The sequence below is a fragment of the Lolium perenne genome, chromosome 2, assembly GCF_019359855.2.
Source record: "Lolium perenne isolate Kyuss_39 chromosome 2, Kyuss_2.0, whole genome shotgun sequence".
Lineage (NCBI taxonomy): Eukaryota > Viridiplantae > Streptophyta > Magnoliopsida > Poales > Poaceae > Lolium > Lolium perenne.
Window position 1 is genome coordinate 202,699,480 of NC_067245.2, and position 72,089 is coordinate 202,771,568.

The 72,089-nt window shown below is 45.8% G+C and overlaps 2 long non-coding RNA genes across 2 annotated transcripts; both read right to left on the minus strand.

Annotated features, from left to right (window-relative positions):
- Positions 1–31,359: 31,359 nt before the first annotated feature.
- LOC139835257 (uncharacterized) lies at positions 31,360–32,239 on the minus strand. The gene is made up of 3 exons (XR_011751041.1): positions 32,152–32,239; positions 31,963–32,083; positions 31,360–31,586 (listed from the first exon to the last, which is right to left on the minus strand). It is a non-coding gene; the product is annotated as an uncharacterized lncRNA (long non-coding RNA).
- Positions 32,240–34,865: 2,626 nt separating this feature from the next.
- Positions 34,866–35,898, minus strand: LOC139835258 (uncharacterized). Its single transcript, XR_011751042.1, has 3 exons — positions 35,638–35,898; positions 35,445–35,559; positions 34,866–35,359 (listed from the first exon to the last, which is right to left on the minus strand). It is a non-coding gene; the product is annotated as an uncharacterized lncRNA (long non-coding RNA).
- Positions 35,899–72,089: the final 36,191 nt, after the last annotated feature.

A 72,089-nucleotide genomic window follows, 5' to 3' on the forward strand; every position in this document is an offset into this window, starting at 1 on the left:
CATTGCATGGCTACTTATACTCAACAGATGACGCCCATGTCTATTTGATAAATGAATTAATTATTAGATACATGTCACTGCGATCATTGCAGATCGAGAAAATGCCCACCGTAATTTTCATCTTTCCAAAAGTGATACTCAGTGGCATATGTCTATTCTGCAATAATTAGTACGTCGTTATATATCTAATTAATCATACATAAATATGTGAAGCATAGGTGTCTCTCGTGACGACAGGTTTCCTCGGAATACCGTTATGTCTTGAGATTTAAATTTAACATGCATGTGCTTATGATTGAATTATTTGAGAAGGTTTTGCATGGAGAGCGGCAAATCTAACATGCATGTATCATGCATGCTCCATCTTGTCTCTCCTCCTACCTTGACAGAATTGTGTTAGCTTCTTCCTCTCTTCTCTCACTTTAGAGGATTTAGTTCTCAACTTGAAATTGTCGTAGATTTAAGTCATAATTCAATTTTAGGGGAAAATGCCGGTGAGGTAGTGTACCATTTGGCCGAGGCCCGGGTTCCTTGCAATCGCGGTGGTCTTTGGTTTTCTGTTTAGTTCGGAGACACGAGGAGTTTGAACTCCGAGGCGATGGCCATGGATGGTTGGAACCACGTTGGTTGGCGAATGAGCTAGTGGTTCAGGTGTTGGCCGGTGGCCATGGTCATGCGGACGATGCGGCTTTCGGCAAGCGGTGTTCCGTGGGAGCGGTGTGGTCGCCATTTTGGCGGTGCTCCATGCCCTATGCGGGAGGTGGAGAGGTCATGCCGAGGGGAAACTCTTGCTCAGGGGTCTTCCCGATCCGCGATGACGACGTCCACAAACGTCGCCCCTTCTTGAAGGCGTCCTAGCGGCTCCTCTCGGTTCTCCTAGGTGCTCCAGGTGAAAGCCCAAGATCCTCGGATCAGGCGCTCGCGGAGCTATTGTATCGTATTCTTCTAGACACCATCTTGGAGTTCACGGTGTGCGGCTCTCCAACGGTGGTGTGGCGGAGTTGCGGTGCTTCTACGGATGGCGTTGGCTCTTCGTCTTGCTAGATTCGACAAGGCGTGATTCATGATCTGCACCCTCATCATTCCTTGTTGGGCTCATGCTCGGTGCTACAACGAAGGTTTGTGGGTAGTGATGGTCGATTCCTAGTGGTGATCGGATTTTTGGTGGTGTTGCCTGCGATAGTAGTGTTGCCTCGACGGTTGCGGTGTTTGTTGGTTCGTCTGTGCTAGGGTGAGCATCGGCGTGACAAAGTAGCCGCCAAACTTATGCTCTTCTTTAGCGTAATCTTCATAATGGGCACGTCTGCTATTTTGGTTTCCGGTTGTAGTCTCTTTCATAGGCCTATGTCTTGTGCGTGTGCAGTTCTACCTTGTAAGTGGGGTTCAGCATCATGCATCTATTTTGTCGTGAAAGCGTTATTAATTTAACATCAAACTTTGGCATTTTATCTAAAATAAAATACAGAAGAAAGAAATGTACACTCGACTTAGCGTGCGCCACTTGACTTTTAGTGACCTTTGCCAGCACAAATTAGCTCAGAATCAAACAAGTGGTACAATCCGGATCAGATTGTGCTCTTATCATATTTGTTTTCATATCATATACGGATGCTATCGAATTCTAATTTGGGGCGGATGCTGATCGAACAGATACGGACCTGATGTTTTTCCAATTCGGAATGGAAACGAATAACAAAATAATAGGTTCATGTCTTATTGTGAGTCAACTGTCATAGATAAATATACTGATATGATGCACGGTAGGTTCAACTTCAATCATAGAAAAACAATTCACCACTTTATGACTTTTTGAAGGTTGGATAATTGGCATACCTTGCTAGAATTACTGAAATAGTCTACTCCCACCAAAATTAATTGACTCAACTTTATCTAGATATGGATATATAAAGTTGAGTCAACTAATATGAATCAAAGGGAGTAACATAATTTTATTGGGATAAAATATATCTAGTTCCATACCACATTTGCTTTAAAATTCAATACCGCATTTGTATTTGTATTTTCAAAAATAAATACGGATCACATCCATTTTCATTTCGTCTGGATACGGATATAACCATGACCATTTTTTTTATTTCTTGAATATGAATGTTGGATGATATGTACTATCCTCTACCAATTTAGATATACCATCTTCTCAGGTTGTTAGCTCCAACTCTCTTCTACTATATCAATGAGAAGGTAAATATTTTGCCTCATTTGAATGAGTAATTTTTTTCTAACCAAGGGAAACACATTAATATCAAGAAGATATCAAAGTCTCCCGCAAGTATTGACACGGCTTTTTTTTTGAAACGGAGGCAAAAGCTTTGCCTCATCCATTAATTAAGAAGAAAGTTCCCAATTTTTAGGAGAAAATTGGGCGAAAACCAACAACACACACTGGACACCCCGGCCAACCTGGCTACCCACACGGAGCACACACGCCATCGAGAAGAAAAACCATCGATGAGGATGTCATCGAGCGTCATCGTCGTCACTCCTCCACGAGCCAGCGATTCCGACTTCACCTTAGATGACCGCCACCGAGACCCTCGCCGCGAACGACACTGGAGCCAATGTGAGCCTATGCCAAACAGTCGACCCCCAAGCACGTCGAGGAGGAGGCAGCTCCGACTTCAACCGGACCTTCATAGGGGAAAGTAGCACGCCTTGCACCGACGCAAGCACCAATCAAGTGGCATCGTTGCCACAAGTCGTCTCGCAGCTCCGACTTCACCATCACGGCAGGGGTGACGAAGGACATGCCGCAACTCCGATCCGCTCACCATTGTCATCGTTGCCACGCAGCCCACGACGCCAGCACCAACCATCTTCCACGGGTCCCTCCGACCAAAGCAGCTCCAAATCGATGCCCTCAAGAGGGAAGACGACACAAGAGCGCCGCCATCGACCGATCACGGCGGATCTAGGGATTACCCCGGAGCTTTCCAGACAGGATGACAAAACATCACCTCGGCGATGCCTTCAAGAAGGAAGCGGCGCCCAAAGCCGTCGCCATCGCCGGCCTCGGCCAGCTGCCGGCCGGCCAGCCACCGAGGACAAGGCATTAGCCCGGAACCTGTCCCGCCATCCTGCTTCGTGCTCCTGGCCAGACCAACCTTCATCCCTCAATCCCCACCTCCACAACTGCTCCGGCCATGGGCAGCACCACCGGCTGCCCTCCGCGCGCAGCCGGAGAGGCCTAGCAGCACCTCCCAACGCGAGGACGACCACCGCGCCCCGGACACAGCGCTGCCGCCGCGCCCAACCTCCGCCGCACAACCCGCTGCGCCGCCCATCGCGGCCCAGATCGGGCCCGGATGGCCCACCCCGGACACGGCTTTTTCTTATAGAGAATGATTTATTACTTAAAAACCTAGCTGCACACAATAGCTCAAAATCCATCATACGAACACAAAGTATTGACAGAGCTAAATTACAAAAAAAAAGGTTGACAATCTTTTTTTGGATATTCTGATTTAGTCTTAGTTTAATTAGGAAGCAAATGCGGTTTCACCAGCATTAATCTTTCCTTTTTCTTGAACAGCTCAGTCAAACCAAACAGTGAACAAAGTTAGTGCAAATGTGGCCTTGTCCCTGCGAGCAATGAGCCATGTAGCTTTAGGCTTGAGCTACTTTCACTGTGCGGCAACAACGACAACAACCCGATCAGGAAGGACCAACGTTTAAAATAGCACCCTATTTCTCCGCTAATTGCACGCTACGGCATATTTAGAGAGTCCACGCTAAATTTTTGTAATTTTGCTCGCTATGACGCTGTTTGAGAAATAACATGCTATATCGCGCTAAATCTTCATAGCGTTAGCGCGCTATTTTTTACAGCTTATTGGCCCAAGCGCTTTAAAAAAAAGAAGAAGTTGGTCTCACTTTTTCATGGTGATCAATTGTAATCAGTTGGTTTATTTTCTAAATCACAAAATAATATCGCTAATGGTAATGATTTTTAATAGATAATTTATATTATGGTGTTGCCTTGTGGAATGTTGATGTTTGCCTAAAAAATTGGAGTACTATTTTTATATGTGGTTATGTATGCATGGTTTAGTCACTTTTGGACTATATGGAGAGTGGATTTTGTACACCCACGCATGGGTGTGGGTGTTTCCGTCACCGTTGATTGTGCTTTGAGATTCGGATAAAAAGAGGAGAGAGAAAGGAATCTTTTCATGTACTATGGTGGGCACGCATGTACTATGTCCATTATTTTTTCTAAAATCTTTTATTTTTAGGCTATATCTCAGGTTTTTTTTTCAAAATGCTATTTTAAATATAGTATGCTATTAGCACGGTATAGCGTCCATAGCATTTAAAGGAGGCAGCCACTATTTCATTTAGCACGCTATTTTAAACCTTGGGAAGGACCCATAATCCAGTGTGCGGATCTTTGTGCCTATCCTCCGTAGAAGAGGCACCGCCACCTCCACGACCCGAGGACGCTACCCGGTCGCCACGCCTGGCGAACAGACCATCACTGCCCGTTCAGAGCAGCCACCGTCGTGAAAAACCTCTGACCACACTGTTTGGTGGCTTATGACCGGCGATCGGGGAGATTTGGTGGAGCTAGGTTTTGGCTCCTGGTGGTGCCTTGAGTTGCGACATGGGAGGCATTTGTTAGGGTCTTAATAACTTGGTAAACTATTACCCAGTGGATGTTATCAGAATGTTAGTGTACGTAATTTAGATGGATTAATTACTTAAGAGTTGTACTCCAATGCCTGCCTTGACAACACGCCTATCTATGCCATGGGCCTGTTTCTCCTTCACGAGGGGATCCACGCCCGCTTCGACTCTCATCGCTCCAAGTTCTTCTGGGAAGGCTCAGGGGCAAAGCGCAAGTATCACCTGGTTAACTGGCCCACGGTGTGCCGGCCCAAGGCCATGGGGGGCTTGGGCCTCCTCTCTACGAGGAAAATGAACATTGCGCTGCTCCTTAAATGGGTCTGGAAGCTGTACAACGAGGACGACACCATCTGGTCCAAAATCATCAAGGCCAAGTATCCGGATGCGTATGACCTCTTCTCAGGCTCGGGCCAAGGTGGCTCCCAGTTCTGGAAGAGTATCCACAAGATCAAGCACTACTTCAAGCTCGGAGCCAAGCATGCTGTTGGCAATGGCCGCCGCACTCGCTTCTGGTCTGAATGGTGGATAGGGCGGGAACCCCTGAAAGACTCCTTCCCTTACTTATTCTCTGTCTGCGAGGACACAAACCAATTGGTGGCCTCCGTGTGTGCCCCGGGTGGGCCACACATCAGGTTCCGTCGCTCCTTGGACCGAGAGCGTATGAATCAATGGAACTTGCTCACCGCCCAACTTCAGGCTTTCTCTGCCTCTGAAGTGCATGACAGGGTGATTTGGCACATGTCCTCTTCTGGTCTCTACTCCGTCCAATCCATGTACCACAAACTTTCGCAAGGGGCGACAGTTGCTTATCACAAGGACGTGTGGGAGGCCAGAGTTCCGCTCAAAATCAAGATCTTTGCCTGGCTGCTCATCCTTGACAGGCTCCCCTCCAGTACCTTGGTGGCGGGCAGAAACGGTCCCGCTTCGGGGGCGTGTGCACTCTGCGGCGCCCCGGAGGACTCGTCCCACATCCTCTTTTCCTGTTCGCTGGCAAGATTCTCGTGGAGCGCGCTGCGCAATGTTTTGGGCTGCAATTGGTGCCCTGCCAATTTTTCACAATTCCATGCTATCCTCTCTAGTTTCTCTGGGAGGGCCAGGAGACTTCTCTGGATCCTCTTCCTTGCTCAGTCTTGGGCACTTTGGACTGTGCGCAATAAGCTTACCATTGAGAAGAAGCTGTTAAACAACCCCGCTAACCTGATTTTCAAAATTTGTATATTCCTGCAGCTCTGGACCGTCAAGGCAAAACCAGGAGACAGGGAGGATCTCAGACGGCTGACAAGCGAGCTGAGGGAGCTCTACGCGTCCGTGAGACCAAGAAGTCAAAGCCTAGGACCGCGGCGTAATTCTTCCAGCCATCCTTAGAGCGGTCTTTGTGGGGTGCCGCCCCCAGGGTGTGTGTCTTGTGTTTTTCGCACTTTTGGCTAAGTTGTATGCCGTAGCCGTTTGTATGCTACTGGGAACCTATCTGGCTTTATTAAGTTAAAGTCGGGCCACATCTGGCCTTTTATCTAAAAAAAAAGAGTTGTACTCGTTCTCTTCATTAAGCTAGCTAGCGCATCTAGTTTCTAACTGTCGTAGGACTCAGCTATATACTTATGTTTTTCACGGTTGGAGATGCTGTATTATTGTACTTAATGAATCTACAGATTTGCTTTGTGACGATGGAAGCGCGCAATACCTGGTGGCCAAAATTATTCTAAAAATTTCTAAGGATTGCTGTACTACTCAAGTGTGTTTTACAGCCATGAGTACTCAACCTTTAAACCATTGGAGTTCTCCCTCATGATTGTGTATTTGTGTCTCATATATGATACCAGCTAGGCTCCGAAGCTGAGAGGAGAAGAAGGCAAGTGTGGCGGCGGTGACGACAAACACAAGTGCCATGGTAATACTTGTTAAGATAGGTCTAGTAGATGTATATCCTGTCATGTATATGTACGCGTATATACGCATGTATTTGTATGATCACCATTATATATAGAAGAGACGTGCGTGTGCATTGCACCCACGAAAACCCTAAACCCTTTCTTGATTTGGTATCAGAGCCGCCTGGCTCCTTCCGCCGCCGCCGCTAGCAAACCCTAGCTAGCCGCCGCCGCCGCGTCTAGTCCGCCGCCGCCGCCGCGATCTCACTCGCCGCCGCCGCTGCGATGGCTCAGTCTGATTCCAGCCTTGCGCTGACGAGTTCCTCTAGCGCCAGTCTTTCCACCGTCGTGGCTGGCCCTGTCATTGCGCCGCCGACCGACACGGCGGCAGTGCCGGTCCTTCCGGCCATCGCCGTTCGCCTGAACGGCAGCAACTTCATGCTGTGGAAGGCGCTTGCCCTTCCCACCTTCGCCGGAGCACGCCTTCATGGCTTCCTCGACGGCTCAGCCCCGGCACCCCCGAGCACCATCCGGGAAGGCACCGGTGATGCAGCGCGCGATGTCGCGAACCCCGCGTATGCGCAGTGGTGGACCCTGGACCAGCGCGTCCTCGGCCATCTCCTCAGGTCGATGCACGAAGACGTCTCGGCTCAGCTCATCGGTCGCACCACGGCAGCGGCAGCCTGGAGCGCCGTTCACACCATGTTCTCCGCCGAAAACCGCGCCGGCATCCGTGCTCTTCGACGCGAGATTCAAGGGCTGAAGAAGGGAGACAAGTCCGCCAGCGAGTATATGCAGAAGGTGAAGGCCCTCGCCGACGCCATGGCCGCCGCCGGATCCCCTCTTCGCGATGACGAGATCATCGACTACATGCTCACCGGGTTGGGAACTGCTTTCAATCCGATCGCGGCGTCCATGGACTTCGCGCCTACGCCTGTCACGCTGGCCATGTTCTACAAGAACGTCCTCAACTATGAGGGCCTCCAGAAGCAGCAGCAGGCAGATCCCGAGGACTGGACCTCCTCGGCTAACGCCGCAACTCACCCCTACACCAACAATTCTGGGCGTGTGAGCGACTCGCCTCGCCTTAGCGGCGGTCGTCCCACGGGTGGTGGCCCGCAGGGACAGCACGGCCCTGTCCAAGGAGGTTATGGACAGGGGTCTGGAGGTCACGGTGGAGGTGGCCAAGATCGTCGTCGCAACGACGGAAATGGCGGCAACACTGGCCGCAATGGAGGAGGACGTCGCAGGTGGCGGCCCCAGTGTCAGATCTGCGACATATGGGGGCATGACGCGAGTAATTGTCGCCAGCGCTATGATCAGCAGCAGCAGCGCACCGGCAACTCTGCATCGACATCCTCCAACGAACAGTACTGGCACCTCGACTCTGGTGCATCCGATCATCTGACAAGTGATCTCGAGCGCCTCCACGTTCATGACCGCTACCATGGGAAGGACCAAGTTCAGGTGGCCAACGGTGCAGGTTTGTCTATTTCGCATATTGGTCATTCGTCCTTACCTGGTTCATCTTTGAAACTGAAAAATATTCTCCATGTTCCACAAATTCATCAACATCTTCTTTCAGTTTATCGTCTTGTTTCCGACAATAAGGTTTTTGTTGAGTTTCATAAGTTCTTTTTCCTTGTAAAGGACAAGGTCACGAAGAAAGTTCTTCTACACGGTAGAAGCCGAGATGGACTGTACCCCGTTCCGTTTGGCCGAGTTCCTCCTTCAACGCCGCGTCGGGCGTCCTCCGGCGTGAAGACCTCCTCGCCTCATTGGCATCGTCGCCTCGGTCATCCCACAAATAATGTCATTCAAACCATTGTTAGACAAAATGATTTAGTGTGTTCTTCCAATAATCAGACCTCAGTTTGTGATGCTTGTCAGTGTGCTAAAAGTCGACAATTGTCTTATAGTAATTCTCATCGTGTTTCTACTGCACCTCTCGAGTTAATTCATTCGGATGTATGGGGTCCAGCTATTGCATCTTCGGGAGGGTATAAATATTATGTTAGCTTTGTCGATGATTATTCCTGTTTCTGTTGGATTTACCTCCTCAAGCACAAGTCTGATGTTGAGCATGTCTTTTATACCTTCCAGGCGCATGTGGAGCGTCTGTTGAACACTAAAATCAAAGCCATTCAGTCGGATTGGGGTGGCGAGTATCATAAGTTGCACCGCTACTTCCAACGCCTTGGCATCTCCCATCGCGTTTCGTGTCCTCACACATCGCAACAAAACGGGATTGCTGAACACAAGCATCGTCATCTGGTGGGAACCGGACTTGCTTTGCTTGCCCACTCTTCCCTTCCTCTTAGGTACTGGGATGAAGCTTTTCTCACCGCTTGTTATCTCATTAATCGCATGCCTACACCTGTGCTTCAGCAAGATACACCTATTTTCCGTCTTCTTAAAATCCAACCCAACTACACCTTCCTTCGTGTCTTTGGATGCGCTTGTTGGCTTAGCTTGCGAAAGTACAATGCTCGGAAGTTGTCTTTTCGATCCACAATGTGTGTCTTTCTGGGTTATAGTCCGATGCACAAGGGGTATAAGTGCCTCGATCGTTCCACGGGTCGTATTTATATCTCCCGTGATGTCATCTTTGATGAGTCTGTCTTTCCTTACTCCACTCCTGGTGTCACCATCGATGTCTCAACTTTGAAACAAGCAATTTCGTTTCCCTCCGATGAACCGGTTACGAGTGACTGTATGCGTAAATATGACTTATCTCATTTACCGATTGATGTGCCTGGTAGTTCCTCTTGTGTGCAGGACACTGTGCCGGAGTGCTCTCCCTCCGTGATCGACGTGCATGGCGCGCCCATGCATGGCCCCTGCCCCGAGGTGTCCTCGTCACCTGCCCCGGGTTCCACGTCGCCAGCCCCGGCCGCGCCCTCTGATGGGCCGAGCTCGCCCATGGCGCCCCCGTCTGCTGGTACTCCCTCGCCTGCGGCGCCCTCTCCTGCTCAGCCCGTGTCGCCTCCAGTCGAGAGCACTGCTGCTCCCTCGACCGCGACACCTTCGGATGTACCTGTGCACACCATGGTCACTCGCACGCGTGATCACACTCGCCGCGCCAAGGAATACACGGACGGCACCATCCGCTATGATGCATCACGCCGGGCTTTCTTTGTGACTCCGGCGTCTCATCGTGATGCACTTCATGGCTCAGCATGGCGTGCTGCTATGACTGAGGAGTTCACCGCCTTGCAGCAGACACATACCTGGAAGCTTGTTCCTCGTCCTCCCGGTGTGAATATTGTTGGCAGTAAGTGGGTCTTTAAGACCAAGCAGCGACCGGATGGCTCCGCTGATAAGTACAAGGCACGCCTTGTTGCCCGTGGCTTCACTCAGCAGCATGGTATTGATTATGGTGACACCTTTAGCCCAGTCGTGAAGCCAGCCACAGTTCGTCTGGTTCTCTCTCTTGCTGTGTCTAGAGGATGGAGTCTTCGACAGATAGATGTCAGTAATGCATTTCTTCATGGTTTTCTCTCAGAAGATGTCTATATGCAGCAGCCGCCTGGTTTTGAGGATGATCGGTATCCCTCCCATGTGTGCAAATTGCAACGGGCTCTCTATGGTCTTAAGCAGTCGCCTCGTGCCTGGTATGCTCGTCTGAGTGCTCTCCTTTTAGACCTTGGCTTCACTTCCTCCAAGGCTGATACCTCGCTGTTCATTTTCTCTCGGGATGGTGTCCGCATCTACATGCTGGTGTACGTGGATGATATAGTTATTGCTGGGTCTACTCCTGGAGCAGTTGATCGCCTAGTTCGTGCTCTTTCTGCTCATTTTCCTATCAAGGATCTTGGAGTTCTGGATTATTTTCTGGGTTTGGAAGCGTCTTTCCATTCAGGGGGGATGACAGTGACTCAGCGCAAATATGCACTAGACTTGTTGCACCGAGTTAATATGGAGAATTGCAAAGCCACTTCTACTCCACTATCTGCAGTTGATCCTTTGTCTCGGGTGTCTGGCACTCCTCTTGGTACTGAGGATTCTTTCCGGTATCGAAGTATTGTGGGCGGTCTTCAGTATTTGACTCTCACCCGCCCAGATATCTCATTTGCAGTGAATAAAGTATGTCAGTTCTTGTCTCGGCCCACTGATGTTCATTGGGAAGCAGTAAAACGCATCTTGCGTTATGTCAAAGGGACGCTACATACTGGGCTGCATTTTCGCAAGTCTAACTCCACCAGCATCAGTATCTTTACCGATGCAGATTGGGCAGGATGTGTTGATGATCGGAGGTCTACAGGAGGTTTCGCTGTTTTTGTTGGTCCGAATCTTGTTTCTTGGAGTTCGAAGAAGCAACCTTCTGTTTCACGGTCGAGCACAGAGGCTGAATATAAAGCCTTAGCAAATGGAGCTGCTGAAGCTATATGGGTAGAGTCGTTACTCAGAGAGTTGGGTGTTACTCAGCAGCGCACACCTGTTTTATGGTGTGATAACTTAGGGGCTACATACCTGACTGCCAACCCAGTTTTCCATGCACGGATGAAGCATATTGAGATTGATTTCCATTTTGTGCGTGAGCGTGTTGCAGCTGGAGCTTTACAAGTCAGGTTTATCTCTTCTGGTGATCAATTAGCTGATGTGTTTACTAAGCCAGCTACTCGACAGATGCTAGACCGGTTTAAGACCAATCTGAATCTTGTTTGTAGCAGAAGTTCAGATTGAGGGGGAGTGTTAAGATAGGTCTAGTAGATGTATATCCTGTCATGTATATGTACGCGTATATACGCATGTATTTGTATGATCACCATTATATATAGAAGAGACGTGCGTGTGCATTGCACCCACGAAAACCCTAAACCCTTTCTTGATTATACTTCACTCTGCTCAAGCCCTACAATCTGAATAACTGTGCATTGCCAAGATGTTCTGAATGTTTGGCCGATCAACGATCATACGAACGAAATCTGCAGAGAAGTCTGGAGCAACACCTCTTAATTTATCTCCTAACCACGACATATGTCGCCCATGCCTAGGTCGATATGTATCGTCCTGTAAACCATTCCCTTTCTTTAGTATGATCATGCCCCCCCTTAGTTTCCCTTCAAAACATATCTGTCCCCCTGAGCTTGTACAGTTGTAGAGACAGTGCATGTGATCAATGGAACAAGATGATCAAACCCCCATACATGCAAACCCCTTCAAAATGAGGCTTCTTATTTAAATCATTCAACTTTGGAGTAGACCAAATCTAGCTTGTCTACCTTAGCCACTGCTTAGATTAGATAAAAACCCTCACCTAGGCTCTAAACTAGTGAAGCTGTCCCTGCATGATACCCTTGCAAACTAAAGAGATGCAGTAATTAACAAGGGATGCATGTCCTTTCTGCCCTAGAAACAGCTTCGTTGCTCTCAAAACAACATTACTTGGTCCCTAGCTAACCTGTCTGAGTTGTGTCTGCAAAACTAGACGTGAAAAGAAGGCAGCGAAGCATGGCCCGCTAGGGCACACCAGGACGTAAAGGACCCAATGGAGCATGAGTGATGTCATAGACAAGGCACAGCAACTGCCTGTGTCGCCTTGGGCACAGTGTGTTGATTTGGTCCGGTCCTCCAAACACCCATCATGCTCATATGATTTTGGGAGCGCATGCAGCCGTTGCACGACTTTGCAGTCTGCACTGTTTGATTTTGTTCGCACCAATGAATCTGTCCCCGGGAGATCGAGCATGATGTTAACAGAAACGAACATCTACAGAGTTTACTATTTTTTTTTCCCTTGTAATGCATGGTCACAGTCTCACAGAAAACATGCAACATATACGTTATGATAATATATGGCGCATAGAGTACACGGTGTAGTATGGACTACTTTCTCATTCCCGGAATATACGACCATATATTTAGTCAAATGTCATGAGTTTGACTAAGCGTATATAAGCGAATATCCACAGCTACCATAATATTGAACAAATACATTATGATAATATATCTTACCGTGGATCTATTGATATCAATTTGGTATTCTTCCTACATGTGTATATAAACTTGGTAGAACTTAAAAAGTAACATCTACTTTTGATCAAATTTATAGGCCATGTGTTTCGGGTACTTAAGGAAGAAAATGTCTATTCAAGCAATCAAGCCTTGTGCTCTTATTTAGGTTCCCATTTCAATAGACTTCTCCTTAATGATCTAATTGGGTCCCTGGACGCTATAAACTGTTGAAATCTACCCAAACACATTAATTGTTTTGATTCCTTTAAGCAAGTTTCATCAAAGTAATATGGATGAATGTAATACAAAAAATTAAAATATTTTGAAACTATTGAGCATGCATGGCTCGCATGTTAGACAATATATTTCCGCTTATTCATGTTAGACTTCCCGTAGTTTCTTATGGTATTAGGGCCGGATCCAAGTACAGCCGAGTGGGGTAGTATTTGTGCATATTTTGAAGGAAAATACTTAAGTTATGTAAATTCATAGAAGAAGTGCCCCACTCATACGATTATGCCCCCGGTCAGGATTTTTTTCTAGGTCCGCCGGCCCAGTGTGGTGTCATATGATGGCGAGGCTATTGTGGTCCTCCTTAACCTTCATGCCTCTCCCATCTCTCGGTCTCCCATCTCTCTTGATCATTGACATCGGAAGGCAACAAGGAGGAAGTTGAAGACGTTAGATCTTACAATGAGTAGGGAGGCAGAGGTGGCATCATGGCTGGCAAGTGGGCCCTTCTAGCTCATCAATTTTAAGTAGTGAGGTATGTGTTGATCTTGTGTTTTTTGACACACATTAGCCATATTATCTGGATACATGGGTTACACTTGTCGTTGAATTGGCCAAGACTAGGTTGAAGGTTAGAACTGGATGATTTCAAAAGCTGAACATCCTAAATATTAGACCATTTGAGAGGTAGAGGTTGAAATTAAAACTCATGTAAAACTCCAAGTTGAAAAATTGGCCTTTTCTCTAGCTATTATTATAAGCTGTCAATTTGCATGATCCATGAAAAAAATCGGGGAGAACACGAATGTCTTCGAGGACAGAGGTTTTAATATATATGGACTAGAGAAAACCTTGTTAAGAGGAGAGTGGTAGAAAGCTATGTTTAGAGCTAAAATCGGGAATCGTGTAGTACTCCTATATATCTACATGCATGTTCTTGTAGCAGATCGAGAAAATAACAGATGGATGGGGAAGCAGGAAGGAATGTCGAGCAAAGGCAAGGGGTAGCCTGAGGGGTGCCCTAACTTGGACCAGTAGTGACCGCAGAAAGTCAGCATGCGGTCAACAATGAGGAGCAGCATCGCGTCAGCCTCGGGACGCCGCGCGCGTTCGACCATGCGTGCCCGCCACCACCACCACCAGTCCGCCACCATGATCTCCATCCGATCCACCGCGTGCAAGCTGTGGTCAAAGCAAAGCGATCGAGGCACCACGTACGTACCATGGCGAACCTATGGGCTATGGATCGATGATGGCGCAGTGCAACATGCAGTAACGGCCGGCAGGCACAGCAGCAGCGTGCTATGCATGCTTTCTCCTTTTCCTTGGGCGTCGATCGACGATCACGTACGTACAGAGCAGATACAGTCACGGCCAGCAAAGGAGAGCCTGCCTGCCTGCCTGCCTTTGGTGCGGTGTAGCTTTTCCTTCCTCCTTCCTCGATCGCTTTCTTTGCATGCAAAAAAATCGACAGACGACCCGGGCCTGCTGCGTGCATTTGCATGGCAGGGAGACCAGCAGACAACCTCCCTGACAAGCCTCGTGCTTCCCTCCATCCGTACTCTAATGGAACCTATTTGTTTCTTAGTATACAAAACCCTAAATACTTGTTTCGGATTTAGGTAAAATGTAAACTAAACTGTGACGAGATTCATTGATCCTCGACAAGCAGTACGATGGAAGGAGTACTAAACTTAAAATTCTGTCTATGACATGTTCATCACCCATTTTGCCTTTCCCAATCTGAATTTTGGTTTTTTCGAACAACAAAAAAAAGTGGACAAAAGCAAACACCAGAGAGAGTTAACACATATTAATATAATTGTGATACCCTGCCATGTGAAAGAATGAGTGCCACACCCAAACATTGTATGGTTCCACAACTTCAAGCATGACAATAGGCTCTCCAACATGACATTGATATTGCCCTTGCCAACCAGATGGACAATCCCTTCCTAGTGCATGCAATCGATACATCCAAGCATTTCACGAACCCCTCTTTTAGCTCTAGCAGCTAGCCATGAGTTGGTTGTGCCATAAGCATTTAATTCTCTCAAGTATTGTTTCCCAAATACCTTCACCACTACAAACCATAATGATACATCACTTTGGTTATGGATGAAAAACCAACCAGGCCATTGCAATACTTCTTTAGCTTAAGGTAGACATTATTGCTCTTCACGCCCTCCACGATACTCATGAATGCATGCATGACCTTCCTGAGAAGATACCTAAACTTCTATGGAAGGACCACTGAATTAATTGTAAAGTAGTTATTGTATAATAGAACATGCATTTTAATGTCTTGGGAAATTTGCATTAGTCAACTTGTCTCCACCGATTGCAATCATCTTCCAAAGATGGTTTCACATAAATTCATTGTAGAAAAATAATCTTCATCAACATGACCAATAGGATGGAGAAGCTGGATTGGTCAAATTGACAAAGCAATTGATCACAATAAAATTTCAACTAAGTAGAGCACAACATAGGCAAAGGCGGGGACAGACCGAATGGCGCACCGACTTGAGGTGGTGGCGACAACTCGTTGAGATAGAGGAGACGAGGAGGGGCGTTGGTGGGAGTGGCAATGTATAACCGCGGGTGAGCGAGGGAGGACACCAACGCTGACATGGAGGGATGGCATACACAAAATGATGGAGCTCCTATTTTGTCCCCAAATTTTTAGAAGCAATGAGGATTGCAAATATAATCTAGAAAAAAGTGGACAAATGGGGGTTCCCTTGGGGAAGGTGTTTTTTCCATGGCCCCGCATGTACAAATGGGATAAAATGGGGCTTTCCTTGGATATGCCTTAGTTAGCAAATGACGTCCACAACCCCTATTCTTCGATAATCTATAAATATTCATCTTTGGGGTTATCTCTCTATTTTCTCTAGTATCATTTCCCATCACCAGACAATGATAACAACTAATATTTTCAGCGGTTTGATAAAAATATATTGGATTTACCTCATTCCAATGGTTGCATAACTCCATCTATGTTCCTCTTTCCTATCTCTCACTTAGCTTATTTTGTACCGCCGCCTTCCCTCTTGCTCCTTATCCACAAATGCCACCTCGCCGCCCATAGATCAATATATCATCGGCCTCTTCTCCTTTGTTTTCATTGACACCGTTAATCTTGAGAAACATCATTGGCTCTTCCCGTCGGCTTTGATCTATATTGCGAGGCAAGGTGCTGACATGGTTATCTCCTTGGTCAGATCGTCCTCCTAAGATCATGCATGCTGGTTTTCTATTTCCAACGGTGTCGATAAGCCCCTTCCTCCTCTCACCCAGTTGGTTGAACAAGGGTAGTCTTCAATAAGATGCATTCCTTTTTTTATCTTTCTCTCACGACTCTTCATTTTTGCAGCCCCCTTCATATGTGCCACTTACGCATCTAGCTCAAGCACACTAACATACCACAATGGTGTGGCATTCATTCCATAACATCACAGGCCAAACAATCACCCATTAGATTACGGGCGATGAAAAGTGATTGGTTAGTTTTGGTCAAGGATCATTTTTTCATTGTTTTGAAACACGTATATGCATCTATACTACTCGATCAAATGTTGTAAATTCAAATAATAGCATGTGATTTTTTGCATTAACTACAAAATGAAATAGGGTTCTTAATTTGTTACACAAAATCGTGTTGTAATACCAGAATTTCTAAAACGAGGGCACCTATGTGAAATATATGGAACAATAAGCACATTTGTAAGTTGGGTCATGTTTTCCCTTAGTATTTGTCTCACTCGACCCCCTGAGCTACCATATGTAGCCTCACTTTACCCCTTAGTTTTTATAGCCTAGTCCATAATTTATGGCCTCTTTGGTTTGCATAGTTTTGCAAATGCAAGAATAGGAAAACATAGGATTAAGAGTGCATGTGATGTCGTTAGTTTGCAGCAATATTTCTCAACGACTTTGCATCACCTCTCCTCCAATTTCTCATGATTTACTTGCTTTTTGCCTTCATTCTTTTTATTTTTATTATCATTATTGCAAAATCTTGTGTGTTTGCGGTTTGCACAATAATTGAGCCATTTAAGATATCCAACACATAAGTTAATAAGGAAAGATAATTTGGATCAAGCTTACAATTTGGGCTAAACTCAACAAACCAAACATAGGAGAAATTGGATATATAGTGGCACGAGAATTGACCTCTATTACAAACCATCGTACGCTACATCTCTTCGACATAACCACATTTTGTGAAGACGGGAGGAGTATTTGACGAACGATAGCTCCAAAAAACAACATATTTTCTGAGGTGTTTTCATATGGTTTATTTTGGTTCCATTGATTTTCGCCTTCTAACTAACAGACAAGATGCAGAAAAGAACGAACCTTGCATTTCCTTGTGTTTGATGATACTTTCAGGAAATGATCATTTTGGAAGTAAGTCAAGCCATAAATGAAGGTTTGGAGAAAATCAAGCAAGTCTTTAATTGAAGGCATAATGGTTCTAGGGGGCAGGAGCCTTGACGAGCACTGGTACGGGCATCCTGACTGTACCAAATGACCATACCATGTGTCGCTGCCTCCTACTCTTCAAAAGGAGCAACATCTGTGAAGGGGACAACGACGAAAAACATTCACAACCGCCACAGTTTGCCCACAAACAGAGAAGAAGAGATCCGGAGAAGAAGAACTCATCCTTTGATCTTTGTCGGGATCCACCTCCTCAAGATCCTTCACTCCACCATCATCACCGCATAGAGAAAGATTCATCTTTATAAGAACTAGAGTTGTGAAATCTATTCATTATTGAGACTCTTGAGATTGGATTTGATTTGATACTATTTTTATAGCTTGCAATGGTAATATCGAGATAAACTCAAATTACATAATCATTATGTCTTTATGCAATTCTCCTCCTATGTACGAGTAAATTCCACTTGGAGTGGGAGATTGATATGTGCATTTTGTATCATCATTATTTCTACATATAGAGTTAGTTTTCATTGTTATTTGCTTTCATACATTGTTATTTATGCATTTTTAGATGATTTCTGGGACTTTCCTACAAAATCCCCTTCATTGGTATTTAATTCCTGGGAGGAAGAAAACCTCCTTTTTCATATTTTATTTGTTTCAAGACTTTCTGGATCGCAAAAATTCAAGGAAAAATTACATGATCAGTTTTTCACCCGAAGGAAGGCCGTGAGCGAAAGAAACAAGCGAGAGGGGCCACGAGGTGCAATAGAGCATAGGTGGCATGGCCCAAATTCCTAGCCGCGCCACCCACCCTCGTTCGCACCTCGGACATCGTTTTGGGCCCCCCTTTTAACCCAGGCATAGGATGATCTAGCTATGATTCTATATGACGCGCAATGAGTATTTGGTCAAGTTTTCTATCTTTTATGTTGTTCTATGATGGTTGTATGCGAACGTCGACTGCATATTACTTCACCTATATGGGCTCATAGGGCTACACTTTGATGCATTGCATTATTGTTGGAGGGGTCAGAATGACAAAAACGTCTTCCAACACTATGAGTTGCATTAGAGGGGTTTATGTCGGGGACCCTAAATCTTATGGATATGATGGGACATTTATGTATTAATGATTCCTATACTTGCACATGAAAATAGATCTAGGACCCATCATAAGGGGTGTATTTGCATATGCTTATTGATGGGTTCGTTGCATAGAAAACAAAAAATTTCCTACCGCAAAGACGAATAAATCCAAGATCTAGTCTATGGAAAAGCCAAGATCTAATCTATGAGATCAGAGCAAAGAGATAGAGATGAGACTAACCCTCGAAGATTCCAAAGACTACGAGATTAATCTCGTTGTTGGTGTAGACGATCGTCCCGGTGCTGCAATCCGGCAGCACTTCCGTACTCGGTCGCGCGTACGGTGTCGATGAAGCCCTTCCTCTCCCCGTTCCAGCGGGCAGCGGAGGTGTGGTAGATCTCCTCCAAGTTCCAGCAGCACGACGGCGTGGTGGTGGTGGTGGAGAAAGAAAAGCTGCAGGGCTTCGCCAAGCCGGAACAACGTATGGTGGAGGAAGAGAGGAGGCGGGCAGGGTTGTGGTGAAGGGGCAAGTGGCCGGCCACCCCCTCCCCTCTTTATATAGGGGGGCAGGTCGGTTGGGTGGCCCCCCTGCACCCCAACCCATCTAGGGCCGGTGGCACAAAGGGGGAGGGGTATCTTGCCCCCCAAGTTGATCCCCCCCTTTAGGGTTTGGGGGGTGGCCGGCCTGGGCCTCTGGGGCTTGGTGCGCCTGGCCCTATTGGCTTGGTGCGCCTGGCCCAATAGGGCTTGGCAGCACCCCCTCAACCCAGGTGGGCCCCCTAGGTCGTAGGCCCCATGGTGGACCCCTCCGGAACCTTCTAGAACCTTCCGGTCTTCCACCGGAAAAATCCCGAACTTTTCCGAAACCTAGAAATCAACTTCCCTTATAAGAATCTTATTCTCCGGACCATTCCGGACCTCCTCGTGATGTCCTGGATCCCATCCCAGACTCCGAACAAACTTCGGTCTCCATCTCATATTCCGAATCTACTTATGCGACATCGAACCTTAAGCGCGTCACCCTACGGTTCGCGAACTATGCAGACATGGTCGAGACTCCTCTCCGAGTAATAACCAATAGCGGGATCTGGAGATCCATAATGGCTCCCACATATTCAACGATAACTTAGTGATCGATTGAACCATTTACATATGATACCACTTCCCTTTGTCACGCGATACTTTACTTGTCCGAGGTTCGATCATCGGTATCTCCATACCTTGTTCAACCTCGTCTCCGATAAGTACTCTTTACTCGTACCATGGTACGCCATCTCTTGTGATCTAATCACATGCTTGCAAGATAATCAGACGACGTTCCACCGAGAGGGCCTAGAGTATATCTATCCGTCATCGGGATGGACAAATCCCACTCTCGATCCATATGCCTCAACCTTACACTTTTCGAACACTTAATCCCATCTTTATAACCACCCATTTACGCAATGGCGTTTGATGTAATCAAAGCATCCTTCCGGTGTAAGTGATTTACATGATCTCATGGTCGAAGGACTTAGGTAACTATGTATCGAAAGCTAATAGCAAGTTGAACTTAATGACTTGATCTTATTCTACGCTTATTTGGGTGTGTGTCCATTATATCATTCATCCAATGACATAACCTTGTTATTAATAACATCCAATGTTCATGATCACGAAACCATGATCATCTATTAATCAACAAGCTAGTTATACAAGAGACTTACTAGGAACTCCTTGTTGTTTACATAACACACATGTATCAATGTTTCGGTTAATACAATTATAGCATGGTATGCAAACATTTATCATAAACATAAAGATATATTATAATAAACACTTTATTATTGCCTCTTGGGCATTATCTCCAACACTTATGGCTGCACCTAATTAAGGCTCCGCCCCGAATTGAATACAGCTTGACAAAATATTTACCATGTTGTCTAGAACTCAGATACTAGTGAATCCATGCCTTCCCCGAGAACTTTTGTCTCATATAAGCACACACTTTAGCTTGTCCTCTTGCTCCATAGAGGATTGAGATTTTCTCTCATCGAGAGCATTTACTTATTTTCTATTTACTTTCTGCACTTTATTTTTATTGCAAACTATATACCCAAAACATCTAAAATCGTTACTTTATTATTACTGCTTTCTTGTTATTTTTGATCACCAATACCTTCAGCTCCTCGTGGGTTCGACAACATTTCTTTATTGAAAAGTACTACAATTGATCTCCTGCACTTGGGAGCCATCAGATATATGGGGGATTTGTGAGCTGTGATGTTCCTATTATTATTATTATTATTATTATTATTATTATTATTATTATTATTATTATTATTATTATTATTAGCATTCATTTGTCAAAGATATTGTTATTAATATCTATGAGATTGATCATCTATGGTTTTCATAATTCTTGTTGTCTAATGAAGGGCCCGAACAACATGATCTAGAGATCTACATAGTTGAACACATGTTATCTAGCAACTCCACGACCTCCTAGTGACAGTGGAGATATCAACGAGAAGTGAACACAACTCGAAGAGAACGAGGAACCATTAACCTTAATATGTTGGTCTGATTTCACGACCCTAAAAAATACGCTGGGCATTGATGATGGTAATAGGTGATTGGACAATAGTGTCTACAGATCCCGGTATGGAGGAGTAGATAACTAAAGGGTAGCTCACCTACTTGTATACTAATATGCGGAGTTACTTTTACATTCCATTTTCATTCATAGCACACTCACTATCACCATGAACTGAACCTCTCAGCGCCTAACCTCTCATCTGCAAAAAACTTTAAACACAATTGGTTACTTTATTTCATTACTATTTTCTCCCTTTGTTTATGTTCAATCACCTTCTAGCAATTACTTTCGGCTCACCACCCCCACCTTCATACTTGTCGTCAATTCACTCAAGACACTGTGACACCTTGGGTGTGATAGAAACACCGACAACAATTGACTTATCACTCCTCATTGAGTTTGATATAAAAACTGGGAGAATACTTCCACGAATTTATGCTCTGACGATGTTGGGATTGGCAACAAAAAACAATAAAATTTCTAACTAGTGTATTCCGATTGCCCAGATCTATCTAGGATTAACATTGTAACGAGAATATTTTGGTGACATACCCTCATAGAACGAAAGTGATTAACGTTCCGCTCAAACATGTATGATGTAGTCGTACTTCGTCGCCAACCTTAGGTTCGTGGAGATTCCTCGTACAACGGTAGGCGCCACAAATGGCAGCACCTATGTGATTTCGCACACGTACATTGTCTGGTGATGACTCCCAAACCTTTAATCAAGCCGAGATTGCGGAAGTAGACCTTCTGGATCGAAACACCAGCAACACGACAACATATTGGGATGGATTTGTCCCCCACGTGCACAGATCGCTCGGGAGAGAAAACTTGAGAGAGATATGGTGGAGGCGCATGGGGTGGGAGAAGTGCTCTCCTCCCCAGATGCATTGGGATGCCTCCAACCCTTGTGTCTCCCACACCTTAAATAGGGGGTCGCTGAAATCTTTGACGGGAAGTATTACCAAAATTTATAGTTTGACTCAAAGGGAACACAAGTATACTAATAAGACTTTGACGGGAAGTATTACCAAAATTTATAGTTCGACTCAAAGGGAACACAAGCATACCAATAAGACTTTAGCAATTGAGACGTCACTCCCAATCACACATGTATATATATAAACTCACAAAGCAAGTGGTGATTTTATAGCAGTTGATTCAAAGCAGCAAAAGCAAACAGTAAATAAAAGCAACAGATTTCCAGTTTTCACCGGAAGAAATAATGTGAAACTTTCAGTGGCTAAAAGCATAGTCATGAGGCAGCAATGGGGTAATGTATGGATGATATTGATCATGTAATTTAATCCAACTAACATAGCATTCATCTCTAATTCAGTTGTGTGTAGGTGTGTGATCCAAATATGGTTATGCATACTAACAAAGAAAATTTGCATAACATATTTTACCAGGGCCAACTTGGAACTGCAACCAATTAAGGTCTACCCTTTCGAATAGACCGGAACAAAGCATTAAGATTCATGAACACACATAATCCTAGAACTATCACATATCCCTATGTCTTTCGCTATCTCTCACCTTAGGGATTCGTAGGGTCAACATAATAACAAGTAATACACCTTGCAGATAAATACCAACCTCATTTATATGATAAAGCAATATAGGTTCAGTACTAAAATCATGTCACTCGGTCCCTAGTAACAAGCATTAAAGATAGCAAAGGTGTACCAACACTCATACAAGAATATCTTCAAGACGAACATCTCAAATCTCGATACATATGGATGATTACATGATCGATCTCATCCAAAACTCATCCACCTCTTAAGCCTACAGAGAACTACTCACTTATGGTGATGGAGAGTGAGTCCATGATGCTTGTTGATGATGTCGGTGGTGGTGATGATGATGAAGAAGCCCTCAAAATCCCTCTCTTCGGGGTGGAGAGCAGAATCAATCTGACCCTCAAAATCCCTCTCTCCGGGGTGAAGATCGTGGTCTCGGTGGCGCTCTGTTTCACGAAACGTCGTCTCCTTCCAGGGGGTACGTAAGTTTTTAGGTTATACAAGGCACCATGCGAAGGGGGGAGGCGAGACGGCGATCGAGGGTCAAACGGGCCTAGGTGGCACGCCCAAAGAAGTAGGGCGCGCCACCTGGCCTCGTTTGGGCCTCATGGCTCCCCTCTCGTGATCCAAAGCTCCAGGTCCTTCCTTTTTGTGAAAAAGGTCCCTGGTATTTTTCCCCAATTTTATTTCCAGCGAAAACTTGACAAAAAGGAGACTTTGCTAAAAATATCATCAAATTTAGCAGTTTTCATCCAAGTATGGTGAGATTCTAGAGCAAATCATTGAGCAAAGTTCTTGGAAAAGTAGATACATTTGAGATGTATCAACTCCCACAATCTTAGCTCGTTGTTTGTCCTCAAACAACTCAAACACAGTGTAGAAGCGATAAAAGACTTTGGCAAGAACTTTGCTCTATGCATGCATCAACAATTTAACATGACAATTATTACATACATAGCTTCACAAATGAAAGACAAAGTGTTACTAAATATGCACTATGTTCATGTTCCTCTATCCGTGCATGGTGTAAAGGAGGTACTATATGGCAACACTATTTCGACAAGATTAATTGGTAGTACCAAAAAGTAAAGTTCCTGCATCGCATTTGATTGAATCATGAGCAAGGCTGTTGAGACCTTTTGATTCCTCCAATTGTTGACTAGTAATTTCATCATACTTGCATTGCAAAACCAAATAATGTGAAGATGTCGTATCCTTCATGTACTTTAACATTCAAACTCTGATAGAGGACTCATACATGAGTAAGAAACTAGTATTTTTTGGTTGACCATAAAGTGGAGTGGAAAGGTAGGTGTTTGCTTATTAGCTTTAACACCTTATGAGTGGAAGGGGTACATCCCTTTTCAGGATAAAAGTGTAAGTCACCTGGACACTTCTTAGTTTTAGCCATTTCTGTCTTCAAAGCAGCCAACTCATTGGGTTCTATCTCTTCTCCTTATTTCCTCCTTTTTTATTTCTTTCTTTTTTCCAATCTCTCATTTCTTCACTCTTCTAATTGAGGATGCTCTTTGCTAAAACTTTCACCATGATTTGGCATGGCTTTTATTAGCGGCCCGTTGCTCTTCTCTCACGAGTACCGCAATGAGGTACCTCCATGCCGCCTCTAAAAAGGACCAAATGAGATAGATACCTCTACTATAGGTCATCCATACCGGGACAACATGAACAATAGACGGTGAGCATCCTTTCTAACTCTCTCTCAATTTTTTTCTCTGAATCTTTTTCTTTCGTTTTTTTCTCTTTTTCTTATCTCCTTTTCTTTTCTTTTTCTAGGAGGTGGCTCAGTGGTTCAAGGCTAAAAGAAAATGGTTGGTCAACCAAATATACTATCAACCGACTTATATATGTTTCAACGATGAGTTCTGCCATTTAAAGGGTTGGACTGTCATACATGCATCAACCTTCATATTTTAAAGACACATAGGAATGTAATTCATCATTGAATATGTGTCAAGTCCGCAATAACATGTATAATGGGAGATACGTTGCAAACGTATCTATAATTTTTGATGCTCCATGCTTGTTTTACACAAATTACTATATGTTTTGTTTACACTTCGTGGCATTTTTATGCATTTTCTGGAACTAACCTACTAACAAGATGCCATAGTGTCAGTTCCTGTTTTGTGCTGTTTTTGTATTTCAGAAAAGTTGTACAGGAAATATTCTCGGAATTGGACGAAACAAAAGCCAAACCTACTATTTTTCCCGACAGGAAGACGGAGTCCAAAGCAGAGACGGAGGATGGCACCTAGGTGGCCACACCATGCCATGGCACGGGCCCACCTCTGGCCGCGCCTGGCTATGGTGTGGGCCCCTCGGGCGCCCACCGACCTCGCCCTTCCTCATATATATTGCCTTCCTTGGGAAAACTCTAAACACCCGAGCCTCCATCCACGAAAAGTTCCGCAACTCCGCCGCCATTGAAGACAAGTTTCGGGGATCAGAAATTCCTGTTCCAGCACCCTGCCGGGACGGAGATTGACCCCCGGAGCCATCTCCATCGACACCATCGCCTCCACTTCGACTCCATGATGGTTTGTGAGTAGTTCCCCCATGGACTACGGGTTCTTGGCTGTAGCTAGTTAGTACTCTCTCCCTACTTCAATACAATGATCTCATGAGCTGCTTTACATGATTGAGATCCATATGATGTAATTGGTGTTGTTTTTGTTGGGATCCGATAAATTGTGGAATAGTGATCAGATTGTTCATCATGTTATCATATTATTATTTATTTAAGATCTTGCATGCTCTTCGGTACTTGTGGTTACCCTGATCAAGTAGTTGCTAGTATCTCAAAGTGGGAGTATTTATGCTAGATAGTGGGTTCAGTCTCCATTTAATCTGGGGGAGTGACAACAACCTCTAAGGTTGTGGATGTGTTTTTGCCACTAGGGGTAAAAGAACAATGCTTTGTCTAAGGATAATTGTGTTGTTTACATTATGCACTTTACTTAATGCAATAATCTGTTGGTTGCAACTTAATACTGAAAGGGGTGCAGATGCTAACCTGAAGGTGGATTATTTAGGCACAGATGCATGTTGGATAGCAGTCTGTGTATCATGCTGTAATGTCCAATTAAATACTACAGTAAACTTTATCTTATCATAGCATGCATTTTCATGTCCTCACAATTATCAATTGCCCAACTGTAATTTGTTCACCCAACACATGTTATTTGTTTGGAGAGTTACCAGTAGTGTTTATAGCTGGGAACTCCGGTCCTGTCATCATCATTGCTCTACGCACTGGAATATTTTCTGGTGTCATTGCATCTGTGTTACTGCTATTGTTGTTGTGTTACTATTACTATTGCTCTCATATTACTGATACTTTCACATCACCCATGTTACTAGTGCTTTTCCAAGTGCAGCTGAATTGACAACTCCGTTGTTAAGGCTTATAAGTATTCTTTGTCTCCCCTTGTGTCGAATCAATAAGTTTGGGTTTTACTTCTCTCGAAAACTGTTGCGGTCCCCTATACCTGTGGGTCATCAATGGGATGTGTAGACTTTACTCACAACCAATATCTCTCAATCATTTATAAATAGCATTCCTCAATAATATCTCACTTGCATCATAAATAGAGAGGAGAACACAAAAATAGTAGACATCTAATATTATTCTCCCAAGTATTGATGAAACCATCCACAAGTATTTGATATCGTTAAATTCCATACATGAATATAGCAAAGGTGTCATACCTCTTTTATCGATCCTCACATACAGTTTCATCATCATTGTTCTTCCTCTCCCAACTGGAACTGCGCAACAAGCTCACATATAGAATTAAGAAATTTAAACTTGGTTCATTCGACGCATATCATTCCTACAGTAGCAACCTTAAAAATATGATGTCAATAAGATGTCTCATGTAGCTGGGATCCATATAGAAATATAGAATTTATTTTGGACCAATAGCAAATTCAACTAGCTACTTTTAGTGATGAAAAACAAAATCTGCCAACAAATTTCAGCAGTTGTGCAACCCTTTTTAGGCCTACTTAAACATCCCAGGAATTTTTTTCCAATTTTTGTGAGAGCAGGGGATGACAAGTTATAAGTGATGAGAAAATTTCAGCCCAATCGGAGTTACGTGCTAAGAATTAAAAATAAAACGTTGAACAACATCGTGCAGATTTGTTTTACTTCCTTTTCATAGTTTTGCTAAAATGAAACTCTTTTTGTTTTTTGGGTTTTTGTTAAAACGAAACTAAATGCAGAAAAAAAGTAATCTTTTTGTTTTTTCAAATTTCAAAAATAAAAAGAACTACAATGCACACAAAGAAAACTATCATGGCAATATACAATGGAGAAGGGGCAGAAGAACACATACTCCCCCAAGTTTGAGGCGAAGCAAGTAGCCGGGATAATCGGAGCCTGGACCCCAACCGTGCGATCGATCATCGTAGAAGGGCCCTGACTTCCCCCACTGTCAAGAAGCACCTTCATTTTCCCATTGGGAAGAAGATCCTTCCCCAGGCTGGTAGAGTAGTCGGGAGCGGCAGGTGCGAACCCCCAGAGTTCTGGTGCTGGCGGCGCGGGCGCATGCGTCCTGTGCAGCTGGCGCGGGTGCAATCCATGCATCATGTGCAGGTGGTAAAGGCTCATACCACTCTGCCTGTGGTGGCACGCGTACTTCCTCCAACATCTCCTGACGAGGAGGCTCAGGGGCCTCCTCGGGCCATGCGTCATCCTGTGGAGCTTCGGGAGCCAACTCCCACTCATGATCCTCTTGTTCGATGATCCATCTATCTGATAACCTATCAAAATATTAAAGACGAGGAAGCATAGTTCAAGCAAAGAGACCTTGCCTAACCATATACTTATACTTATAAAAATCCTTATACCACACTCTAACAAGAATATCCATTTAAACCAACATTGTAGAATCCAACAAGTTGGACTCTAAAATTTCAGTTCCAATGTTGTTAAATCCATGTTCTTCTCTAATGTGCTCATAGACCATAGTGACAATAACACCTGCATAGGGTGGTTTAGTTTCATTGTGATAAACATCATAAGACAAAGTTCTATCAGGAATTACTCTCAAGTTAAATGCATGATAAGTTCCATTCCTAGCACATCTCAACAAATAGACAACATGACATGTGCAAGAAGTTACATTCTTCGTAGCTAGGAATCCCCTAACTAGGAACAAAACAAAGTACCTCAACCCTGGATGTTGAATATGAGAGGGTTTACTCCTACGGATATCATTAGAAACATCCACATCAATGCTTCTCCAAAATGCTCGGAGTTCCTCATCAGAATCACTAGGGATTTCTTCCCAACTCCCAACATTTGGGACATTAATAGCTTTGCAAAATCCATCAGGGTGAGATTCAACACAAATTATTTATGGTCTATGCTTTATTTACTTTCATCGTGATGGTAAATAAAAACAACATCAGATTCAGCAGTTTTCATCCAAGTATGGTGCGATTCCGGAGCAAAGCATTGAGCAAAGTGCTTGAAAAAGTAGATATATTTGAGATGTATCAGCCAACCATGGTGGGCCTAGTCCAAAACATGAAACCCTAGCTACCCCATCCCCATCCTATCCATTGGGGTGGCCTGCCATCTTAATGGGCTCCCCTCTAGGAGGGCCCATTAAGGTGAGTTTCACCTTTTTAATTAAATAAAATACATATTTTAATATTAATTCATTTAAGTGTCTCACCGAGCGGGCCCAGAGTATCTTTCCATCACAGAGATGAACAAATCCTAATCTCGATACATACACCTGAGCCTACCCCTTCGAAATACCTGAGAACACATTTATGATCACCCTGTTATGGTGTGACAATTGATGCAGTCAAGGCAGCCTCCGGTGATCGATAGAGATTAGATATTATCTCACAGTCTAAGGATTAGGTTGTTATGATTTTATAATTATCGCAATGATTAACTTTGTGATTTGATCGCATTGCAATTCTTATATTGGGTATGTCCATCATATCATTCACCCATTGTCAATTGACATAAATGTACATGATCGGAAAACCTGGATTATTGGATGACCAACGAGCTAGTTCGCATAGAAGCTCACTAGGGACCCTGGTTTGTTTACATACCACATGTGTGTCAATGTTTCCGTTTAATACAGTTATAGCATGGCATAAAACGTATTATGAGATATAATAATAAATATCCTTTATTATTTGTCTCTAGGGCACTATCTCTAACAGACGATCATGTGTTCTTGCAGGCCATCAACGGACAAACTAAATTGTTTTTCTTCCATGACTGAGGGAAGAAGAGATAAGATATTTGGAGGGGAAGATCACTTCACATCGATTTTGCACCGAATTTTCCTCCACGGCCAATATTCACACTACGTCTTTGGTGATTTAGACCAGCATAAGGAAGAGCACATTAGTCTGCTCCGAGTTTCACCATTATTCATGAGGTTGTTATTTTGGTCAAATAATTTATCCTTATTTTATAATTACGTATTTATCTGATGATTGTCCTTATGGTTATCTCCTTTGTTGTAAGCACTCTTTCCCTCAAGAGTGAGTAGTTCACCTCGGCATTGGAAATGTAGGAGATTGGAAATAATGAGTCTTTTATGTACATTTGATTTATACAATCATTGGTTTTGCGGTGTGTGTTGTCCAACTACCTACGTGTATACACACCGTTTAGAAAAATCGCGACCTTGATGTGGCACGTGTTAGAGCCAACAACTAGTGAAGATGGTACGAGAAGCATGAGAAACCACGAGACGTGCTATGGTCTAATCTTATGATCTCAATCACCAAGCCGATCGACCATTGAATAACGCGACGACAAGGATGACAACATAGTCTAGCGATAGGCTGAATGTTAGAGGCATTGGCTATTCAAGGGTGACTCTCGTAGCAAATTCCCGCGCATGGGATATGACATCACACATATATTTGTCCAAATTGCACAACTATAAATTATCATGAATCATACTCTTTTATGCATAACCATCTCACCGCATCAATTTTATGGATTACTTATTCTGTTTATTATATTTAAAATATAATTATTTGCCAATTATATATCTACAACACCACCACATTTCTAAGACTTTGAAAAACAAATCCAAGAAATTAGCTCACCGACAACTCAAGTACGAGCGAAACACCAAATGCCACAACACTTGCCTCCTCGTTGAGATCAATAATCAACTAGGGATAAATACTTCCATTCAAAATATGTTTCAACTGACCATGTGTAATTGCAGGTCATACTGAATAATTTATGTATGGAAAACTCATGTATAGGTAATAGAGGTTATTTAGTTGCACCAAGGGAAAACAAAGGAATTTGTCAAAGGCAAGTTTGGAGGGCCTCATGGAATAGGTGCATGCAATCGTTGTCACTGAGGCAAAGAAAAAATTCAATGAAAAAAACATGAGAATCTGGCAGGCTTACCCGCAAAAATGGAAGATTTTGAACTGCAAGGGAAACTACATGATTATTCATCCAGATGGAACACAGAAAGTTCCTTGACCCCATGTGAATGAGTCTTAAAAAGAAGCTACAGCGGATATCACCTAATATAATTAAGTCTTAAAATTTCTATGAAATTGAGCATATGATACCAATCAATCGGAAATGGGCCGGTAACAACTCTCTTTTGATCAAAAGAAAGTCCATAGGAAAACAATCCTACGGTTGGACTCCAATACAATTCCTAGAATGACCCCTTTGATCGGGATGGTTCACAAAATACGGGAAGATAAAATGACAGAATTAGAGCAGAATGTCTTCGATCTTTAATCCTGTAGTGTTGCAAAAATACAAGATTTTGATCAAGGAGCGGTTGACGCCGTAGTAAAAATAAATATACTCAAGCAAGAGATTTGAGTTGACGAAAATTTTCCTCCAAAAAATAGTACAAGTAAATCCTTAGGTAAAGAATCCTAGGGATTCCAGTTATGTAAATCGAACATCGAAGAAGGAAAATTGCTAAGGAACCGAATCCTCCAAAAAATAGTATAAAATTCGTTTGAATCAATGGTCTCTAAAATTCGTATACAATCCAAAGAGAGCCTGAAAGAATAGTTCTAAAGGGAATTGATTTAAATGATATAGATGGAATTTTCTCTTACTTAAGGCAGAGCCAATCTATTCATTTCGATAATAATCTATTTGAGCTATATATAATTCTCACTCAAACAAATTTCCATGGGGTTATTAGACCTAACTAAGGGGATTTTTTCTATGAAATGGCATGCAAATTAGCCTCTAAGTTCATAATCCTAAAACCAAATAACTCTAAAGAAAAAATTCCTTAGAAATACAATCCTCCAATATTCATATGAAGTTCATGAGGTTGATAGAGCTAGCTATGGTAGGGTCAATTCATTTGTAAAAAAATATATAGCTAGATAGTTCCATATATACACTGCACAAAAGCGACGAGTCAAAGAGACTGAAGCCCTTCACTACGGCAAAACAGGGCTTTGCCGTGCAGCCCAAACGCACGGCAAAGGGACAAACCGGCTCGGCAAAGCCTTTGCCGTGCGGCCGTGCACGGCAAAGACTGCTCGGCAAAGATCCGCCCGGCAAAGGGGTCTTTGCCGTGTGTCGCGCGAAAGTCGCACGGCAAAGGCTTTGCCGAGCGACGCAGCGTTGCCGTGAGCTGTGGCATCGTTGCCGTGCGGATTCCTTTGCCGTGCGTTTGGCCTCTTTGCCGTGCGAGTTTCTTTGCCGTGTGCTTCCTATCCAACTCGCACGGCAAAGATTTGGCTTTGCCGTGTGCTTCTCTTCCACCATGCACGGCAAAGGTAGGTACAGCAACGTCAGGTGGGCAGCGTGGGCAGCCTTTGCCGTGTGCATGTGCACGGCAAAGAGTGCCTTTGCCGTGTGCTGTGGCCTTTGCCGTGTGCATGTGCACGGCAAAGATTGTGCAAATTTTGCCAGAATTTTCCTGCTTCCCCATTAATCCCTGCATACGCAATTCACAAATACAAATAACAGTCCAGATACACATATAGCACAATATATAGAGTATTGCATCATCAACAACATAGTTCATATCCAACAAAGTCCATACAATAGTTCCAAGTCGCATAATTAGTTCATACAAGCAACATCAACATCAAAGTCTCCAACATAGAATGTTCCAAGTCGCACAACAAGTTCATACACAAGCAACATCAACCTTGGCCTCTTCCTTGTCCTTCTCCACTTCCTTGTCCATCTCCACTTCCTTGTCCTTCTCCACCTCCTACAAGTTCATAGATATCTATGCATAAGTGGCATGGAATGGCTAAAATTGACATGTAAGAACTAGGATTGACATGGAAGAAGTAGAATTGACATGGAATGGCTAAAATTGACATGGAAGAAGTAGAATTGACATGGAATGGCTAAAATTGACATGGAAGAACTCGAATTGACATGGAATGGCTAAAATTGAACATAATCGCTAGAATTTGGATGAAATGGCTAAAATTCAACATAATGGCTAAGGATGATATGGAATGGCTAAAATTAACATGGAATAGGTAAAATTGAACATACTGGCTAAAATTGACATGGTTGAATGGCTAAAATTCACAAGTGACATGGTATGGAAGAATTAGAAGTGTAGGAGAACTCACCTAGAAACTGCTGCAGGCTCCGGATGATGCCCGTATTGTTGACGGTCAAGCCAGGTGTCAGCGGGCTCTGACTTGGCGCTTGCTGGAGGAGCGCCATCACAGCCGGATCGGGCGTGGGGATCTGCAATATCCAAAGTTCGGTTAGACAACAAACAAGATTGAGACGGAGATATTAAGTTAACCACTTACAAAATGTGGGAACATAGGAGGACACGACGTGCTAGGACCACTACTCCCCGGTGGTGAAGTCAGCACGGTCTGGTTCATGAACATCTGCCGGAACATCTGCTTTGTTGTTGCATCTGCCGCAACATCTGTGCCGCATCTGCATGTTCTCCCTAAGCTGCCGCCGCATCTGCATCTGCTCCTCTTGGTGCCTCCGTTCCCTTTCTTCCATCTCCGCCTACGTTGTGTTGCCGCGATGTCGCAACATTGCAATGGAAAACATGTAATGAAGCGTAGAGGATCGACGAAGAACTTACCCGTAACTTCTCGATAGCTAGGTCCGAAGCCCGTGGGCGGGTCTCTACCCGAGGCTGCTCGCTCGTACGCCCACGACGGATGCGGCGTAGAGATGGAATGGTACTTGGGTCGACTAACCCGTCAGCAATCCATAGGCGGCCACCCTTCTTGCCTTGTCCCGCAAGCACCGCAACCTCAACGTCAAACTCTTCGGTGGTTGGGTCGGCGTCTTCGCCGTGCTTGTCCTTGAACTTCGAGCGGTACGCGCCACACTGGCCCTCCGCTAGGTCGTTGACCCACAAGGACCCCGTTTCAGGATGCGGCTCCTTCCTGGTCTTCGACTTTTGGAAAAAGCCAAACAAGTTTGGTGCCACGCCTGTCTTCACTTCCTGCAAAAGAGTACATGCAATTAAGTGAAGAGGGAGACACTTGCGGGGCTAGCAATAACATAAAACGAAAGAATGAAGAAACCACTTGCTCACCTCATCCTGCAAGGTAAGGGCCAAGTTCTTGCTGCCCAGGACATGTGATCCACCTCCCATCTCTCGAACGCTTCGCTTGCCCTCCTCGTGCTTCCGGGCGTACTCGCGGGATGTCCACCATATGACCATCGCAAGAAAGCACGCCCTGTCTTCCCGACGTGCGAGGAGGGTGCTACATACACAAGATAGACCCATTATTAGAACATAAACTACATGAAAATGCGGAAATAAATAACACATCGATGCTAATACTGCAGTGCGCCATGGTGCCATGAGCGTATCCCGACAATCAGCCTTACTCATCCAAACTTTGCGCTCGGCGTGCCGGTCGCGGGCCTTACCGGACACGTGCCTCGTAGTGCATGCCGCTCACCCTCACCCTGCACAACTCGTGTAAGATAACGTCGCACGCAATTTCCTTGCCCTCAGCCCTCGTGAAGTATTTCGCAACCATGCACATAGGTAAAATAAGATGAATTAGAGCAACTATTGGTAGCCAAGAAGTGTTTGAATGCTAAGAAGCCAAAAGTCACGTACCCGAAGTGGCGGACAACCCGCTCTTGCATGTTTCCGTACTTGCCGCTAGGATCTTCCGCGTAGCTGTAGTGCTTCCAAGTCCAAGCCACGTCGCGGCCACCAGTAGGGAGATTGACAATCCCAGGGAAATGCTTCCTAATTATGCCTCCAAGGATGTTCGGGTACTCACGTGTCGGCTTCCTCCTCGGGTCGCCATACTTGAACATGCTGCACAACGAAATGCCAAAATCAGTATGCATGTGATAAAAATATGTATAATGATAAAAATTTCAATAATGGAATGCCAAGATCAGCATGTACGTCTTTCCGGCGGGCACGAGAACAACATCGCGGAAGGCCCAAGTTTTTAGCTTGGGGAGTTTCGTAATCCCGCGCCTATACGGCTTCTTGTCCCGTGGTTCCAGCCTCTCCTCGGCTGCAACGTACACCTCCTCCACCGGCGGAGACCAAACTAGGGTCGGGTCTAGCTCCTGCGGCATACCCCCAGCCCCTCATCCTCCCTCGAGGTCCTCCCCACCGTCCTCCCCACCGTCCTCCCCACCGTCCTCCCCACCGTCCTCCCCACCCTCCTACCCACCGGCCTCCTCGTCCCTGCCCACCGTGCTCCTCACCGTCCTCCTCGTCCTCCCCACCCCACTGCTCCTCGTCATCATCCTCGGCTGGGGAGGACTAGGAGAAGGGGTACGAAGTCGCCGTGGCTGGGCATTCTTCCTCCGTGGTGGAGGGCTAGGAGGAGCGCTAGGAGGACGTGTCTGCGACGACGAACCACTCGAAAGTCCCACAAGCTCAGCCACGGCCTTGATCTTCTTTTTGAAACCTCCCTTTCTTTTTCTTGGCGGCATGTTTCAATCACCTGCAAACACAATGAAAAGAGTGGTTTATTAGTATGCAATGTAAACAGATGAATATTAGTGAAATCAACAATAAATAGCACATAGTTCAAGACATAGATCATAGTTTATTACAAATAGCACATAGTTCAAGACATAGGATAGCCTCACAATTACAACTACATAGATCATAGTTTATTACAAATAACACATAGTTCAGTACATATATAGGATAGCCTCGTAATTACAACTACATAGATCAGTAGCCTATGTCGACATCGTATTTGGACCACATGTTTCATCATCATCAGGCTCAGCGAACCAATAATCATCGATGAAACCTGGAGGTGGTCCATTTGGATCTAGGTCAATGCCTCGCTTTGAACGCCTCGAGCAAACTTAGGTCTTCTACGGCACACACATCCTCAGCTTCATATTCTTCATTGTCTTCCTCCATAACCGCATCTTCTTCTTGCTCATCGTCTACGACCATGTTATCAACAACGGCCGACAAGTCAATAGTGAAATGACCGGGGAGCCCTTCTTCTTGATAAAAATCATCGATCCTTGTTGAGGGGTCTACGCGCGGTAATCGTCCTTGTTTGGCGGGGGTGGCCTAATGCGTGAAGGAACCGTCATCACAACATCCCATCCATGTAGACGTTTGGTCGGGTTTCGGCACGCGTACGGGAGATAGAATACTTGGAAGGCTTGGGTGGCCAAAATGTACACGTCCTCTCCCTTATAAACAGAGCTTCTTTCAACTTCGACCAATCCAATTTCAGGATCCCGTCTCACGCGACGTGGGTCGAACCAATGGCATTTGAATACGACGGGATTTAGCCCTTTGTCAAACCCGTAATTCAGCTCGTATATACCCTCGACTCTTCCATAGTAATGGAGTCCATCATCACCTTGACATACCACCCCGCTATTTATTGTCTTCTTGTTTGGACGGCTTGTTGTGTATTGATGGGTCTGGAAGCGATACCCGTTCACGTCATAAGAATTGAACGAGTCGACGGAATGGTTGAAGCCCCTAGCAATTTTTCGTAGCAAGGGATTCATGTCTTTGTCAGTTCTTGCCTACAAGATTAGGACGACAAGTTTAGAACAAGAAATGTCGGCCGAAATGTCGACAGTGTACAAACAAATTTGGATAGGATAGTACCAAACCACAGAACCAGCTACTGAAACCGTGACCGCCGCCCTTATCGAAAATATCCTTGGATTCTTCCGAGGTAGGATCCCTGTGGGTATACCTCCAATATTTAGCCGTGAATTGTCTATAAGAATGAACGGAGGAAGAGTTAGCCACGAACATACGATGAATGTTTGCGAATAACTAAATGGTTAGCACTTACTTGATGTACGGCTTCACTTCCACCATGGTGTTCAAGACATATGAGTGGATCAACTCCCGCTCATGTAAATTTGTTGTGTACGGCTTCGAGCCACTTGACTTGCCGCCAAGCCCTATGAAGATGCTAAGCTTGGGTACATCTTCATTGTTGGCGGCATTGTAACGGAGGACCGGGTTGTGCTTTGTGGGAATGTTGGGATCATAGTGCTTAGTGGTGAAGTTTGCCACCTCCACGTTCAGGACTGCCTCGGCTATGGATGCTTCGATCTTGCATTTATTGCCGTCATCCGACGAAGCTTTTGTGTTTCTCTCTCGGGACCAAAGCGCCAACGGCCCCAATTCGGCCCCCCCTTTAAGCATTCCTTCGCGAGGTGGAGGATCATATGTTGCATCGGATTAAAGAACGCTGGAGGAAAGATCTTCTCTAGATCGCAAAGCAACATGGGTGCCTGTTCATCCAGCTTCTCAATCACTTTAGTGTCTAACTCCCTAGCACAAATCTGGCGGAAGAAATAACTCAACCTCGCTAGCACTCGCCATGTCTTCTCGGGGACATAGCCTCGAATCATCACCGGCATTATCCGCTCAATCCTTACGTGGTAGTCATGACTCTTCAGTCCTTGTACTCGCAACGTTTCAATGTTAAGACCCCTCATCCAGTTGGCTGCGAACCCATCAGGGAAAAACAAGGAGTCCTTCATCCATTGGAAGACCTCCCTTTTTTGGGCCTTTGTGAGGCGGAACGGAGCGTGTGGCTTAGTCCAAGTTTTTTTGGCACCTTGAGGTGGCTTCATGTTCAACTCTGGCCTATCGCACAACTTTTCTTGGTCAATTCGAGCCTTTATGTTATCCTTCGTCTTCTCAGTGTCCACTATGGTGCTCCAAATGGCTTCACTGATATTCTTCTCGGTGTGCATTACATCAATGTTATGCGGGAGCTCGAGAAACTCAAAGTAAGGACGCTTCCTGAAGCTCGGCGTGTGGGTCCCTTGGTGTGTCTCCCCATCTCCCAAGCAACGATTCCCATCGTGGTTAGGGTGGAGAGCGTCTAACTCGGCCTTGGTTTCCTGTCCGGTCTTCGGAATTGGCTTCGGTGCATGGACAACACGGCCTTTTTTGAAGCTCTTTACATCACTCCTGTATTCATGATTCTGCTCAAGGAACTGCCGAGCTTCATCAAAGCAGGAATACTTGCCACCCTTGTTTAGCCAGAAGAAAGTCACGGCTTGCACACTCGGACAAGGCCACTTCCCATGTGTACACCACCCGCAGAACAAAGCACGTGCGGCAAGTCATGCAGAGACGTGTGGTACTGCATACATATCGAAGTGTTCCTTCTTTGCCGCGTCATAAGTTCGGATCCCGCGATCTTCCCAGCCAAGAAGCAAGTCATCAATCAGTGGTTCCAGATACACGTTCATGTTCTTACCCGGGTATTTCGGTCCAGGGATTATCATCGACACAAACATGTACTCTGATCTCGTGCAGACGCCAGGGGGTAGGTTCAGGGGAATAACAAACACCGGCCAACAATCGTATACCGCAGCCGACATACCATATGGATTGAACCCATCGGTTGATATCGCAATTGCTACGCTCCTCGGGTCACCGGCTTTCAGGGATATTTCTTGACAAAGTTCTTCCATGCGGTACCATCCGACGGATGTATCATCTTGCCACCTGTCTGGTCTGATCCCTTCTACAGCCCACCTCATCTGCTGGGCAGTATCCTCGGTCATGAAGAGCCGCTGGATCCTCGGTAGAACTGGAAGATAGCGGAGGATATTCTTGGCAACCGTGGTCTGCCTCTTCTGACCATCACCATTGGTGTCAACCTCAAAGTACCTAGAGCTATTGCAATGGATGCAATAGTTTGTGTTAGCATGCTCCTCTCTGAATAGCATGCATCCCTTTGGACAAGCGTGTATCTGCTGAGATGACATCTTGAGGTCACTGAGCAATTTTTTCGAATAGTAGAAGTTTTGCGGCAAGAGGTGCCCTTTCGGCAGAATGCTGCCAACGAGGACCAGAAGTTCATCGAACCCATCTCTGCACAGATTCCTGTGGCACTTAAAGGCCAAAAGGCGAGCGATGGCATCTAGTTGGGTGACATCTGTATTTACGTGTAGGGGTTTCTGCGAAGCAAACAAAGCCTCGTAATACTTCTTTGTGTTTTCCTCCGGCTCCTCACTTGTCTCCGCATCCCTAGATGTCTCCGCCTCTACATGAGGGCTTTCAGGCACATTACCATTAGCCAAGTTCTCTAGGCACCTATCAAACCCAGTATCATATTCTCTCGTAGGCTGAATCTGCCGCACCTCCTTCCTAGCACGTTTCTTCGCCTTTTCTCCATGAAAAGTCCAAATCTTGTAGGACGGTTTGAACCCAGACTTGATCAGGTGAAGACTCATAGTTTCCTTGTCCTGTGTTTTTTGGTTGTTGCACTTACTACAAGGGCAAAAAACTGTCCTGGGTCTGCTAGGGATGTCAAACGCTCTGTCCACGAACTGCTTGGTCTTTTCTCCCCATTCCTCAGTATATTTCCACGGACCAATTCTGCCATCGTACATCCAGTCACGATTATCCATCCTCTAACCAGCACCAAAACAGACAAACTTAGAATTTTTATCAAACATGATCCGCATTTTAATTTTTCCTTTTTTACGCATGCATCAACCTGAATCTCTACTAGGTGGGCTCCTAGCAGCCGCCGGATCCGTAGATTGAGTACGTTCTCCCTGCTCTGCACGATCCGAGTCAGGATTTCGGCAGCACCTCCCCGCTGCTCTCCCGATACACGTCTCGCCAAAAAGCCGAGAGGGGTGTGCATCCGGAGAACAACGGGGAGGCGCTGCCGAAATCCTGACTCGGATCGGGGTAGAGCAGGGAGAACGTACCCAACTACGCATCCGCCGACTGTCCCGATAAATGCCGTAAGAGTTACGCTTCATAATATGCGAGACCACTAATGCATATTTATCCGCGTAACCCTTACGGTCGGGAAGAGACGCCTAGGTAACGCGACATACTTGGTGATCTAGACCAAAAAAAAACCTAGGTACGAGAGAGGCGAATGGATTCTCACCCTCGAAGCGTGATCGACAGCCGGCGAAGAAGATCCGGGACGCCCCCTCAAAGACCCCCGCGACGCCGCCCCCCGTGACCACCTCGAAGAAGATCCGGGACGCCCCCTCAGAGACCCTCGCGACGCCGCCCCCCGTGTCCTCCTCGAAGCATCGCCTGCATAGCGACAAAATGAATTACTATGCAAGCCTCCAAAATTTATTTGACAACTTTAAATTATAATTTCTTTGCATCACATTACCATATTTATTTTAGCTACCTAGATAAACTATTAAATTAACATGCCTAAACAAAATCCTAAATTACACACTAAATCCTAATAAACATGCTAATTAGCATGCAAATTGACAAAATCCTAATACACACTAAATCCTATATTACATAAAAAATGCTAATTAGCATACAACTATATCATATACTACACAAAAAATGACAAAAAAAGCTCACCTAGTCACCCTGCCGCCATTGGAGGGGCTAGGCCGCGGGGGGCGCCGGAGCAGGCCGGCAGCAGGGAAGGCGCGCGGTGTGGGGGCGTCGGGCAGGTCGCGCTCGTGCGCTTGCGCGAGGAGGGAAGGGCGAGGCGGAGGCGGCGCGCGTGTGGGGGGGCGAAGCAGGCGGCGGCCGGCGACGGCGTGTGGCCGGGGCGCAGGGCGAGGCGGAGGGAGGCGGGAGGCAGGTCAAGGCGGCGGCGGCGCCCATGGGGAGCAGGGAGGCGGCGGCGCGATGGGAGCAGAGGGAGGCGGTGGCGGCGGCGCGACGGGAGCAGGGCAAGGCGGCGGCGGCGCGATGGGAGCAGGGAGGCGGCGGCGCGATGGGAGCAGGGCAAGGCGGCGGCGGCGAGCCTGTGGAGGGCGGGGCGAGGCGGCGTTAGCGGCGGCGCGACGGTAGGCGGTGGCGGCGGCGCGACGGCGGCGTGCGTGGTGCGGCAGCTGGGAGCGGGGCGCGTGTGCGTGGTGTGTGTTTGTGTACGTGTGGCTGTCGGTGCGTGGGTGTGGATAGGGTTGGGCCGCCACCTTTGCCGTGCCCCCGCCACCTTTGCCGTGTGCCTCGCCACCTTTGCCGTGCCCCACCTCTTTGCCGTGTGCCACGCCACCTTTGCCGTGCAACCAAAACTTTGCCGTGCGCTTGTGCACGGCAAAGACTTCTTTGCCGTGCAAAGCCAGCTTTGCCGTGTGCCTGTGCACGGCAAAGACCTCTTCACCATTTTATACTTATCGTTAAGATTCAAATATATTTCAAAATTATATTAAACCTGTATTTTAGCATGTGTATTATTTAATAATGTCATTATCATGATATACTACACGGATGAAGCCTCGCGCGGTGAAATCTACGGGGTAGTGACCACCGGGGCACGCAGACCGCCGATTTCGGGAGAGAACGACCGCCGGTGGCTACAATGTGCCAAAGTGTGCCAAACCTGGATTTCCATGTGTATATGGTCTAATCAAAACTAAACCTACCAAAAAGTATGTTGGTCGAACCTCCCGCGGAGAAATCTAGGGGGGTAGACCCCCCGAGGCACGCAGACCGCCGTTATCGGGGGGGGGGAACGACCGCCGGGGCACCGGAATGCCACCAAAAGTTGCAAGTGGACCTAGGATATGTGTGAAAGTGTGTTGGAAGGTGTGATTCACCAAATGGTGCAAGGCATAGCTCCCATGTGTGACATTCCTCTCTTTCGGGCGATAACACTTGGAAGATTCCTCGACTTGTAGGCTGAAGTGTCCCGCTGCGGGTATACCGGTGACTATAGTGTGCCAAAGTGTGCCAAACCTAGCTTTCCATGTGTATATGGCCTAAACAAAACTAAACCTATCAAAAAGTATGTTGGTGGAACCTCCCGCGGAGAAATCTAGGGTAGACCCCCCGAGGCACGCAGACCGCCGTTTTCGGGGGGGAACGGCCGCCGGGGCACCGGAATGCCACCAAAACTTGCATGTGGACCTAGGATATGTGTGAAAGTGTGTTGGAAGGTGTGATTCACCAAATGGTGCAAGACATAGCTCCCATGTGTGAGATTCCTCTCTTTCGGGCGATAACACTTGGAAGATTCCTCGACTTGTAGGCTGAAGTGTCCCGCTGCGGGTATACCGGAGGCTATAGTGTGCCAAAGTGTGCCAAACCTAGCTTTCCATGTGTATATGTCCTAAACAAAACTAAACCTATCAAAAAGTATGTTGGTGGAACCTCGCGCGGTGAAATCTAGGGGGGTAGACCCCCCGAGGCACGCAGACCACCGTTTTCGGGGGGGGGAACGGCCGCCGGGGCACCGGAATGCCACCAACACTTGCATGTGGACCTAGGATATGTGTGAAATTGTGTTGGAAGGTGTGATTCACCAAATGGTGCAAGACATAGCTCCCATGTGTGAGATTCCTCTCTTTGGGGCGACAGCACTTGGAAGATTCCTCGACTTGTAGGCTGAAGTGTCCCGCTGCGGGTATACCGGTGGCTATAGTGTGCCAAAGTGTGCCAAACCTAGCTTTCCATGTGTATATGTCCTAAACAAAACTAAACCTATCAAAAAGTATGTTGGTGGAACCTCGCGCGGTGAAATCTAGGGGGGTAGACCCCCCGAGGCACGCAGACCACCGTTTTCGGGGGGGGGGAACGGCCGCCGTGGCACCGGAATGCCACCAACACTTGCATGTGGACCTAGGATATGTGTGAAAGTGTGTTGGAAGGTGTGATTCACCAAATGGTGCAAGACATAGCTCCCATGTGTGAGATTCCTCTCTTTCGGGCGATAACACTTGGAAGATTCCTCGACTTGTAGGCTGAAGTGTCCCGCTGCGGGTATACCGGTGGCTATAGTGTGCCAAAGTGTGCCAAACCTATCTTTCCATGTGTATATGCCCTAAACAAAACTAAACCTATCAAAAACTATGTTGGTGGAACCTCCCGCGGAGAAATCTAGGGGGGTAGACCCCCCGAGGCACGCAGACCGCCGTTATCGGGGGGGGAACGACCGCCGGAGCACCGGAATGCCACCAACACTTGCATGTGGACCTAGGATATGTGTGAAATTGTGTTGGAAGGTGTGATTCACCAAATGGTGCAAGACATAGCTCCCATGTGTGAGATTCCTCTCTTTGGGGCGACAGCACTTGGAAGATTCCTCGACTTGTAGGCTGAAGTGTCCCGCTGCGGGTATACCGGTGGCTATAGTGTGCCAAAGTGTGCCAAACCTATCTTTCCATGTGTATATGCCCTAAACAAAACTAAACCTATCAAAAACTATGTTGGTGGAACCTCCCGCGGAGAAATCTAGGGGGGTAGACCCCCCGAGGCACGCAGACCGCGCCGTTATCGGGGGAACGACCACGGAGCACCGGAATGCCACCAAAACTTGCATGTGGACCTAGGATATGTGTGAAAGTGTGTTGGAAGGTGTGATTCACCAAATGGTGCAAGGCATTGCTCCCATGTGTGAGATTCCTCTCTTTCGGGCGATAACACTTGGAAGATTCCTCGACTTGTAGGTTGAAGTGTCCCGCTGCGGGTATACCGGTGGCTATAGTGTGCCAAAGTGTGCCAAACCTATCTTTCCATGTGTATATGGCCTAAACAAAACTAAACCTATCAAAAACTATGTTGGTGGAACCTCGCGCGGAGAAATCTAGGGGGGTAGACCCCCCGAGGCACGCAGACCGCCGTTATCGGGGGGGGAACGACCGCCGGAGCACCGGAATGCCACCAACACTTGCATGTGGACCTAGGATATGTGTGAAAGTGTGTTGGAAGGTGTGATTCACCAAATGGTGCAAGGCATAGCTCCCATGTGTGAGATTCCTCTCTTTGGGGCGACAGCACTTGGAAGATTCCTCGACTTGTAGGCTGAAGTGTCCCGCTGCGGGTATACCGGTGGCTATAGTGTGCCAAAGTGTGCCAAACCTACCTTTACATGTGTATATGGCCTAAACAAAACTAAACCTATCAAAAAGTATGTTGGTGGAACCTCGCGCGGTGAAATCTAGGGGGGTAGACCCCCCCGAGGCACGCAGACCGCCGTTTTCGGGGGGGAACTACCGCCGGAGCACCGGAATGCCACCAAAACTTGCATGTGGACCTAGGATATGTGTGAAAGTGTGTTGGAAGGTGTGATTCACCAAATGGTGCAAGGCATTGCTCCCATGTGTGAGATTCCTCTCTTTCGGGCGACAAAGACTTGGAAGATTCCTCGACTTGTAGGCTGAAGTGTCCCGCTGCGGGTATACCGGAGGCTATAGTGTGCCAAATGGTGCCAAACCTACCTTTACATGTGTATATGGCCTAACCAAAACCAAACCTATCAAAAAGTATGTTGGTGGAACCTCGCGCGGTGAAATCTAGGGGGGTAGACCCCCCGAGGCACGCAGACCGCCGTTATCGGGGGGGAACTACCGCCGGAGCACCGGAATGCCACCAAAACTTGCATGTGGACCTAGGATATGTGTGAAAGTGTGTTGGAAGGTGTGATTCACCAAATGGTGCAAGGCATTGCTCCCATGTGTGAGATTCCTCTCTTTCGGGCGACAGCACTTGGAAGATTCCTCGACTTGTAGGCTGAAGTGTCCCGCTGCGGGTATACCGGAGGCTATAGTGTGCCAAATGGTGCCAAACCTACCTTTACATGTGTATATGGCCTAACCAAAACCAAACCTATCAAAAAGTATGTTGGTGGAACCTCGCGCGGTGAAATCTAGGGGGGTAGACCCCCCGAGGCACGCAGACCGCCGTTATCGGGGGGGAACTACCGCCGGAGCACCGGAATGCCACCAAAACTTGCATGTGGACCTAGGATATGTGTGAAAGTGTGTTGGAAGGTGTGATTCACCAAATGGTGCAAGGCATTGCTCCCATGTGTGAGATTCCTCTCTTTCGGGCGACAGCACTTGGAAGATTCCTCGACTTGTAGGCTGAAGTGTCCCGCTGCGGGTATACCGGAGGCTATAGTGTGCCAAATGGTGCCAAACCTACCTTTACATGTGTATATGGCCTAAACAAAACTATACCTATCAAAAAGTATGTTGGTGGAACCTCGCGCGGTGAAATCTAGGGGGGTAGACCCCCCGAGGCACGTAGACCGCCGTTATCGGGGGGGAACGACCGCCGGAGCACCGGAATGCCACCAACACTTGCATGTGGACCTAGAATATGTTTGGAAGTGTCGTGTAAGGTGTAAAGCTGCAAGAAATTGCACCAAATATGTGGGGGCGATAACACTTAGCAGACACCGAACCCCCGTTAATTTGCTCCGAAACCCTGATATGTTGGGGGGAGGGGTCGATGAAGATGTAGATTACTTGTTTTATCGGTATACAGATTGTATTAAGTAACACTAACAAATAGTCTACAAAAAGTAAAAACTAATTTTACAACAAATATAAGTATTAATATAAATATGAATACTACAAAAGAAGGGAAAGAAATGAAACTGTACTCTGTGCCGTGCAAAAACGCACGGCAAAGGGTTGGCCTGCACGGCAAAGCCGTCGTTGCCGTGCATGCATCTTTGCCGTGCGCCTTCGTGGCCTCTTTGCCGTGGGGGCTTACTTTGCCGTGCGCCGTCTGGCTGCTTTGCCGTGCGGGTTTGCTTTGCCGAGCGCCGTGCTGGCTCTTTGCCGTGCGCTGCTGGTTTGCCGTGCGTCGCCCCGGAGCCGCACGGCAAAGAATTCATTGCCGTGCGCGAGGCACACGGCAAAGATCTTCCGCACGGCAAAGGGCACTGGAAGCACACGGCAAAGACCCGTGCACGGCACTGAGCTTTTTTCCTGTAGTGCTTGCTAGACCTTTCTTGACTTGCATGGGTCGATACTGACCGATCGACAGGGTCATGTGCAGACGACTATTAGAAATGAAAAGTTCAAATATTTGCTGCAATGCGTTAGGTAATTCACAAAGTACTCACGCAGCCAGGCACGCAGTCATGTGAATGCATGCAAAGGCCGGGCCAAAGCAAGCAGGCAAGTACTAGACGATCAAGCACACCCCTAAAAAGAAATCACAGGAGATCGGCGCGAGAGATACGCTGGCCAGCTTACTCTGGCGGCCATGGCTAATTAAGCTAAGCTTGCCCCCGGCCATGGCTTCGACGAGTGCCTGCGTGCAGGCCATGCATGCAAGGATGAAGGCAGTACAGTGCAAGCTAGGCTCGCACGATCTCGATACGGCCGGCGGCCTCTAGCTTTTCCCCCGTGCGATGGCTTAGCTTTGTTTTGTCCTTTGGCTTCTCCACCCATCATGCACGTACGACTTGCCGCTCTCTCTCTCTCTCTCTCTCTCTCTCTCTCTCTCTCTGTGTGTGTTTGCCTGCCAGAGGCGCGGGACGACGACCATCCGACGGCCGTGGGGCGGCCTGCCTCGAGATCCGGAGCCTACCCAACCTGACCAAAGCAAACGCTTTCACAAAAGCTCGGAGGGGTTTAGTGTTTTAATATCACTTTGGTAGTTAGGTTACCAGCCCTGGCATGTGCAGGCGAATGAATCCTAGCTCCTTAGGAACTTTCGTGCAGATATCTCCACTGACAGGCGATCCATGAGAGCTTAACCCCTAGCTTAGCTTTAATTATTGATTTGTACGTATATATAGCACGCACGTCACATCGACAAGGCCATCGGCTGCAATTATCTCACCCACGCTTCGACTGTTGGTGACAGTTAGTAAAAGAACTTGTGGTAGAGAGAGTGAGAGAAAGAGAGAGCTGTCCAAGAATGATTTCATCATGGGCTGACGAAATCTCCGGATTCTGAATTTGATCTGCCGATATCTGAAAACCTTCGGCAGAAGCATGAAATTTGGCTACAGACCTGTCTCTACGTACGTAGTGGAAGCAAAAGCCGGTGTTTTCTCTCTCGCGCGCCATCCAGTCCCTTGGACAACCTCGCAGTAATGCTTCCCCCTTTGTAGCGATAAAGAGAAGCCTCTCTATGTGCCCGGGAGACAAAAGAACACCACCATGATGTAATATACTTGTGTTGTATTCGATCCAGCTAGCAATGCCCTCAAAAGTACACGCACAGCTTCCAGATATTTGTCTCGAAACGTAGCAACATGCATCAGCAAATATGTTCCAGCAATATCAATATTGTCTATTCAGCAGGTAACATTCTAGGAAAAAAGGGGATGATGTCCTCGTAGGATTTGAACCTATGGGAAAAGGTCCGACCTGGCAAAAATAAAAGGGATTATCACTCATCTCACACATTCCGATTTTTGCAAAGCGAAGCATCCAACACAATTAAATAATTCTTTCATTGTGAATTTTAAGAATTCAACTCGACGCACTTGTTTTTTCTATACTTTCGTTTCCACTAATTATTACAGATCGACCTGAACTATATATGGCTGGAGTTTAAATTTAAAAACATGAACAACAATACCATTTTAAACACATCCCGCGGACTGTTAAATATATTAGTAACCCAGCTTTTTCATCGGTTCCGACTTTTGGGTCAACTGGCACGCTCATCAATTTAATATGGTATCGATCATAGGATTGGATCCCACTTCTAAGGTCTATATATTCCTAACGTGAGGGGTGTTGAAATATAACACCATCCCTTCTTCATCAGTTCGATTTTTCCGGTGAACTGGCTGGTGCATCAATTCAATACATACTCTCAATAGTTGAATTGACTAATGTGGTGCCAGGGTGGTAATATTTTTTGTTGACATAATCTCCACTCACTAACAAAATTAACTAACCACACTAATGTATTTCTTGTATCAAACATGGCCATCCTATTCATGCAAAAAATTAATCATTCCCCCCCTTTCGCAATGCATAATATATTCGGCTTGACCAAATCTATGATGTCCACTCTTACACTTTATATCAGTATTGTGTAAATTATAAATAAATATTAAGAAAAGAGTTTTACAACAAATACATACACTAAGTTTGATTAATCGGAAAATAATGTTTTTGCCTTAACCCAATCTACGATGTTCACTCTTACTCAATGTTATACAAAAGTTTGACTACACATTAGAGTCATCTATTTATATCTAAACTGAAATAGAATATAGTTCATGCAAGAAACCTCTTTGACCCACACCATTTATGCAACTTGCTTCAAAAAGTATTGGTATATTTGCTTCCTTTTCTTTTTCCATAGTAATCTATTGTTCGAGCTATAACCAAAATATGTGTCATGTGGAAAAATGATTTTCCTTTTGGTAGAAGTATTTTCTCTGGTATATTGGATTGTTTGTTATTAGCAACAATAGAAACATATGACATTGAAGCCTACTCACCAGAAAAACCCATGGACTCTCATATCGATCTCCGGTTTTGTGATTTTCCACCTCTCATCCTTTGGTGCCATTTTCACATTAGGAATTAAATTTAAACATTGATATCTCATGATCTAGGGGTGTCGTCGTGGTGAACGAGCAGATGCCATAGGATGGCTTAGATTGGGGCCGAATGGACGCTAGAGGATTCGGGGGAGGGTTTGTGATCAGGTGGGATGAACTTCCGGATGGTTTCCTCAAGAACTTGGCCAAGGCCAGAGGTTGAAGAAGAAAGACACAAGGAAGAACTCGCTCTAGATCACCATGTTCATTGATTCTCACAAGTTACAGGTTTGTCTCTCTCTGTGTTCCGCGCGTGCATACATGCCCGTAAGGAGGGCTGCCCCCTCTCCTTATATAGGGGAGAGGGTGGCTTACAGTGCAAGAAACCCTAATGGCATCTTTGACTAGACAAACTACTTTACAAGGCTACTTTACAAAGCTACTTTAATCATAGATGACACCGGGGTCTTCTTTAATCAGGGAGGCTGACGTCCTCCGGCTTCTTTCTTCGTCATCTTCTTCTTTATCGTCAGCCCTTCGTTTAAAGCTACTTTGCTTAGCTCATCTTTGTCTTCTAGCTCTGGAGAGGATCTTTGACCAGCCTTGCCGACAAGCTCTTCCTTCCGGTGGCCTGGTATCTTTTCTATCCGGTTCCGGTATCCCTCCTCTGAGGATACCGGCTTAGCCTGTTCAGCCAAACGCCTATCTTAGACTCCGGCATGAACATCTAACCGGTATCCTGATGGCTCAAACCATCCGGTTTGGCATGCCTTTGGCATACCGGGGGTCATCCCCCCAACATTAGTCCCCGAAGCTGGTATAGTCTGGCGGATTCTATCCAACAGACCATGCCAGGTTCTCATGTCTTTGGATACCGGTTTAATCCCTCCGGCTTAGGGCTTGGATCCGGCATCTTTGCCCGGATTTTCATTATCTTTCTTTTCAAGTCCTTCTCCGGTATCTTTTCTTCCGGTATCTTAGCCATTTAACGCATCCTCGGCGAAGTCGGGAATATCTCGGGCCCCGCGCGCGACAGAGACATGCGCACTGTGATTGACGCGCCAGTGTCAGTTGTCACTTCGCTTCGACTCCCGCGCGCCCATTTAATGCACCGCTGCGGATCCCACTAGCCGTTTTGGATCCCGTGTGTGCCTCCGTGTGGCCTCCTATTTTTTCGCGTGTAGCTCTCCGCCACGTGGCGGCCCATGGTGCGAACCGCCGCGGGCCGCGAGGCGAACCGCCGCGGCCCAGCGGTTTTCAGCCCACGTCCCTTCTTCTTTATAAGGACAACCGCCGCTCCTTCTTCCTCTTCTCGCATTCTCCACTTCCTCGCGCGTAGTGCTCCTCGCCTCTGCGCCTTTGCCGTTCTCCGTCCGCTGTCGCTCGCTCGAGCTCCGTCGCCCGGCGAACTCACGCCGCAGTTCCGCCGGACTTTGTCGTGCGGGAACCTTCTGCAGCGCGCTCACCGCGTCCGCTGCATTCGTGCTTCCTCAAGAGCTTCCTCACCTCGCCGTCGACGGACTTCCTCGCCGGCCGCAGGCTCACCGTTTCTCCGGCGAAGTTCTTCCTCCGCGACTCCGCCGCCTCAGGTTAGGCCCGATGCGCCTTTGCCCCTTTTCTTCTTGCATTTCAGATCTTGGGGGCGGTAGAGTATTTATCCCTTCTTTATTTTGCTTTTCCTCTTACTCGTAGATCTTCGCGCGAGGGTCTCTTTGGGGAAAACTGTTTCTTGGTAGATCTCCTAGATCCGTATGTCTAGTGAAGGGTCTCTCCCCGCCGCCACCTCTAGTAATCAAGGCAGTAGCACTTCTGACGGGCTAACCGAAGATCTTGCCCGGATGGATCTGGCATCTAGCCGGGACCAAGAGGCCGGCACGTCTAGCCGGGCCTCCGGAAAAGATAAGACACGCGGAGCCTGGAGGGGTTCCGACGTGACTCAGTTTGAGATCGATTGGCTCTACCGGTCTAGGAGGATTCCGGAAGGAGTCATCTGCCGGCTTCCAGGCGACGAGATCCAACCGGTGCTCGAACCCGGTGAGGTCGTTGTTTTCCTTGCTCATTTTGAGCGTGGCTTCGGCCTTCCTGCCTCTGATTTCTTTCGCCAATTCCTTAACTTCTATCGACTCCAACCTCACCACCTTCCCGGCAATGCCGTTTTTTACCTTTCTTGTTTTGTGGCCTTCATGGAGGGCTACATTGGCATCCGTCCCGCTCGCGAGACGTTTGCCCGCTTTTTCTCCCTCTGGATCAACTCGGTCCAGGGCAAGGACATTCCCAAGCCCAAACCCCCTGTTCAATGCGGGTCTTGTATCATCGGCTCCTGCCAAGGGAGCCCCTTTTTTAAGTTCAACGGCCTCGAGTCTTGCCGGTTGTGGCAGACGACGTTCTTCTACGTGAAGAACGAGGGCGCCGTCGACCTCATCAACTTGCCGGCGTTCAACCCGGCGCCGCCCGCCAAGACCAACTGGCAGTACAACCCCGGTACGGATCACACCGAGACGAACCGGGTGGTGCGCTTCATGCTGAAGCTGATGAAGGACACCAACATCTGCTCCGACGATATCATCCGCGCCTTCATCAGCCGCCGGGTGCTTCCCCTTCAGCAGCGCGCTCACAAGATTAGTGAGATGTACGGCCCCGGTGATCCCACCAAGATCACCGGCCTGCCCTTGAGCAAAGAGGATGTGGTCCTAAAGGCTAGCCAAATCTGCCAAACGGACATGCCGGATGACTGGGAGTGGGGCCTTTGCCCTCTCAGCGCCAGAAATCCTCCGTCCAAAGAAGTAAGAAAATATGCGGCTCGGGTCGTATTACCGGTAACTTTCGTACTTGCGACTAATCTCCCTTTTTTCCTTTGTTTTCAGGCTAAAGCCCGCTTCCCCCGGATTGACTCAGACCGACGAGGCCCTTGCCGGAAGAGGCCTCTGGACAAGTACGATCCGGATCCCGTCATTCATTGGCTGGATCTGAGGATGGGCTGGACTCCAGCTTCTCGCCTCGGCAAGTCTCCGCCGGAACCAGCTGGTTCGTCTGATGACTTGACCTTGCTTGAGGTAGCCTTTCTGTTTGTTTTCTTATATTCTTTTTGTTACTGCCATTCTGTAGACATTCCCTCAGCCAGCATCAACCCACAGGTCCATGAGCATGAGCCCCCCCTGCAGGCCGAGGTTGGGGATGAGTTTCTGGACAAACTCATGGCCGAAGGCCAGAAGAGTGATCCTCCAGCTGCTGGCGCCGGCCCTAGCCATGCTCCCCCTGCCAAACGCCCTCGAACAGAAGTCATTGGAGGGAAGCAGGTTAGCACCAAGCGCTACAAGCAGAAGCGGATGCCGGTTTCTTCCGGGTAAGTTCTTCTTTTCTTTTTTGTGTTTTCCCATTTTCACCAAGTCCCTTTCCGGTTGCTTTTTTCCAATCCGCTTTCTTTTTCTCTCTTTCAGCCCTGCGCTTGAGCTTGGCTCCAAGCCGGAGGGCTCTGCCGGCTCCGCAAGGACCTCAACTCCTCCTCACTCAAGTCCGGTACCATCTGGTGCCGGCAACACCTCTGCCTCCGATTCAGGAGGCACTACAAGTTCGGGGCGCGCGGCCCCAACACCTCCTGATCACCGCGCGGAGGAGGACTTCACCTCCCCTCCAGAAGCCCAAGACACCGGCGCCAGCAACATCGGCGCCGGCCAGACAGATGCCGGGCAGGCGGAACCTCTGGTTCCTCCTCCCCCGAAGAAAAAGAAGAAGCAGTCAAGCTCTTCCCCTACCGCGCCGGATACTTCCGCGCCGGTATCTTCTCCTCCTCCTGAGGCCACGCCGACACCGCCGCCAAGCCAAGGACCTTCCGTGGCCAAGCAAGTGGCACCGTCAGAGACCCCCAAGATCACCAAGTTCCTCAAGCCCGGGGCTTCCCGTGGCAAGGCTGTGGAGGGCGACGCCTCAGGCAGCTCGCGGGACGTGGTGCTGCACGTCGGGCCTGCTGCTGCTGCTGTCCAGGACAAGCCTACCGGCCTCCTGGGCCGGATTGTTGAGCTGAAGCGTGCGGGCAAAGACCTGGGGCACCTTCTTCCCTACGCCCAGAAGTGGAATGAGGCGGATATCTCCGCATCTACCCGCGGCCTGGGGAAGGATCGCCTTCCGGCACCAGACCCTGCTGGGCCTCGGTCCACTGAAGAACACTTCACGCGGCTTAAACGCGCCGTGAAAGAGTTTGACAGTGCATGGTACGATGCTACCAACAACGTGGTGGTAAGTTCTGCTAAACCTCTTGTATTTTTGTTGATGCCGGTTTCTTTTCTTTCCGGATCCTGTCTATCCTCCCAGTCCCCGAGTTTCGTGTTGAGAGCGTAGCTCTTAGCGCGAAACTTCAACCAGAAACGCGCGAAACCGGCATAGCCAGTCCCCGAGTTTCGGGTTAAGATCTCTTGTTTCTTTCTTTCTCACAACCATCTTCCTTTGAACAGAGCACTGCTGACGCCCGGAAGCAACTCTTTGAGGAGCTTCTGTGGGAGCATCGGGACCTTGCCGAGGCCCACAGCCACTGCCAAGGTTTGTTTTGTTTCTTTTTCCTCCGGCATCTTTTCACCGGAATGTTTCCTTCTTTGATACTTACGCATTCTTTTGTTTAACAGTTGTTCCGAAAGCTACCATCGAGGCCCTGAAGGCCCAGGTTACCAAGCTTCAAGGTACCATCCTTTCTTTTTCTGCTAACCCGTTCCTTTTTTCATTTCATCTATTGTTGCTTGCTAAGACCTTTCTTTCCGGTACTTAGGGGAGAAAGAGCAGCTTCTCAAGGAGCACAACGAGGCACTGGACGCCCAGAAGACCGCCTTGAGGGAGCTGAAGGAACAGGCTATGCAAGCCGCGCTCCAGCACGATCAAGCTCTGAAGGACGCCCGGGTTGCAGCCGAGGCCAGGTTGGCGGAGGTCGTGGAGGATTCCACGAACTCCAACACCGTACTGACGGCAGAGCTGGAGGAGGAGAGGAAATCGCGGAAAGCAGCGGAGCGCCTCATTGACACCATGACCACTGATCACCGGGAATACGATCGGTTGGTTATGAAGATAGACGCGCTGGCTCTCCGTAAGTTCCTGCCTTGCCCCTTCTTTCGCTTATAAGCTTTCTCCTTTTGAAAATGTATTTTTGTTCCTTGTTTTTCCGACATACTCTTTTCCGGTATCTTGTGCTTATGCTTTTTCCTTCCTCCTGTAGAGCATTTCCCGGAATCCCAGGTCTACGCCGTGAAGAAGGTGAGGGAGGATCGGGTGGCGCGGGAATTTCCCAATCTGGACGCGCACTGGGATGGGTACGACTATCTTGTCGCCCTCTCCGCGCGAGTTCAACACATGCGCTCCGTCGACCGGCTCCTTGCCGACCTACCGGTTGCCGCCATCCAAGTCTTCAAGGTGCTGTGGCCTGAAGAGGAGCTGCCGGGAAACATCACGCTTACTGCCAACCGGCTCAAGGATGCCGGGCACCGGATTCGCGAGTGGCAGTGCTCCGCGGCTCGTGCCGGAGCTGACACGACGCTGCGCTCCGCATGCTCCTGGTACCCTGATCTGAACCTGGATGCCCTTCAAGGTGTACGCGCAGATGCTCCCACGGACACGGATCCGGCGCTCACCGCGAAGCGGCAGGACCTGGCATACCGGCTTGCTGAGTATGCCGAGGTCCGCACCTTCATCCCTCCCCCTCCTGGTGTCAAGGACTACCTCAGCGATGAGGAAGAAGAAGACGAGGGAGATGAAGATGAGGCTGCCGAGGACGTGCCGCCGGAAGCTCCCGAGGCCGGCGCTGCTCCCCCTGAAGATGCTGAGGCCGGTGCCGCTCCACCTGATGCCCCCGCTGCCTGATGATCTTCTATCAAATGTTTGCCTGTGATCTGTCTGTTGGCCCTGTTTGCCTCAAAACAATGCTTGTTAAATTCTGCCCCGGTATGCCGGGGCTTATGATGTAAAACTTTAAGTCCGCTTTTGCTTGCCACACAACATTTTATGCCGGTAAGTTATACCGGTAGTTAATTATCTTAAGTTTGCGTTAGCATATTTGCCTCTGGTTTTGCTTTTATCCTGCACCGCAAAGATTTCTAGATTGTTTCCGCATCCAATTCGATGCATACTTGGTTCTTTTGCCTTGGCTCTGCCTGCCTTCTCTGGGCGTTCTTTGGCGTATGAGCACAAGGTTCTTTCACCAAACAAGCATTTTCTTGAACTTAGAAATAACCTCGAAATTTTTGCAAAAAACCGGTTAAACCGGGGTTAGTTAAATTTTCCGGATTGTTCTTTCCTGCTCTCCCTCTTCGCAGTTCATGTGCTTATCTCCTACCGGTTTATCTTGCTTGCCATGAAGCCGGGTTGCGGACAGCAGCAGAGTCGAAGACTCCGGTAGGATTTAGCACACTACTAAACCGGAAAGAAAAAACGTTTAATAAGCAACCGGTAAACTGAAAAAATAAACAAGTTACATGCAACCTTATTGGGGTAGTCCCCGAGATTCATTCAAGGTTCCGGCATCTTTTATTCATAGCATATAAGGTACAAAAAGGAACTTCTTACACCACCACTTCAAGAGTAGAAAGGACGCAACAGAGCTACGTTCCATGGACGCTTGCTCTCCTCTCCGGATCTGTCCGCCTTTCCTTTTTTCCACTCCTGCGCATCGATCAAGTAGTACGCATCATTGTGAAGCACCTTTCTTACAATGAAGGGACCTTCCCATGGTGGCAAAAGCTTATGCCGGCCTTCAGTGCGCTGCACTAGGCGAAGCACAAGATCTCCTTCCCGGAAAACTCTCGGGTTAACCTTCCGGTTATGATAACGTCTTAGGTTTTGCTGGTAAATGGCTGTTCTTGCCAAAGCCAGCTCTCTTGCTTCTTCTAGCAAGTCCACGTCATCTTCTCTGGCCTCTTTGACCTCTTGCTCAGTATAGAGCTGTACCCTTGGTGAATCATGAATGATGTCAGTCGGTATGACCGCTTCTGCTCCATAAACCATGAAGAAAGGAGTGTATCCGGTAGACCGGTTTGGAGTTGTTCTTATACTCCACAGTACTGATGGTAGCTCATCGAGCCAACATCCCGGTGACTTTTCCACTGCATCAATGAGTCTAGGTTTGATACCGGAAAGTACCAAAGCATTCATTCTTTCCACTTGGCCATTGCCTTGTGGGTGTGCCACTGAGCACAAATCCAACCGGATGTTGTTGTCCTCACAGAACCTTTTGAACTCACCTTGAGCAAAGTTGGTTCCATTGTCAGTGATGATGCTGTGCGGGTATCCATACCGCAAAATGACATCTTTCAAGAATTTCACCGCTGTGTGCCCATCACATTTTGCGATAGGTTTGACTTCTAGCCACTTGGTGAATTTATCCACCATAACCAAGATGTGAGTCATGCTGCTTCTTGCAGTTTTGAATGGGCCCACCATATCAAGGCACCAAACGGCAAACGGCCATGTTAACGGTATTGTCTTTAAACCGGATGCTGGGGTATGATTTTGCTTGGCGTACCTCTGGCACCCATTGCATTTTCTTACCAAATCCTCAGCGTTCTCCAAAGCAGTGGGCCAATAAAACCCATGCCGGAATACTTTTGCTACCAGCGCCCTTGATGAAGCATGATGCCCACATTCTCCTTGGTGAATTTCCTCAAGCATTTCTTTCCCTTCTTCCGGTTCCACACATCTTTGAAGGACACCGGTAACGCTTCTCTTGTACACCTCACCGTTGATGAATGTGTATGCTTTGGACCTTCTTTGTATTCTCCTTGATTCATTTTCGTCATCCGGCAAGATGTCGTTGATCAGGAATTCCTTAATAGGTTTAACCCACGACGGTGTCTCGCGAACCAAAAATACCGGTGCATCTATCTCCATGCTATCTACCAGCATCATTTCTTCTGGTATGGGTATGGTAGTCCCCGAGCTTGCCGGAGCAGTCCCCGGGTTTACCGGTGCAGTCCCCGGGTTTCCTTCATCAATATCCATGGGTACTACATGCGATTCCGGTACGAAAATTGATTCTGATTCCGGGCTTGGTTTGATTGACGGTGCTCTTAAGTGAGCTAGAGCTATTCCGGGAGGAATTTCTTGCCTGGACGAGCCCAGCTTGGACAAAGCATCCGCGGCTTCATTTTTTGCGCGCGGCACATGGTGAAACTCACATCCTTCGAAGAATCCGGCAATCTTTTGCACGTGAAACCGGTACGAGGCCATGTTGGCATCCTTTGCATCCCAATCCCCGGAACACTGCTGTACCACAAGATCTGAATCTCCATAGCAAATGATCCGGTGTGCACCGATTTCTTTTGCGACCTTAAGCCCATGGATCAAAGCTTCATATTCAGCGACATTATTGGATGCCCTGAAATGTACTTGCAAAACATACCGGAGGTGGTCTCCTTTTGGTGAGGTGAGCACCACACCGGCACCTAGACCCTCTTTGAGCTTAGATCCATCAAAGTGCATTTTCCAGTATTCTATTCTCTGATCTGGCGGTTTGTATTGCATCTCCGCCCAATCGACTAGGAAGTCAGCCAAAGCTTGTGACTTGATGGCATCCCTTCTTTCGTATGCCGGCACGTATGGTGATATCTGGATTGCCCGCTTTGCAATCCTTCCGCTAGCATCCTTGTTGCACATGATATCGGAGATTGGTGCTTCACTCACCACTTTCATAGGATGTTCCTCAAAGTAGTGCTTGAGTTTTGTGGCGGCCATGTACACGCCATAAGTCATCTTTTGGAAATGGGGGTAGTTTTGTTTTGAGAGGGAGAGCACCTCGCTCAGGTAGTATACCGGCCTCTGGACGGTTTTTCCTTCCTCTTCTCTTTCAACCACAACCACTACGCTCACAACCCGGTTTGTTGCCGCTATGTATAATAGCATAGGCTCTCTTTCTAGAGGTGAAGCCAGTATAGGTGCCGTGGCTAGCATTGTTTTCAGTTCCTTAAACGCTGCGTCTGCCTGAGGGGTCCAGACGAACTTGTCGGATTTTTTCATCAGAGCATAGAGTGGCAGAGCTTTTTCTCCCAACCTGCTCACGAACCGGCTTAGCGATGCCAAGCTTCCGGTAAACTTTTGCACATCTTTTAGCTCTCGAGGGACAGTCATTCTTTCTATCGCCCAGATCTTTACCGGATTGACTTCTATGCCCCGGCTTGACACCAGGAAACCGAGCAGCTTGCCGGCAGGGACACCAAAGGTGCATTTTGCTGGATTAAGTTTCATCCAGAACCGTCTTAGGTTATCGAATGTTTGCCGGATGTCATCGATTAAAGTGTTCTTTACCTTAGTTTTTATCACAATGTCGTCTACATAGACTTGCACATTCTTTCCAATTTGATCAAACAAGCATTTTTGCATACAGCGCTGGTACGTTGCACCAGCGTTGCGCAAACCAAAGGGCATAGTGACATAGCAATAAGCCCCGTGCGGGGTAATGAACGCAGTTTTTATTTGATCTTCCTTTTTCAAGGGAATTTGGTGGAAACCGGAATAGGCATCCAGGAAGGACAACAACTCACACCCAGCAGTTGAATCAATCACTTGATCGATCCGTGGCAAGGGAAAAGGGTCTCTTGGGCAGGCCTTGTTTAGGTTGGTGTAGTCGATGCACATGCGCCACACCTTTGGAGCTTTTGCCTCCAGGTTCTCATCTTTCTTCTTTTCAACCATTACCGGATTGGCCAGCCACTCTGTGTGCGTGACCTCCACAATGAATCCGGCAACAAGCAGCTTGGTTACTTCTTCTCCTATGATTTTCCTTCTATCTTCAGCGAACCGGCGCAAGGGCTGTCTTACCGGCTTGGCATCCTTCCGGACATTTAGAGAGTGCTCAGCCAGCTCCCTCGGAACACCTACCAAATCATCAGTTGACCAGGCAAAGATATTCCGATTCTCACGGAGGAAGCTGACGAGTGCGCTTTCCTATGCTTGGTCGAGTCCGGCACCGATGCGAACGGTGCGCTCTGGGTAAGCCGGATCCAGCACAATGTCCTTTGTTTCATTCGTCGGCTTGAATGCCGGTGAGCCCAAGTTTCCACTCATTGCCGCTAAGCTCAACTGTGAGGACTGAGCCAGCGCAACCGCTGTTTGCATCCTTTTCTTTTCCTCCGCGATCACCAGGGATTCCGCTAAGTTTGATCCGGCAGACGCAGTTTCCAGTGAGACTTTATAGTTCCCCACCACAGTCAAGGGTCCACGAGGTGCCGGCATCTTCATCTTGAGGTAAGCCGTATGAGTGGTAGCCATGAAAGCCGCCAATGCTGGTCTTCCCAACAACGCATGGTAAGGACTGTCTAGATCCACCACCTCAAACTCAACATTTTCAACCCGGCAATTGTCACATCCTCCAAATGCCACGTCCACCCGAACTTTTCCTATCGGGGCACAGGACAAGCCAGGGACGATCCCGTGGAACGTTGTGCGCGTTGGCTGAAGCATGTTTTCTGTTATGCCCAACGTACGCATGGTGTGCTTGTACATGATGTTTATGCTGCTGCCGTTATCTATCAGCAACTTGCTGAACTTAACTCGAGTTTGCGGCCCCTTCATGATTGGGTCCACAACAAGAGCATATCCACCCGGATTCGGCATGATCTTAGGGTGATCCTTGAATGACCAGGTAATTTCCTGATTGGACCACAGCATGTACTTGGGGACTGCCGGCATCACAGCATTGACCTCCATGGAGCGGCGGTGCACACTTTGCCTGTCTGTTGGCTCAGTGACAAAGACAACACAGCACATATCCGGACCCTCGTAAACATTCCGGCCTAAAGGTGCCGGTGGAGGTGGTTGATCATCTTGCTCCACCCGGTTAACTTGCTGGTACTGCTGCCGGTTTGGCTGCACCGGTAAGGCGTTTGCCCCGGTAAGTGGCGGTGGTGGCGGTAGCTGTTGCTGCCGCGGCATGTCTTGTGGTGGCTGTGCATCTTTTACCGTTCCCTTTTGCATCAAGTACTTGGTCCAGGTACAATCCTTCGTCAGATGGTTTGACGGGTGTGCCGGATTCGGTGTGTGCCACCGGCAAGGTTGGTCCATGGCAGCTTCCATGGTGTATTTTGCGGGTTCTTGCCAGTTTCTTTTCTGGACCCAGGGTTTCTTTTCCACCCATTGTTTCTTAGGACCCGCCCACGGCTGCGATCCGGTTCTTTGCCTCTGACTGCCGCTGGCCTCAGAGTTTTCCTGCACAAGAAGAACTTGCTGCGGACCGTACCTTCGATCCGGAAAATCTTCCCTTCTTTTGTTATTCCGGTTATCCCGGTGTTGTTCGTGGCGCAGCTGTTCCGGCTCAGGTTGCACTGCCGGCTGCGTTGGGTCTCCCAACGCATAGCTATCCGCCACACGTATCATCTCTGCCAACGTTGTCGGCATGTTCCGCTGCAACTTTTGCCACAACGGTGAACCTCTTCTGCATCCACTGCTAAACCAAGCAATGGCCTGTGCCTCGATTACCCCTTCACAGGAGTTCCTTGTAGTGTTCCACCGGGCCAGATAATCCCGGTCTGTTTCGTTCGGGCGCTGTACGCACAGAGCGAGTTGCTGCGGCCTGTTTGGCCTCTGATAGGTGCTGCTGAAATTGCTCACAAAAGCTTCCTCAAAATCCAGCCAGCCATTTATGCTTCCTGCCGGCAAGTTGTTTAGCCAGATTCTTGCCGGTCCAACCAAAAACGATGGTATGATCCTCACGGCCCAACGCCGATTTCCTCCTCCTGCTACGGTTCCTCCACCTCCTGCGACATATACCGCGGTCACGTAATCCGCGAGCCAATCTTCCGGCTTCGTGGTGCCATCGTATGTTTTTGTGTCACGGGGCAACATAAAGTTGCGAACTGGTGGTTTTTCTTTCATGATCCTTGGGCCGAAGCACTTTGGGCCTGGAGGACCTTCCTCCTCGATCATTTCTGACAAATACACTCTATCCAGACGGTGCCTCGCATCCCGTTCCGGTAAGTATCTCTCTCCCAGGCGTTCTCCCAATGGGTTCCGGTATGCTGCCGGTCTCGCGGAATCAGCTTCATCGTAACATTCCGGTACCGCGGCCCTTGCCTGTCGGTACCTCGGGGGATCTATTTCCTCATCATCGTACGCTGCCCTTGCAGCTCGATAATTTTGCCCGGTCTCATATCTACCGGCATGATTGTTTCCGGCATAGCCGCCTCTGGCGTAGCCTCGTTCTGCCCCTTGGCTTTTTCTACCGGCATCTTGTTGCCCGGCTTGTTGCTTTCCGGCAAGAATTGGATCGTACACAGTCATCTGCTGTGCGTTCATCTCTTTTTCTCTTCTTCTATCCGGATGGGGAGACGATATCTGCCCATGGGACTTGCTTCCGGCATTCTTTGTTGAACGCGTGGACTTTGAGGCCGCGGCCTTGTTCAGCTTAGCCAGCTGCTCAGTATTTTGCTGCTCAATAGTTTCCAGCAGCTCTCTAACACGCTCTTGCTGTCTTGCCAAAGCATCCCCGGAAAGCGACTCGCATAGCTCTACCGCAGCTTTAGCAGCTTTTATAGTTTTATCCGGGCTACTATACTTAGGCTTTTCCACGATGCTAACAGATGCAGAGGTACTTTTGCCGGCATGAATCTCTTTGCGCAAATCCTGATCTAGGTTGCGAGCTTTTAGCCGGTTTTCCGGCATCCTAGCAGCATGCGCGCTAACAGAAGCAAAGCCATGGGCAGCGTTGTACTCACGTAGGGTAAGGTTCAGCTCGCGCTGCGCCCGGATGATGTCCTTGCCGCTCTCGAGCACCTTTTGGCGCTGCGCCTCCAGCTCCGCCTGAGCTGCTGCCGGATCGACGTTCTGCGCGATGGGGGTGGCGAGGACGTTCATCGCCGCTTGGAGCGGTGTTTCCGGTGGCGCGGATGACGCTCCCGCTGCGCCTGCATCGCGCTCCAGCGGCGGCTTGGCCGCACGGGTCGAAACCGCGCGACCAGCACCTCCACCCACAGCTTCGTTTCCTGCACCAACCACACCGGTCATCATTACCTCGACGCTGCCGGCGGCGCGGCCAGCACAGAGCCATCTTGGCGGGTCCGGTGCCACCAGCACCGGCGAAAGGCGCTGGCGCACGGGGACGGTGCCGAGGTAGACGCGGTGGCTGCCAAACTCGATGATGCGGCCGTTCTTGGGGAAGATGCCGCCGTTGGCGAAGCAGCCCGCGTTGTCGTTGATGAAGTCCATGGCGTAGATGCGCGCACAAGCGCGGACACCGTACGCTCACCGGAGATCTCGAGGACGCCCGCCCGAATGTGAACTCCTTCAAGCGCCACTTCCAGCCCCACGGTGGGCGCCAACTGTCGTCGTGGTGAACGAGCAGATGCCATAGGATGGCTTAGATTGGGGCCGAATGGACGCTAGAGGATTCGGGGGAGGGTTTGTGATCAGGTGGGATGAACTTCCGGATGGTTTCCTCAAGAACTTGGCCAAGGCCAGAGGTTGAAGAAGAAAGACACAAGGAAGAACTCGCTCTAGATCACCATGTTCATTGATTCTCACAAGTTACAGGTTTGTCTCTCTCTGTGTTCCGCGCGTGCATACATGCCTGTAAGGAGGGCTGCCCCCTCTCCTTATATAGGGGAGAGGGTGGCTTACAGTGCAAGAAACCCTAATGGCATCTTTGACTAGACAAACTACTTTACAAGGCTACTTTACAAAGCTACTTTAATCATAGATGACACCGGGGTCTTCTTTAATCAGGGAGGCTGACGTCCTCCGGCTTCTTTCTTCGTCATCTTCTTCTTTATCGTCAGCCCTTCGTTTAAAGCTACTTTGCTTAGCTCATCTTTGTCTTCTAGCTCTGGAGAGGATCTTTGACCAGCCTTGCCGATAAGCTCTTCCTTCCGGTGGCCTGGTATCTTTTCTATCCGGTTCCGGTATCCCTCCTCTGAGGATACCGGCTTAGCCTGTTCAGCCAAACGCCTATCTTAGACTCCGGCATGAACATCTAACCGGTATCCTGATGGCTCAAACCATCCGGTTTGGCATGCCTTTGGCATACCGGGGGTCATCCCCCCAACAAGGGGTCATTTTTTCTACCCAGCTTATCATTGGCTTATGTTGTTGAAGTGGTACCTTTTCAAATTATATAATTCAATTCATCGATCTAGATAGTTCCCTGGTCTATTGATGGAAATGCAATTATCAATGGAAGGTGTACCCACAAAAACAATTGGGTGGGGAGTGGGTTTACAATATCTTCACCTAGGTTCAAATATCATGGTGTCAAACTATATTAATATTTATTTATATTGTTATAGAGTGTTGTTTCAACAATTTGCAAATTTGTGTTTATCATCTATTAAATATTCTTAAAGCACCCCTTTTACTCAATCCTAAGATATCCTCGTTTTTCCAATTGGGCCCTTGTTTTTGTACTACTTTGTCCTTTTAGTGCAATAAAAAACGACTTATCATGTAACTGACATGATATGCTGATATAAATCTTTACTACCACAGCCACAATATTTTGTTCCCTAGTTCTTACGGTATAGCTCACAACATCATATTAGATTCATGCATTCCTTGCACATTGTTCTGCATGCATTTTTAGGGAAATACATGCATGCTTTTATGGTTTTCCAATCTACTATTTCATTTTTTGGGTTCGCGTAGCAACAATGAATTGAACATCGTGTGTGGTTGTCAAGCATACACATGACGCTATTTTCTCCTATTAGCAAACCAATGTATGCCAACACATTTATGTAGTTGATGCATGTTGATAATATAATGTATGCTATGTTGACATTGATTTTCAATACATCTTGATTTAGTTCATATTTGTAATACATTATTTCCTTGTGGCGACGCGAACCTGTTAGGAATCAATTTTGCTATGAATTCACTCTTATACTCCCAAGGATTTGCTAATACACAGATTTACAAGATAAATATCATAGTTAATGATTACATATTTTAAATGTGAGGTATGCAAATTTATAATATCGATTCCCGTAGGCTGAATACATAAGAAATAAGTAAGTGGCAACGCCGTCAACATGTCATAGACAATCAACACTAGGCTTGTGGTCCCAGGACAGCCACTCGTTAGTCCAAACATTCACATCTACAAATGATAAGCATGGAGAAAATAATTACATGGAATATACTCTCAAAGGGTTTACTCCATCCGTCCTAAAATACGTGGATATCTAGGTTCAAAATTTATCCACAAAGAGTGTACTTCTCTCTTTTCAATGCACTTTAAAGTAGAAAAAAATGCTTCTCTCTCGTCACACAAGAATCAAAACTAATAACATTTAGCACATTGTCTCCTTGTTTTCCACGTACACTTATCTCATTGGATTTGAAGAAATTAAATATGCCGGTGATAGATGTTGGTTGACACTTTCCAATGCAAAAATCCTTAATATGCTTTGAAAAAACCTAGAAGTACACTCTTTTAAGGACAAAGGTGTAGGGTTTAGAGAAGACCCTTCTCTAGAAATAAATATTGATTTTTTTGAGAGAAGGTTCGGTTACATAGTCTCACCAATGATAGTGTCATAACTAATTGATTAGTTCTACACTCTATGGATGTTCTGCATGGTCAGTTACAACTTGCAAACCCCATACATAGTGGACTAGAAGAAAACAACTTTAGGTTTTCTAGTATACAAATGTATACAAAAGAATACATGTACGATACAAGTGACCAATTGTAGTTTTATATCCCCATCCATAGATGTATGATACCTGCCTAACAATAAATATTTTTTTGTAAACCAAATTTTATCGTCATGATCAAAGTAAATGATACGTACAATGTAAATGATTTTGTGTTGAACCCTCCCACGGGGAAAACAATATTATCTACAGAAAGGATTGGATAAGAAATTTTAATGTTTAAACCAAACATGACTTGCTTATTGTACCCCATTTTAGCTAGGGTCACAAGGAATATGGTTCATAGAATTAAGAGTGAAAATACAACATGAGAAGGTAGATCATAATTATAAATTTAAAACACTAAGATAAAGTTTTGAATTCAAATTTAATCATGCATAATAGTTGATACAATGCCTATGAATTAATATTTCTAGCATGATGAAAGGTATAACTTCCCCCCCTATGTTGTTGAGGATACACTTCAACTCATAAACTTACAATGCTCGTAATTTATGTAACCAATATGTGGAAACAATTGCAATTTGCTAAACTCCACATTCAAAGTTAAGAACTAAATAAAATTAAAGTATTGCAGGACATTAATATTTATAAAGAATTCTAGAAAATATGGTGGAATAATGGGTTCATAGGGATAAAGAAACGCAAAGATACGATAATCTCGAGGACTGATTCAACTTGTGTAAAACATATTTGATAATCTCGAGAAATTGAATTCAAACATATTAAAAAATATTTGACCATTTAGAATTGGGTGTTTTAAATATATGATAAGTTCATACCAATCTTGTAAAAAAATTGAATTGTTTTGAGTAGAAATGGTAATGACACAAGGTTTGAAATTTGAATGGATTTCTTTCTTAGGGAGTTGTCCCATGGTACAATACTGGGTCTGTAGAGTTAGAGGAAAAAAGTTTAAAACTTGCTGCTATAATAACACTTGGTATGGAGCCCATCTCCTCACACCATTTTTCTCCACTCGGGTCTCTAATCTTGGTAACACTAATTTATTGTGAATCCTATAATTTGTAAATCAATTAATAATTATAAACAAAATCCCAATGAAGAAAATTAACTATATTAGGCATACAATAAAAATATTCCACCAAATTATACTTTTTACAAATTCCTCTTAGTTTGTAAATAACATAAATAAGTCATTACTAAATTCCTAAAATTGATTTTGGGGTTTACTAAATTCCTAATAATACGAATAAGAAGTCCAATAGTTAAATGGGACCAAACTAAAAAAAATCAATTTCACTATTTTATTTCAAAATTCCATTTATTTTCTCCTTTAAAATTAGCATGTGGTGGAAAATGCTAGAAAAGGCCAAAAAGCCCAAATGTATACAAATAAAATGCAACATAAACACTTTGTATTTCTCTAAATATTTTCATACAATTTTTTGGATAGTCATGTTAATACACTCGTAGATTTTAAACAAGGTTAGGATAAAGATAAACAAGTCCTGAAAATATTTATTTCCTTCAAAAAACATCAATGTTGTCAATGGTAAAACCATAATATTCTTTAAAATAATTTTATTTAGTATTCCTATGTAATTTTTTTTGGGATGTTTCATTCCTAACTTTAAAATTTTAGAGGCGCAAAGTATGTAAAAAAATCAATTTTGGTTATCTCTTAAGATACCATATTTAAAGTAGACTTGTACACTTTATCCACATAAAGTAAAATTTGAATGTTTCTATTACCGTAAACTTATACCAAATGTAAAAGGGAGGAACATTTTTTTCTTGCGTATCACTGTTTTGGCAGTTTGACCCTTCTAGAATTGAGAAATAAATCTACAGTCCATAATCCCACGCCGAACCAAACTAGCTATCCATATTGTTTTGCACTTAGTCCTTAGGTGTGAGATAAAGGATTGTCTTAAGTGGTTTAGTTTGAGGTGAAGCAAGTTTTTATCTTTTCAAATACTAACGTATATTCTAAAATTTCACTTTCGTTCTTAGTTTTCAAGATTACTTGCTAGTCAAGTTTGTTGGGCTACAACGACACTTCTCCACCAAATAACTTAGCTTTTAGACATGAGAGTTGTGCACTATCATGGGAGTTTCCCTGAAAACTACTTTTTCGCCTTGACTTGACATGAACCTCATTTCTGAGATGAATCCAACATACCTCTATCTTTCAGAGCATTATTGAGAAGTGTGTCCCTACTTGGGAAAGAGCTACGTAGGACAATAGAGGTTTTTGTTAAAAGAAATATTGAAAAATGAGAGAAGGAGGCTCCCCAAGTTTCTTATAAAGTTTTGTCCATGATGGTGTCAAAACTAATTAATAATTAATTAGTATTACACTATATGGATAACCTGCAATGCTTTCAGGTGCCTATTGCAAATCCCGGCCCATCAATATTGGACTACAAGAAAACACTTATAGGTTTTCTAGTACACATATGGCTACAAAAGAGCACTTGTAAGTATCTTTATACATGTTTGTCTAAGTAAAAAATTGTTTTTTGTAAAATAATTTTATTTGTCATCATGATGAAAGTAAATAAAGCATATACCATAATCTGTGTTGAACTCTCCCATGGGTAAAAACTTTCTTTAACCACGCAAGGTTAAGCAATTTCAATGTTCAAATAAAATGTTACTAGCTTATACTAGCATATTTTTCTTAGGGTGACAAGAAATATGGTTCATAGTTTTGAGCAACATGAGTATGCAGTTCATAGTTGTGAATTTAAAACATGAAGTTAAATCAATTGAATTAAAATTTAATCACGCATAAGTTATTAAACAAAAGTAGTAACTATGAAATAATATGTTTAGCATGACGAAAAGTATATATTACCCTTGTGTTGATGCGGATACATTTCGACCGATAAACTCAGAGTCCTCGTAATCCATGTAACCAGTACATGAAAAGAAGTACGATGGAATAATATCCATATTCGAAGTTAAGAACAAAATAGAAAATCAAATATTGCAAAATAGTAATGTTTATAAATAATTCTAGGAAATCTGCTAGAATAATGGGTTGATTGGGATAAAGAATGGCAAGGATATGATCATCTCGAGTATTAATTCAACATCCAAAATTGAATTGAAATGTACCAACAAAATTGACCTTGTAGAATTGGGTGTCTTAACTATATCACAATTTTGTACAAAGCTTGTAAAATACTCAATTCTTTTAAGTGGAAATGGAGCTAATAACATGCTTTCATGGTAGAATATTGGGGTTGTTGAGGTAGACAAACAAGTGAAATAATGATGTTAATATGTTATAATCAACCTTGGTAGGGAGTCCATCTCCTCACACAAGTTGGCTCCATTAAGGTCTATAATCTTGATCACTCTAACAGATTTTGTCTCTTACAATTTTCAAGAAAATTCATAATTTTAAATAAACCCTATGAAATAACATAATTATATCGTTATTAATAAAATATTCCCATCAAATCATAGTTTTGTAAATTCTATTTACCTTTCCAATAAAACAGTAAGTCATTAGTAAATCCCTAAAAATATTTTTTGGGGTTTAGTTAATTCCAAAAAATGTGGTAAGTACTAAAGTACTTAAAGGGGAAAAAATAAAATAGTTTTATTTTCCTTATTATATTTCAAAATTCCATTTTATTTCCTCTCTTTTAAAAACTAACACGTGGTGAAAAAATATTAGGAAAGGCTAAAACCTAAATGGATACAACGAAAATGGAACATAAGTACTTTGTATTTCTATAAAATATTTCCATATAAATATTAAAAATATTTGGATAATCATGTTAATTCACTACTCGCTAATGGTTTGAGCGAGGTTAGAAAACAGATAAACAAATCCTAAAAATGTTTATCTCCTTCAGAAATTCAATGTTATTCATGGGAAAAGAATAAGATTCATTTTAAAAATTATTTTATTTAACATTCCTAAATTAACAAATTAGGATGTTTCTCTCCTAACTCTAACTTTTTAGAGACTCCATATTATGTGCCAAAATCAACTTTCATTATATGTTTGGGTACCATATTTAAAGGAGACTTGTACTCTTTATATACCAAAAGTATGAGTTTAGGTCTATTTGATTCAAATAATTTCCAAAGGAATTTTGTAGGATCCATATCCACAGAAAAGTTTTCTATAGAGGCCATTTGATTGAAAGGACAGAACACTCCAAAATTTCTATGGATTGCTTTCCTATACTACAATCAATAGGAATTCTAGCAATAGGTTAGACCTCTTGGAAAATTTCCTATGTGTCTACAACAATGACATGTACTCAATCTGCATAAAATTTCATGTGTTTTTCTCGTGGTCCAATCAAGCGACTTCTTCAACTAATTCATGCGTTTTTAATTCTATAGGATTTCACATGCCATGACATGATGTTCCTGCGTTTTATATATTCTCGTGCTTTAAAAATACTTTGAATCAAACATGCCCTAAATGTTTCCATAAACTTGTTATAGTTAAATTTATTAAATCCATATACCTAGTATTAAAAGTAGGAGGGACGAGGCGAACTGGAGTGGGGAATTAGGGTAGGAGGATGTAGTGGTTGTCGTGGTGACCTTATCTTCCGGCGAAGGGTTGCACAACGGCAGGAATCACTACCACAGATAGCTAGCTGATGGTTGTAGAAGGTTGTAAAATACACCATATTTTCTCGTGTTTAAATCCCTAGCCAAGTAAAAAAATTGACTAAGTTTACCTCTCAACTTATCACTAATGCCTAATCAATGCAAAGATGTGCAATATCTTATATATTTTGGATGATGTGCAGGATATCACGTTATAATGGCAAATGGACATGCAATTACTGAGGAAAATCGCGTCAGGAGCATGGCAAAGTGGACTACGTTTGGAAAGGCGGTTCCAAGAGCTTAACGGGCATCGGTACGGGCAAGTCCCGCTCGTATCGTCCGCCCATACCACTTGCGGCTGCATTCTCGAGGTCAAACACTATAAAAGTCGTGAAGGGACCGATGCTAAAAAGAGAGCCATTCGTCGCTAAATAGAGCCGCCATCCACCATATCCATCTGCAGCACACCGAAGGAGATCCATCACCATAGTTCATCCATTCCATCTCTCATCTCCTCCATAGACATAGCCATCACCATTGTAACAGAGATCTCCTTGAGAAATGATGACCATTGTAAGAATATTATGATTTCAATCTAAGTATTTCGCACAATGATTTCTATCTTTGTATTTGATCTTGATATTATGTGTGAGTAGTCCTCACGGGCTGCGGGTTGGGGTGAATCCTCGCAGCGTTCATGTGCATCTAATCTTATGTTATGTGTAAGGAATGAATAGGAGTTTTGCGATCTTGTATCCTTGTCTCTTTGCCTCATCTTGATGATCTGCAGGTACCCATATCATTCGACTCGATCAACGGAAGAGGTGGGATGAGTGAAGAACGGCATGCTACCGCTAAACCTCGGTGACAAAAAGGGGAAAGTAACGGTACATGTTTAGTGATTCAATCGGGATCATAGCATACTCATCTAGCTTAATGCTTTGGCCTGTATTTACTTAAAAACTGTTGTTAATTGCAGCTGTGAGGACAATGGTTGGACCAATTAGGCTCTTTTCACCTCTGGCTTTAGGGCAAGGGTATTTACGGATTTGCTACTCACAAATATCTCTATTTTATTCGTTACACATATGAGCTTTATTTATATATGTATGCATAGCTGCAGGTGAAACCTTAACCCTAGCCTATTTCCATCATTGAACACAACCCCCTTAAAATTAAACTAGATAGGTCCGGTAAACTGAAAATAAAATACATTAGAAAGTTTTGTAGACGTTTCCTTCAAAACCATTTAGCAGTGCTTCCCAAGGTTCGATTAAACCTAGGTCTTAAAGGGAAAAAGCTTATCATACTACAATCCGTAATCCAGATCGAAGGTACCAACCCTTTTTCTAGCGCCGTTGTCGGGGAAGCAATTTTGCTATTCCGGTAAGGTTACTAGAGACCTTGTTAGTTGTCTTATTTGTAGTTTAATTTTTTTATTTAATGTTATTAGTTTACTGTTTTACTTGAAAACCCCAAAAAAAATAGTTACTTGTTCTTTTTCAATCATAGAAGAAAAACCCAAAAAGATAAACACTATGGCAGAAAAGAAGCTTGTGGAATATGCTATTCCCGATGATGATTTTATTCGTGCACCCATAACTCAATCCGCTGTTGAAGCGGAGAACTATGAAATTAAGCCTAACTTTTTAAGTTTGGTTCCGAAGAACCAATTTTGAGGCTCAGCCGCTGAGGATTCAAGTATGCACATAAAAACATTCACTGAAATATGTGATATGATGTGCATTAAAGATGTTGATCCAAATTCTATTAAATTTTGCTTGTTTCCCTTTTCATTAAGAGGAAAATCAAAGGACTGGTTACTAGCTTTGCCTAAGGGTAGTATAACTTCATGGGATGAATGCACTAATATATTTATGACTAAGTTTTTCCCACCACCAAAGACTATGCAATTACAAGTTTTAGACAAGAAGACCAAGAGCCACTAGAGCTTGCATGGGAAAGGATGAAGGAGGCCACCATGAACTGTCCAAGTCATGGAATGGAGGATTGGTTAATTCTACATTTATTTTATAATGCTCTTAACCCAATGTCAAAGTCTATGCTTGATACTGCAGCAGGAGGAACATTCATGAGCAAGCCAGTTGAATTGGCAAGAAGGCTTCTCGATGATATGCAAAACGACCATGCCCAATGGCATGTAGATAGATCCTCCTCAAGAAAGGTGAATGCAATCACCGAAGATAACAATGAAGAACTTACTTCAAAGGTAGATGAGCTTTTCAATATTCTCAAGGTAAGGAAATTGTCCAAGTTAATGCCATCACCAATACTAAAGTTGAGGAAATAAACTCTATAGCGAGAAATCCTTATAAACCTGCATGGAAGAGTCAACACTATGGCTCTAATTTTCCTAGACAATATAATAATAATGCAGGAGTTCCTAATAATAACTTCACCAACGGTAATGGAGAAAGCAATGGTAATACTTCAATTGAAAGTACTTTCAAGAATTTATGCATGCTCAAGCTGAACAAAATAGTACCCTTATAAAGCTCACTGGAAATCATAGCACTATGTTAGGCAATTTATCTAACAAATCTGTTTCTCTTAAGAATGATGTTCAAGTTCTATAGGAAAGGAAGAATACCGTTGTGTAGGGATTCGTTGCATAGAAAACAAAAATTTTCCTACCGCGAGAACGCAATCCAAGCCAAGATGCAATCTAGAAGACGGGAGCAACGAGGGGATGATCAAGACTCACCCTTGAAGATTTCCAAAGCCTATAAGAGTAGGCTCTTATTGCTGTGGTAGACGATCACTTGCCGCTTGCAAAAGCGCGTAGAAGATCTTGATCACGGTGCCACAATCGGGCAGCACCTCCGTACTCGGTCACACGTTCGGTGTTGATGAAGACGACGTCATTCTCCCCGTTCCAGCGGGCAGCGGAAGTAGTAGATCCTCCTCGGAATCCCGGCAGCACGATGGCGTGGTGGCGGTTGATACGTCTCCGACGTATCGATAATTTCTTATGTTCCATGCCACATTATTGATGATATCTACATGTTTTATGCATACTTTATGTCATATTTATGCATTTTCTGGAACTAACCTATTAACGAGATGCCGAAGAGCCAGTTGTTGTTTTCTGCTGTTTTTGGTTTCAGAAATCCTAGTAAGGAAATATTCTCGGAATTGGACGAAATCAACGCCCAGGGGCCTATTTTCACACGAAGCTTCCAGAAGACCGGAGAGCTAACGAAGTGGGGCCACGAGGCGGCCAGATGATAGGGCGGCGCGGCCCAAGCCCTGGCCGCGCCACCCTATGGTGTGGGCCCCTCGTGACGCCCCTTGACCTGCCCTTCCGCCTACAAATAGCTTTCATCGTGAAACCTTCAGTACCGAGAGCCACGATACAGAAAACCTTCCAGAGACACCGCCGCCGCCAATCCCATCTCGGGGGATTCAGGAGATCGCCTCCGGCACCCTGCCGGAGAGGGGATTCATCTCCCGGAGGACTCTACACCGCCATGGTCGCCTCCGGAGTGATGAGTGAGTAGTCTACCCCTGGACTATGGGTCCATAGCAGTAGCTAGATGGTTGTCTTCTCCTTATGTGCTTCATTGTCGGATCTTGTGAGCTGCCGAACATGATCAAGATCATCTATCTGTAATGCTATATGTTGTGTTTGTTGGGATCCGATGAATAGAGAATACTATGTTATGTTGATTATCAATTTATATCTATGTGTTGTTTATGATCTTGCATGCTCTCCGTTATTAGTAGAGGCTCTGGCCAAGTTTTTGCTAGTAACTCCAAGAGGGGGTATTTATGCTCGATAGTGGGTTCATGTCTCCGTGAACTGGGAGTGACAGAAACCTCTAAGGTTATGGATGTACTGTTGCCACTAGGGATAAAACATTGATGCTATGTCCGAGGATGTAGTTATTGATTACATTACGCACCATACTTAATGCAATTGTCTGTTGTTAGCAACTTAATACTGGAAGGGGTTCGGATGATAACCTGAAGGTGGACTTTTTAGGCATAGATGCATGCTGGATAGCGGTCTATGTACTTTGTCATAATGCCCAATTAAATCTCACAATACTCATCATATCATGTATGTGCATGGTCATGCCCTCTCTATTTGTCAATTGCCCAACTGTAATTTGTTCACCCAACATGCTATTTATCTTATGGGAGAGACACCTCTAGTGAACTGTGGACCCCGGTCCATTCTTTACATCTGAAATACAATCTACTGCAATTGTTCTACTGTTCTCTGCAAACAATCATCATCCACACTATACGTCTAATCCTTTGTTACAGCAAGCCGGTGAGATTGACAACCTCACTGTTTCGTTGTGGCAAAGTACTTTGGTTGTGTTGTGCAGGTTCCACGTTGGCACCGGAATCCCTGGTGTTGCGCCGCACTACATCTCACTGCCATCAACCTTCAACGTGCTTCTTGGCTCCTACTGGTTCGATAAACCTTGATTTCATACTGAGGGAAAACTTGCCGCTGTACGCATCACACCTTCCTCTTGGGGTTCCCAACGGTCGCGTGCTGTACGCGTATCAAGACTGTTTTCTGGCGCCGTTGCCCGGGAGATCAAGACACGCTGCAAGGGGAGTCTCCACATCGCAATCTCTTTACTTTGTTTTTGTCTTGCTTTATTTTATTTACTACTTTATTTGCTGCACTAAATCAAAATACAAAAAAATTAGTTGCTAGTTTTACTTTATTTACTGTCTTGCACTCTATATCAAAAACACAAAAAAATTAGTTACTTGCATTTGCTTAGGTTTATTTCATCATGTTTCCTCCTAAGTTCACCCTAAAAAACATACCGGTAGGACGTGGGTCTATAATTGGGTGAAATAATATAGAAGAATTTTTCAATCATGTTAGTACCGTTGAAGATTTTGAAGATAGACATTTGGCGGAACTTGCT